Source organism: Thamnophis sirtalis, unplaced genomic scaffold (genome assembly GCF_051295495.1).
Source record: "Thamnophis sirtalis isolate CommonGarterSnake01/CBP01778 unplaced genomic scaffold, rThaSir2_p1.2 scaffold_6, whole genome shotgun sequence".
NCBI classification, from domain to species: Eukaryota; Metazoa; Chordata; class Lepidosauria; order Squamata; family Natricidae; genus Thamnophis; species Thamnophis sirtalis.
Window position 1 is genome coordinate 88,868,540 of NW_028261386.1, and position 64,637 is coordinate 88,933,176.

At 39.3% G+C, this 64,637-nt stretch overlaps 2 protein-coding genes across 2 annotated transcripts; one reads left to right on the plus strand and one right to left on the minus strand.

Moving 5' to 3' along the window:
* Positions 1–20,883: 20,883 nt before the first annotated feature.
* LOC148045068 (uncharacterized) lies at positions 20,884–51,106 on the minus strand. The gene is made up of 3 exons (XM_087719020.1): positions 49,974–51,106; positions 25,202–25,311; positions 20,884–22,366 (listed from the first exon to the last, which is right to left on the minus strand). The coding sequence occupies exons 1-3, from the start codon at positions 50,680–50,682 to the stop codon at positions 21,542–21,544; spliced, it is 1,644 nt and encodes a 547-aa protein (XP_087575146.1). The 5' UTR covers positions 50,683–51,106; the 3' UTR covers positions 20,884–21,541.
* CITED2 (Cbp/p300 interacting transactivator with ED-rich tail 2) lies at positions 25,453–28,575 on the plus strand. Its single transcript, XM_014055105.2, has 2 exons — positions 25,453–25,974; positions 26,608–28,575. The coding sequence occupies exon 2, from the start codon at positions 26,615–26,617 to the stop codon at positions 27,329–27,331; it is 717 nt and encodes a 238-aa protein (XP_013910580.2). The 5' UTR covers positions 25,453–25,974; positions 26,608–26,614; the 3' UTR covers positions 27,332–28,575.
* Positions 51,107–64,637: the final 13,531 nt, after the last annotated feature.

The following is a 64,637-nucleotide window of genomic DNA, read 5'->3' on the forward strand; positions in this document are numbered from 1 at the left end:
CTCCGAGTTCCATCTGCCGGTCAATGCCGACTGGCAACTACGCAGAGGAGAGCCTTCTCGGTGGCAGCTCCGACCCTATGGAACGACCTCCCCGTGGAGATTCGTACCCTCACCACCCTCCAGACTTTCCGCACAGCCCTTAAAATCTGGCTATCCCGTCAGGCCTGGGGCTAAAGACTGTAACCCACCCGAATGGTATGAATGTTGTGCTTTTAATTATGTATTGTTTTACGTGTTAAATGTTTGTTCCCCCCCCTTTGAGTTGTAAGCCGCCCTGAGTCCCCCCAGGGAAAAGGGCGGCATATAAATAAACTTTCATAACTCATAACTCATAACTCATAAGAGTAAAAAAAACGGCCATGTTACTTTTTCAGTGCCATTGTAATCTCAAACAGTCAATAAATTAACTGTTGTAAGTCGAGGACTCTCTCTATAGAAGTGGGGGGTTGTTTAAAAAAATGTTATCTCAGAAAAGCATTCTAAATATCAAAAATTGATTAATATAGTACTAGCTTCAACCTAAATTAATTAAAAATCTTGCAATTAAAATGAATTAAATTTCATTGAAGGGTTTGGGAAAAACAATTCTACAGTTCACTGATTATAGTAAGGATCAATAGTAAACATAAATAAAAATCCCAGGTGTGTGTGTGTGTGTGTGTGTGTGTGTGTGTGTGTGTGTATGTGTGTGTGTGTATTTAGTGTCACATATATATATATTCCTATTTATTTTTCCAATAATCTACCCTCCATTGTTGATGCTTAAGAGAGAAAGGGGCATTTTTAAAAAATTAGAAAGGGGGGAAAAAGTGAACAGGTGATAAAATATAGTAGCTAGATTCACCCATGCCATTGTCAGATTTGCTGGAACAATATCCAATTAAACTGGAAAGGCAGAGCTGTCAACTAGCTTAGAAGATAATAAAAATAATTCATCTCTTTACTACTATCCCACTACTGTAATTGGAGTTAAATGTCCTCAACACACAGTCTAGCATCAGAGAGATGAATGGTAGTTCAAAAAGATTGGGTAAGCTTGAGTAACCACTGAGGAATCTGCCTTCAGATTTTTAAAAAAAATCAGAACAAGGAGAGTTAATAAAAAAAATCCCCCGCTATATTGAGAGCATCTCAAATATAATTTGCTCCTCACTAGAACAAGCAGAGCTAATCTCTCAGCTCTCACCGAGGATAGAGAAATTAAAACACTTGTTCATCTCTTAATTCCTTCCAGGCATGAACAGAAATTGATCACATAATTCTTGTAGTTAGGCTTCACAATTTACAATTTACCTTTTTCTACTTCTTAATTGGATGACACTTTTGAACATTAGCTCTGGGACAGAACCACAATTAATTCATGCTCACTGAAAATCATTTAGTGCACACAAAAAAAGATAAGTCAATGATTTGGGCTATGTTACTTCAGTTTCTTGAGATTGTTGCTTCAAGAAAATAACTCAAGCACCGTCCCAAAATGAATCAAAACTCATTCACAGGAAATCGCATGCAGTATATCAGTTACAATTCTTTTTCCAAGCTTCAGATCATTTACACGAGCTTGCTATGAAAAAGACCTTAAACCTTCATAGATTTTTTGCTGAAGATGGATAAAAATGAACTGCTGGTTTTGGGATTTATTGATTAAAAAGGAACAAAGGAACTATAACATGTAATCTGGGAAGATACAGTAGTACAGATTGTTCTTGACTTACATCTATTCACTTAGTGATTTTTTGAAGGTACAACAACACTGGAAGAAAAAGTGGCTTATGACAATTTTTCACACAACCATTGCAGCATCCTTTGGGTCACATGATCAAATTTTGGACCTTTGCTAACTGACATATATTTATGATAATCGCAGTGTTCTCAAGTTACGTGATCAACTTTTGCAATGTTCTTACAAACAAGGATTAGTGGGGAAGCCAGATTTGCTTCACAATCATGTTACTATTACAGTGATTCTGTTAACTGTAGCAAAAAGGATCATAAAATGGGCCAAACTCACTTTTGCTTAGAAATGAAATTTTGGGCTCAATTCATAAATTGAGCACTACCTGTATATGTTTGTAATTGCTACAAAAGAGATTTAAAGTCCTTTCTTTAGATACCTTTCCTTTTCTTGCATTTTTTTGTTAATCTTGACTTTTTCTTTTACCCTTTTATAATCTTTTTCCATTTCTTCTTATGTACTTACATAGTTTTAAAAATCTTTGTAAAATCGTCATTTAATAAAAAATTATTTAAATCAAAACATTTGTTGTGCAATGGGAAGGGTAGAACTTACATATTTTGCCTTGAGTAGTCATTGGAGCTGAGACAGATGTACTATTATTGCAGCAATGGGGATCTATTTTTTCAGTGTAGCTTCCATTGGTAGTATTATTTAAAATATTTTATGGCCACATATCTTAAACAACTCTGCAGTGCTTACAACAAATTATGTGGGCATTGTCTATCCAAGTTCCAACTAGGCCTGATCTTCCTTACCATCTGATAGCAGACAAGGTCAGACAGACACTGATAACTTACGAAGTAGGTTTTGAGACATGATTACCATAAGTGTCTATTTAATGCAAATATAAACAACAACAACAAAGCAGAACCCATATTTTTCTCTAGGCATAAATTCCAAAAGTATAGTTATCTTACGTTTGTACAGCATACAAGACAAAGACAGATGCAGTTAGTTAATATCATGAGTTTCAAGGGCTGAATTGCCCACTTCAGAAAATAAGGCAATATTTGTTCCTAAAGTGAACAAGTCTATTTATCCATCATATTATATTGGATGGTTTCTTATCCTGCAGGCAACAGTTCAGAAACAAGAACTCCAAAACTCAATTTGATGGTACTACTAGACAATGGAAAATAGGTCACATGTTACTTATCAAAACATTTCTTTAAGATCATTGGGATGAGGTTTGGCAGCATTTGTTTGTTGGTTGGTTGGTTTTAAACCATAGCATCTAAAGACTGAAACCTTTGGGGACAACGTTTTTCATAAGATAATAAGAACAGATATTAACTACAGCCACGAAGTGTATGCCTTTTAGCTAAAATCTCATTTGAAAATCAGACAGAAGAGGAAAGAAGGAAAGAGTAGGAAAAAAGAATACAAATAATGTTTAAATTGCATACTAAATAGAATTTAATAGGAAATTACCTAAAGATCAACAAGAAGCATTTGTTTAATATACATTTAAAGACATTTAAGAGGAAGAGAATAATGAGGCAATGAAATCTTATGTGGCTGCAAAATGATCTTTATAAGATGAGGCTGGGGGAGATAATAAGGCAAGGAATAAATCTACCAAAGTAGTAGATAAAATTTCAAATAGACAAATAGATTTAAATGAGTACTAAGAAGAGACTATTTAAAACAGCCACCTAAATAGGTTTTGAATTCACAGAGAATATAATTGCACAGCAAAGATACATGAAGCTTCAATGCTTGCTCAAATCCTTAAACCTAACAAAAATACTCAACTTATGATCACAATTGAGCCCAAAATTTATGTTGTTAAGTGAGTTTTGCCCAAATTTACGACCTTTGTCACCACAGTTGTTAAGTGAATCACTGTAGTTGATAAGCTAGTAACCCAATTGTTAAGTGAATCTGTCTTCCCCATTCACTTTGCTTGTTAGAAGGTCGCAAAAGGTGATCACATGACCTTGAGACACAACAACGGTCATAAATACGAACCAGTTGCCAAGCATCTGAACTTTGATCACATGATATGGGGATGCTGCAAAGGTTGCAACCATGGAAAAAACTGTCATAAGTCACATTTCTCAGTGATGTTGTAACTTTGAACAGTCACTAAACGAACTGTTGTAAGTCAAGGACTACCTGTAGTATCTGAAGTGCTGGACTTAAAGCACTATCAGAGTAGTGCTAGTGCATCTAGACGTGATGGCTTAAAGATGTTATCAAGGGAGGGAGAGAGAAAAAGACAAATGAATGTTTGAAGGGAACTAGAGTAACCTTATGATGCTAATGGGACCTGGAGAAACTCTCTAATTTGTAAGCCAACCTCAAGCCATTAGTTTACAAAGCATTATCTGAAAAAAAATTGTAAGCTATATATTATGATATGCAGAGACACAGCAACTACTACTGTATGGATTATTTGGGCTTCAGTTATATACATCTATTTCAAATATCTAAAATTCAGTGATGTACAACAGGGTTAAATTGATCTATGAGGAAAATAAGAGTTTGCAGAAAATCGTATATGTTACAATCATGGTGATAATAAACTATACAGAATGCACCTAATTACATAGAAAATAGATTTCTAACATATGCCTTCCAATGATATCTTATTTAGGAGACAAATCTATTTCTAGATACAGTTCAAAACACAAATGAATATAGAGGAAGTCCTTTACTTGTGACCATTTGTTTAATAACCATACAAACTTAATATGGTATTGAAAAAAATCCAGTCCTCCTACTTCTGGACATCGTACCAGCCCATGGTCATGTGATCATAATTTGGGTGTTTACCTTTACAACTGGCTGCAATGTTCTGTGATCACGTGATCATGATTTGTGACTTTTTTTGCTGATTTCCAACAAAAAAAACCACCCATTCAGAAAAAATAGCTTCACACTTACAACCACGGTGTTTGTTCAAGGACCACAGATTTGCTTTAAAACCATGGTGATTCACAACAACGATCATAAAAATGGTTGTAAAATCAGGTCCAGACCACAACGTTTTGGTCATAAATTGAGAGCTACCTGTATAGCCAGTCTCAGTGAACATACTGGCAACAATACTATATCCAGTATCTTGTGTGTTATACAAAGTAAATATAATAAGATTATAGTAAGAATTCTCAAATCCTCATAACAGTTAAGGCAAAAATTAATTCTCTCTCATTCTGAGCGCACAGCATAACAAGTTGGAATATTTATATCATCTTAAATTACACATTTGGTAAGGAGGCTTCTACATGTTTATGGCTGGGTCATATACTTAAGAACTGTCTGACATAAACTAGGTCTAGAGATAACCTGCTTCAGTGTTGTTTAAAAATGATAAGACCCTAAGAATATGTCCCTGAATTCTAAGTTTATCAGTTTGTTCTGATTTCCTAAAAAACTCATCCCATATTTTTTTGCTAAACAGAAACCCGGGCAGTTGAATGGCTTGGAAGAAAAATAAGTTATCTAAGTCTTATCATTTAATCCTGTTAAATAGTAATTGCCCATTCTTTTTGGCAGGGTATTTTATCCCATCATGGAGAATGCATGTATTTCCCTTTTATGCAGAAGCTTTGTTCTATACAAAGAAGATAAACTAGAAATTACAATGGAAGACCACTTTGTTAAACTCCAAGTCTGCCTTCAATCATGCACATTTAAAGCTCTGTGCATCTCTTCTACTTTATATATTCAGAAGGAAAGCAACCTAAGCTGTGCTTAGGCCATCTTTACCTCAGGAAGGGCTGCAAGCAGTTCTTTAAGCATTGCACTTTCTTTCTTTCTTTCTTTCTTTCTTTCTTTCTTTCTTTCTTTCTTTCTTTCTTTCTTTCTTTCTTTCTGCCTGCCTGCCTGCCTGCCTGCCTGCCTGCCTGCCTGCCTGCCTGCCTGCCTGCCTGTCTCATTGAGTAACAGACTGACCTGAGTGATTAATACCCACCTTTCTGCTACAGCAAGAAACAAATTTTAAAACCAAAGCAGAATATAACTAAAACACAGATCACTGTGACTAAATGTAGCCAGCTCAGAAAGAGATAGAATTGACTGACCACAGAGAGTCCTCAACTTAAAACAGTTTGTTTAGTGACCCTTTTACAACACTGTAATTGAAAAAAGTGACTTATAACAGTTTTTTCATATTTATGACCATTGCAGCATTCCCATGGTCACAGGATCAAAATTTGGACGCTTGGCAACTTACTCATATTTATGACGGTTGCAGTGTCCCAGGGTCATGTGATCACCTTTTGCTGACAATGGAGAAGCCAGATTCACTTAGCAGTGTTACTGAGTTAAAAACTGCAGTGATGCACTTAATAACTGTGGCAAGAAAGGTCGTAAAATGGAGTGAAATTTACTTAACAAATGTCTCACTCAGCAACAGAAATTTGGGGGTCAATTGTGACTGTAAGTCAAGGACTACCTATACGTGTAATTTTGCTGAGGTATTCCTTCCTTTGGATACTCAGACACACAAACACACATACATACCGCAAAAAATTTTAGGGGACAGGAAACACCGAATGTTTGCCTCTGTTAATGTCCACAGGAACCTTAATTGCAGGAAAGGCAGAACATGAACTGCATGGAGCCGAGGTGGCGCAGTGGTTAGGGTGCAGTACTGCAGGCCACTTCAGCTGACTGTTATCTGCAGTTCAGCGGTTCAAATCTCACCGGCTCAAGGTTGACTCAGCCTTCCATCCTTCTGAGGTGGTGAAATGAGGACCCAGACTGTGGGGGCAATTTGCTGACTCAATTTGCTAAAAATCTGTAAACCGCTTAGAGAGGGCTGAAAGCCCTATGAAGCGGTATATAAGTCTAATTAATAAATAAATAATAAATTACTATTCCTGTACATTTCTCAACTAAATATCAAATGTCTGATTTTCTGAGGTCCTTAAGATCTCTAAGTTCAAATTAATTATGAATTAAATGTTAAAATATTTTAAATAAAATGCATTGCTGATTCATAGAGCATCAGATAAAAATGTGGTAGGACTCATGCTGCTGAAATGAGCCTATTGTGATTCTGCTGGGTGGTGAGATAGGATGCATTTGTCAGAAACATTAATTGAGAACCGATTCTGCAGAAATGCTTCGAAAAATGGACATGCTTAATGAAAAGAAACAGTGATGTCAAGATTGTGGTATATAGTGTTTATGATTCTGTATGCAGATAGTTGCTTGGCTTTCAATCACAACTGGGACCAGAATTTCCATGGCTAAACAAAGCTGTAGTTAACTGAGTCATGAAAAAAAATGACGCTTTTTGCCATGGTTTTTAATCACTGCAGTTGTTAAGTGAATCATGCAGTCATGAGGTACACCTGACTTCCCCCATTAACTTTATTTGTCTGAGACTACCACAAAGATGACAAATAGTAATCATATGACCTCGGTATGCTATAACTGTCTTAAACACATGCCAGTTGCCAAGAGTCCAAATTTTAATCACTTAACTTTGGGGATCAGTTCTAAGTGTGAAGGCTAGTTGTAAATTGTTTTTTTTCAGTGCCCTTGTAACTTTGACCACTAAATAAATGGTTATATATTGACTATCTATATTATCTAGGGTTTTCTTTTTCCTCCCTTATCAAGAAGCCCATAAAAACAGATTGCAATACATGAAAGAAAGCATTAAAATATAAACTAAAATTAACCTGGAGTGATCAGTACTTCTTATCCAACTATTCATAAAAATAGTATTAGACCCTCTGAAAAATAGTATAAGGTAAAGGTAAAGGTTCCCATAGCACATATGTGCTAGTTGATCCCAACTCTAGGGGTGGTGCTCATCTCCATGTCAAAGCCGAAGAGCAAATGCTGTCTGAAGACATCTCCGTAGTCATTTGGCTGGCGGGACTAAGCACCAAAGCGCACAGAATGCTGTTACCTTCCCACCAAGGTAGTCCCTATTTTTCTACTTGCATTTTTTACGAGATTTTGAACTGCTAGGTTGGCAAAATTAAATTTAAATTCTTAAATTTAAATTTAAAACTAAAATTAACCTGGAGTTATCAGTACTTCTTATCTAACTATTCATCAAATAGGATTAGACCCTCTGGAAAATAGTATAGAAGTATATATATATGTGCCAAAAGTTCCAAATATCCCTACAAGAAGTTTACCAGCGTCTACCTCCCATTTGTATCTATGGCCAACACAGTTCAAGAGTCAGAGGTGACTTATGATCAATAAGATTTGGGACAGATGTGAAACAGAAAATCATCTAGATAATCCATAGCACCAAAAATGTCTGAAGCTGGGAATAAGTCCAGCTGACTACAGCAAGGGTTATCCGTGTGTAAAGATGCATTAGATTGTACTTCTAGGCATGGGTTCTCTTGTGCAAGAGAAATAGTTTTGGTAGGGAAGTCATGCTGTCTTTTAGACCTGCTATTTGCTTTGAGTGGCTATTTTTCTGATTGCAGATAAATCATCACAAACTGACAATTTGAAAAGAAATGTTCAGTGGAAGCATGCTAGGTAGAAGAGAGGACAGTGCAGTGCTGGCAGGGATAATTGATTGTGAAAACTTAAAGGCAAGCAGGGGGCCTCAAGGGCTAACAGCACAGATAATTTAAGAAGAATCTGGATGTCAAGTATCTGAAAACAGATGACTGAGGGAGTTCATGTGGGAAGGAATTACTGAATTGGAAGTGGTAAATTAATTGCGAGAAAGGATTTAACCACCTAATCTTCAGTAAAAGCAGAAAACCAATATAATCTTAATACTTGTGTGCTGCCTGCTGCTAATTATTATTAACATTGATTCCATTTCATTCACTTGGAATGTACATTTTTGTAAATCAAATGATCATGGAGAAACATAATGTGATCTAATGGGTCAAAATATGAAACATTCTCAAAATTTGGAATATATCATATGAACATCAAATAAATTAAGTACAACTAAGCCATAATGGTTTCAGTAATGATTTTTTTGGTCCTTCTCCAATCTATAAACTGTGCCGTGTAATATATACGTTAGGTTTAAACATACATGAATCATTGTGTACCTGGCATTCAAATACTCTTAATTTATGTTGTGTGTACATCTTTAATTGAAAAGAAGCAACAACACTTCAGTGTATATATTGAGATGAAAACTTGGAGAATGTAAGTATTTGGTCTTTGGCAGTTGAGAAAGTACACCTGCTCCTAGCCTATTTTACCTCAGACTGCAGTTGAGAGAGCACTTAACAGAAAATATAATATAGAATATCTACCAAGGCAAAGATAGTATGTCAGAGAAAAGGCTATAAAAATCTGTATATAATCTTTCTCCATAAAATCTAAAACAAGTTTAGCTCCAAGAACTAAAAAAAAATGTGAGTTGTTTCTTTGTGCTATTTTCATTATCACGTTTTCCTAATTAATCACAAAAGCATTATACTATCATAGTATTATGATAGTAATACTTATAATAAGTAGGCCCAGGATAACTGCGAGACCACCTACTGCCACCGGTAGCCTCCCACCGTCCAGTGCGATCCCACAGAGTTGGCCTCCTCAGGGTGCCGTCGGCAGACAGTGTCAGTTAGCAACCCCCAGGGGGAGAGCCTTCTCTGTGGGAGCGCCTTCCCTCTGGAATGAGCTGCCCCTGGAGCTTCGTATAATCCCCGACCTCCGGTCCTTCCGACGCACCCTAAAAAGTTGGCTTTTCCAGCAAGCCAGCCTGGCCTGAACAAAACAAAATAAATTATTGATTATTGTTAATTTTAATCAATTTTTTAAATGTTATTGTTAATCTTAATTGGGTTTGTTTTGGATATTCTATTTAATTTTTTTTAACTTTTGTAATATGTGTTTTTTTAATGTTGCACGCCGCCCTGAGTCCTTGGGAGAAGGGCGGCATATAAATCCAATAAACCAAACCAAACCAAATTATAATTTTAGAGTTGGAAAGGACCTCGGGGATCATCTAATCCAACCCCCTGCCCATTATAGAAATACCATCTAAGGCCGTAATCCCTAATCTTTCCAGCTAAATGGACCGACAGTGGAGGCAATGGCAGTGGGGAATGGGGATGGTTTTGAATGGAGCTTCCTGTGCGCATCCTCCACTTCCAAGGCCTGGTTGCCAAAGGGCCATGGACCAATAGCAGTCCGCAGACCAGAGGTTGGGGACTTCTGATTTAAGGCCCCTTTGAAAGACCTTCCTATATAGGCCATCCTTATAAGAACCCTAAATCACTATTTTGGCTTTCTTTTTGTTTTCTTCTGGGTTCTTTAATCACCTCAGGAGGGCCAGTCCAATACATCCTGCTTCTCTGCAAAGGGATGAGGGATAAGGAGGGTACTATTAGGAAACTGCAAATCAGTTGGGGAGTTAGGAATACTCTAACCATGATTTTATTTGGAGGATAGAAACATCCTAACAGAAACATTCTCCACCTTTGGACATATTGCAACTAAGACAATTTAGATTTAGTGTATAGCGTCTGCTATGCACTGGGCTCCCAATGATTTGGACCAACACTCCATGGTGACGTTGGCGGCTATGAAGACGTAAGTAAAAATCCCTAAGGACTATCAGCCTAAGTGATCCCACCAGCAATCTAGTGATGCAATCAAGCCAGGAATGTACCATTCAATCCTCCACCCCAGAGCTCAACTACAGTCATAAGCTCACACCTGATTATCTGTGGGACCGAGCCTTTAAAAACCATCAAGATTTCCTAGATGAAAATTGCTAATTGGCCCTGAATTCAAAGCTGACATAACACCCCCAATCCAGATGGGTACAATTCTGAGAAGGGAACACCTCTCTCTGAACTCTCAGGATTTACATCTGAACTCCTTGTGAATCTGGCTTCCTCGGTTATGTATTACTACTAGGGGCAATATATGCTAAATGTAAATTCTTATGGGTGGCACCCCATCTTGACTACTTCAACAAGGGGCTTCTCTTGAAAAAAAGTGCCTGGAAATTGCAAATGGTACAAACCATTACAGTGAAGTGCTAACTAATGCAATATTAAAAGAGATGTTTTGCAGACACATTTGAAGATGTGATTGTACTGTTTGAGCTATTGTCTCTCCTGCTATGAACCATCTCAGTATTTTAGACTAGCAGAAGCAGCACTTTAAAAAGTACATGAATCTCTTGTCACTCCAAGCTATTCACTGCACTCCTGAAGGAGTCCCCCACTCTTATAATATTCCAAAAAATGGCAAGAGCCCATCTCTTCCACCAAGAGCTTCATTGTTAACTTAATTGATTTCAGTAAGACTTACTCTAATGTTATTTCTGGATTGAATACTAAATTGCTTTAAAAAAAATTCATTCTTTACCATGTTTTATTGTTCTGCCATTTATGTTGTAAGCCATCACTTGTACTTTTAACAGTTGGAAATTATTTTAGAAAGATACAATAGAAATGTAATGAAGTAATTTCCAGCAACTTGCACTTCTTATATGACTTTATAGGCTATGCATTTTGTGTGTTTTAAAAGGAACAATCCAGATTCTTGAGGGCTTGAAAATGATCACAGAGCTATTATTTTGCCTTTTTCTTAAGAACTGCTCATTGGCAGATTAATTTTAAGTCATATTAGATCAGTGTTATCTGTGATTACATCAGATCAATTGAGCCTTCTTAATGAAAGCTAAAATGTTTTCTATTGCAACCAAAGTGCTAATAACAGTTCTGGGCCTAGTGGTAGATTTTTATATTTATACTAGGAATTTCTTTTGGTAAAAAAAAAAGAACATGTGAACAAGGTACATAATAATATATGTGGTAAAATTTAACTAATATAATTTGATGAAATTTACCTATCATAATTTGATAAACAGAAAGTAGAAATTGACTGAAAGGCTCCCCATAATAATAATATTTATTATTAATAACAAGTTTGCTTAGTAAATAGACTGAATTCACTTTTTTCTGTCAATAAATGAATAAAATATTTAAGTAATTATCGTAAAAGTACATAACCATAACAACATTGGCCAAACTGAAGAAAAATAATAATTCCTGAAGTTGTGGCTCCTATTTTTCTTATATTTATTCAAAAGAAAAGATGAAAAACAAACCATTGTAATAAATTCCTTATTCTAGATTTCAGTATTTTCAGCCTATATTTTGTGTTCCATAAGTAGCTATTCTCAAACATTTTTTAAAATGGGATAAACTCTGTTTTTCTAGTTTAACTGAAAAATGCTATGCATCTATTTTCATTGATATTAGTGTTCATCTTTTACCATTTTCCTTTTAATTTTGACTTATTAGAAGATATATTGTACATGTATGACAAATAATATATAAGAAATAATTAGCTGTACTCTTTTGTAATATAGTTTTGTATTTCTCAGCTGGCAGTTGAGAGATATAAATAATTCTTGAAGTAAGTAGTTCATTATATATACATATATGGTACATTTACATACACATAACAACCGTTCTAAATACAAAATTAGTCAGGAATTTTTTTATAGTGAATTGATACCTCACTAAAATCCAAGCACACACAAACAAGGTGGGCAGTTCAAAGTAGTTGGTTCGATAATCAGATAGTCAAGAATTTTTTTTCTAGGGAAAATGAGGGCTAGTATTTGCTCTCCTGCTATATTTAGAAGAAAAAAACTGAGCTATTGGAAAAGAGGAAGGAGGGCAAAAGAAACAAGTAGGGCAATTTTTCATACATCCTAAACAAGATACATTATTATTGTTTCCCACAAACAAAATGACTAGCTCCTTTAAATAAAAAGAGAGCCTATGTTTATGAGAATACAAAGCATGACAAAGAATTGAATGAAAAAGTCTCATGCTTTATCAAAATCTGCCTCACAGTTTCTTCAAAGTGTTCTTTGCTGTCAAAGAGGCTTCTGTTTGTCTCAGTTCTCCTTGGCAACCTTAAGGATTTCTTTCTCTGTTTTTTGGTGGTGTCTCAGAGCTTACTTTACTGCTGAAGGCAGTGGAGAAGGGCATCTACAAGAAAGGTCAAAAAAGTCATTATACAATTTGTAATGGAAGATGGTTTTGTGTTTTTTTGTGTGTGTTTTGTCTGTTTGTGTTTATTCAAAAATAATAAAAATCTTTATAAAAAAAAGTCAAGATGGCAGCTGGGACTACACAAAGCCCTGTGCTTTTTTAAAGTGTCTCACTTGTAAGGAACATACAAAAAAGGGTCAATGTTTCCATTGAGCACTCCTAGCCATCAGTTTGACATTTCTGATCAAACCATGGATGCTTTGAGGTGGAAGTCCTATTACTGTTGTTTTCTGTCACACAACTTTCCATCACTTTCTCTGAAGATCCACCTTTTCCAACCTGCAAAAGTTCAGTTGGAAGAGTCCTTGTGACATCACAGTCTAGCCATGAAAATCTCACTAAAATTGTCTCTTTCTTCAAAAGAAATTTCACAAATATTTTTTCCTGAATGGCAACTGACAGAAAAAAAAGAGAGAGAGGTATTTTTCTGCACAGCATTAAAACAAAATCTTTAAAATTACAGCATATGGCTTCTATCCTGACATCTCTCTTACGGAGGTTTATCTTCTCCACAAAAATCAAACGACTATTCAAATCTGAAGAACAGGCACTTTTTATTGCCCAAGGAAGTGAAGAAACAAGACATTTTTTTACAATGGAAAACCTGACTCAGAACCAGAATTAAATCCTTTAAAAGTGTACATTTAATTAATTATAGTTTATCTGCCCCCTTTACGTATGAAACTATCCTCAGAATGATTTGCATTAGAGTAAAGAATTCTTTAAGAAAACAACTACAGTATCATGCAACTGATAAGACAACAATGTACTTCAAAATAATAAGTGAAGATTTCATTTTGTGCCTCTCCTAACTCAGAATTACTCCACCGGCTTGAAGGGAGCAGATGTAGTATGACAGAAATATTAGATTTATTGTACTATTGAAACTCTAGCCTGCATCTCTACTCCACATGCTTCATTGCAAAAATTTTGTTTGGTTGCATTGCAACCAACTCTGCATCATCTTATGAGTTTTATTGGGTGTTTCGGAGCAATTCTGTTAGCCACCCAGATGATCCCTAAATTGAAGAAACTGATCAAGGCATCAACAACACCAAAAGTTGTATTAATAGAAAACTCTCCTAGAGAAATGAGAAAATAAGAGCCGAGGTGGCGCAGTGGTTAAATGCAGCACTGCAGGCTACTTCAGCTGACTGCAGTTCTGCAGTTCGGCTGTTCAAATCTCACCGGCTCAGGGTTGACTCAGCCTTCCATCCTTCCGAGGTGGGTAAAATGAGGACCCGGATTGTTGTTGGGGGCAATATACTGACTCTGTAAACTGCTTAGAGGGGGCTGAAAGCCCTATGAAGCGGTATATAAGTCTAACTGCTATTGCTATTGCTATTGCTAAATTGTTTTATCCAAAGGCTGCTGGCACATCAGCCTAATTATCAGTCCATAAATTAGCCATCATAACTAAACCTAATGAACTGTTCTGATCTAGGCTTCCCAGGATCATGAAATAGACTCCTAATTCCCATAAAACCTCTTTTATTTAGATTAAAGACAATTCCTCTCCAGCAAAGTCTCGCCAAACAGTCTTTCATGAAATTTCATAACTACAGACCTTTATCAGGCTTGGAGAGCTGCCAGACTGATATCTTCCAAATGCCACACTGTAGCAGCAATTACTTGGCAAGAAGTCAGGAACAGAACTTCACCCTAATGAATTGAACTAATTTTCTCCTACAAACTTTCCTCCCCTTTCACTCCTCTTTATTCCTTATGGGAGGGACCATTCACCGTCCATCTGTACCTTTACTTCTGAGTCAGCCCTTTGTTCCTCAGCTATTCCCTTCTCCTGGCAGTTCTGTCCATGCACACATCAGGAACAGGCTCCAGCTGTTCTTCTGCCCCACTGATATATGACTCCGAAGGCAGCTGATAACTGTCGGAGGGCCCTGGCCCAATCTCTGCCTCTGACACAGAGCACTCATCAGAGCCTTCCCCAGACTCCAGAACTGGCCCATGTTCCTCCCCAACCTCCTCACTGTCTGAGTCTGTCACCAGTTCTGCTGGCCGCTTGCAGGCCACAACATGAGCTACTATTCTGTTAGTAACAAGAAAGACATATTTTTTCTTCCAGATAATTGTCATCATGACCAAAATAAATTAATGATTGACATCAATCCATATGGAACCAAATATCAAAAAAAGAGTACAAACATTTGCCATAAGCCATGAAGTGATGAGCTACACTAGGTAATGAGTGTCTCAATACTATTTACAATAGTATATTTACAATATGAGAGCCAGTTTGGTCTAGTGGTTAATGTACTAAACTACAAAGCAAAAGATTGTAAGTTCAAATCCTGCCTTAGCCCTAAAAGTCAGCTGGATGATCTTGGGCCAGTTACTTTTTCTCAGCCCAACTCACTTCAAGAGGTGTTGTTGTTGTAAGGAAAATAGGACGAGAAAGAATATGTTGGGTACGTTCGCCAATTTTGAGTTATTTGAAAATAATAAAGAAGGGTAATAAATAAAATAAATGTAGGCCATTTCCTCACTACTAATGTATTGTGTCTTCTGGCATCAGCAACCATCAAGTGCTGAGGTAATATAAAGTCTGTTTTCATCACTTTAGTACAGCAATGGTTCAACAACATTACAAGATACTATAAACTATTATGAGGAAGTGGCCATAGTTAGCTGAAGGTTAGCATAAATATCAATCCATAAAGTCAAAGAATTTGAAAGCCAGAAGTTTCAGGATGACTGCTCCCCTTCATAGCAGTAAAATATACTAAATAAATATTTAGCATCTTTTCATGTTCACCAATAATTCTCGCCAACTTTATCTCATTTATTGTGAATTCCTCCAATGAAAAAATTGCCATCTTGTTTTTCTAATTCTATTTGAAGATCCATTCTTAAATCACATTTTAACCATGCTCTTCCACTGTCTCTTCTTTACTCATTGCTCCCTATAACCTAGAGTAGCAAGGCTATTCAGAAAAATGGCAAGTCCCCAGATCCTATGAATTTCTTGGTAATATCTGATATAAACAAAATCATGAGATTTTAGGATATGTCATCTGAGATACCCTGGTGGCATTCAAAGATGCTGCTTCATAAATAGCTGGTGCAAGTCCCTGTTTGTTAGATTGAGTTGTTGGGATCAGCTGGGACTCCTACTATTGTACCATCCTTTCTACTGCGTAACAACCTCACTGGCTGAGCTTCTAGACCAGGCTTGTCAAACTCAGGGCCGGTGGCCAGATGTGTCAAGTGCTGGCTACGCCCATGCCCAGTTTAGCGACAGGGGGGAAAGTCCTGATACGTCACGCTGCCGTGATGACATGAGTTTAACACCGCTGTTCTAGATTCTTTGATTAGATTAGTGAAGGAGTTTTCCAAGCTCATGATCCTTGGGGACTTCAACCTGCCTTCCTTGGAGTGGGGATGTCCAAGATTTCATGACTCAAATGGCAGCCATGGATCTGACCCAGGTCATCAAGGCCCAACACATGACAATGGTCATACCAGTAGTGGGTTGCAGATAGTATGCCACGGTATGGGCATACCGGAGCCTGCCCAAAGCACCTTACCTGTCTTTAAACTCTTCGGCGCACCGTGCCCAATGCTCCGCCGAGCATCTGGAGCATCGCGGAAGCGTCAGTGGATGGTAAGACACATGTGCGTGCTGCGCACATTGCGCGCGTTCATGTGGAGAACGCTGGGCCCCATTGCAACCATACCAGTTGCAACGGGATTCGGAACCCACCACTGGGTCGTATGCTAGATCTACTTTTCCTGCAGGAACAATTGCAAGGTGACTGTTACCATTTCTCAGTCGTGATCTGATATTTCTTTGTTACTCACTCCTGGAGTTCTCTGGTGCTCTCCACCTACCTCCCTGTTGCATGGAGACTAGAACTACTCAATCAGTATACCTCAAGTGCATCCAGTAAGGTTTTAAGGGACCTTCAAGTGGTCCCTGAAGATCTGGTGCAGGACCTTGATAGTTGTTTGGAATGCAAAGGATATGGAGGCTCTGGATTAGAGTTCAATTATACAGCCTCTCTCTTCCATAGATTTCAAAATTCCCCTTAGTTAACCAAGGAACCGAGGAAGATGAAATGATTGAAGAGATGCTTAGAGTGCCACTGGAGGACAACAAAGGACAACAAAGAGTGAACCCAAGCAAACACAAGGCAAAGCCACTATTAAGGCCTACCTAACAGTGCTAATGTTTTTCCATACTTATTGTATTGGCTGATAGTCATCCAGATATTCTGTTCAAGGTAACCTGGGCTCTCCTGGGGATTTCATTACATCTAAAGCCATCCAAGAGATTCAGTGAAGGTTCTGTGTCTGGAGCAGAGGTGGTATTCAGCAAGTTCTGACCAGTTCTGGAGAACTGGTAGTGGAAATTTTGAGTAGTTCGGAGAACCTTTAGATACTATCTCTCTTTTTTTTTTTTTTGTAAATGTGTTTTTTATTTTCCATTTTCATTTTCGTACAGTCACATATATACTGTGCACAACCAGGGCCATATAACATTAAACAATAAACACAACCATTCCTCTTGTCAACAATACCCCCAAAAATAGAAACCCAATGTACCTCTTCGACCCTCCATACACCCTTTCTTTCGCTCCCCTCCAACTTTCCATCTTCCCTCCATCATTCCCCTCTACCCTACTTCCCCTCCCCCTCTACCACTCCTCTCTCCCGGTACACTCCCTCCCTTCCTTCTCACCCTCCCACCAATCCTCTCTCCCACCCTCTCTACCCCTCTTTCTTCTATCCCTCTACTCCTCCCTTCGGTGTATTTCTACTATCTATTAATATATTCAGCTTGTCCTATTTTTACACTGGAATTAAAGAGCAACAGTATACAAGTGCAATCGCATTATTTGAAATCTAACACATACTATATATCCCCTCTCCCCCCCTCCCCCCTAACACCCCACCTCCCTTCCCCCCCCCGACTTCCCAGAGCCCGTACACGGTATAGATTTTTAACAAACACAGTCTAAAATATATTAAAATATATTAAGACAAAGGAAATTAAAAAAAAGAAGTCAATAACATCTCTGCATTGAACTCAGCTTCTTCCTGTTGCACTAACTTTGAGAAGTTTAGATTATTCCTAATCTTAAGCATAGGCTATCTGGAATTTCTTAGTCCCGTATTTGTTTTGTGTATAGTCAATCCATTTTTTCCAGTCTCGTTTATATCTCTCATTTGAATGGTCTTTAAGATATGCCGATATTTTAGCCATCTCGGCTAGGTTTGTAACTTTCAATGTCCATTCTTGAGTTGTAGGCAAGTCTTCCTTCTTCCAGTATTGCGCCACCAACAGTCTTGCTGCCGTTATTAGGTGCAGAACCAAGTTAGTCTCTACCGCTGTAAAGTCAGTACATATACCTAGTAAAAATAACTGAGGAGTAAACTTTATCCTTCTTTTAAAGATATTTTGCATAATCCACCACATTTTTATCCAAAATGCCTTAACCTTTTGACAAGTCCACCATATATGAAAATATGTAACATCGAGAGAACCACATCTCCAACATTTAGGCTGTACATTCGGATACATAGAAGCCAGCTTTTTAGGATCTAAATGCCATCTATAAAACATCTTATAAAATTTTCTCTCAGGTTTTGTGCTTGTGTGAATTTCACATTTCTTACCCATATTCTTTCCCATGTGTCCAACATTATTGGTTCTTCAATATTTTGAGCCCACTTTATCATACAATCTTTAACTAATTCCGTTTCCGAATCCATCTATATTAGTACATTATATATCCTCTTTATATGCATTAAACTTTGATCTCTTATTTGTTTAAACCAATTATCCTCAACTTGGATAAAACCAGTTTTTTGGTCTATTTTCCACCTGGCCTATAATTGGCCATACTGGAACCATGTTTGAACTACCTTCTGCTCTTTCAATACCTCTAAAGATTTTAGTTGTAGAACCCCCCTTTCGAAAGTGAGAAGTTTTCTGTAGGTGGTTCTATCCTGTTTTTGTGCTATATTCATATTTTCAATTGCATGTCTAGGAATTGCCCACATGGGTAACTTATCATTTAGTTTATATTGCTATTTTTTCCAGACCCGCAGTAAAGCATTTCTTAAGATATGACTTTTAAAATTCTTATCCAATTTTTTGTTGAATAACAAGTAAGCATGCCAACCATATACCAGATCGTGTCCCTCGATATTCAGTATTCTATCGTTGGTTAGATGGGTCCAATCACTAATTACAGATAATGCCACTGCATCATAATATAATTTTAGGTTAGGTAATTTCAAGCCTCCTCTCTCGCATACATCTTGCATTATTTTCATCTTTACCCCTGGCTTCTTTCCGGCCCATACAAATTTGTTGATACCCTTCTGCCATTCTAAAAGATTTTTTAAGTATAGGTAACATTTGAAAAAGAAATAAAAATTTTGGTAAGGTGTTCATTTTCACTGCCGCTATCCTACCCAGCAAAGATAAGTGCAATTTCTCCCATTTTTTCATCTCTATCTGTATACTCCGCCAAAGTGGTTCATAATTGTGCTTATATAATTTCCCGTTTGAGGCTAAAATATTAACCCCAAGATATTTGACTTTTTTAACTATCTCACATCCTAACATCCCTCCTAGTTCTTCCTTTTGTTTAGTATTCATATTTATAGCTAATATTTTTGTTTTTCCTAAATTTATTTTAAAACCAGACACTTGACCATATTGATTAATCGTATTCATTAAAACCATACTAGATTCCTGCGGTTGTTCCAATATTATGACCAAATCATCCACAAAAGCGTGGACTCTGTATTCTTGCTGCCTAATCTTGATCCCTTTTAGACCATCCAAGCCCCGTATTTTATTCAACAATACTTCCAAAGTTATAATGAACAATAGTGGGGACAGCCCTGTCTTGTACCTTTTCCGATTTGAAAAGGGTCTGTTAAACTTCCGTTGACTATGATTTGAGCTGTTTGCTGTTGGTATATTGCTTTAATTGACCGTAAAAAGCTATCTCCTATCTGCATTTTTTGCAATATCTTCAACAGAAATTGCCAATTAAGTCGATCAAAGGCCTTCTCAGCATCCAGAAATATGAACGCAGCAGGGATTTTGTTGTTCTTTCCCAAATATTCTAATGCATTAATAATTAGTCTAACATTACTCTTCATCTGTCTCCCCTGTATAAAACCTGTTTGGTCGGTATGTATCAATTGTTGAATAACCACCATTAACCTATTTGCTAGTATTTTAGTAAAAATTTTATAATCTACATTAAGTATAGGTCTATAATTTTTTGGTTGGGTAGTATCTTGATCTTCTTTGGGTATCAAAGATATAAACGCTGTCTTCCAAGATGGGGGCACTTTACCTTCCATTTGAATTTTATTAAATAGTTCTCTAAGAGGTTCTACCATTTCTAACTGTAAGTTTTTATAGTAAACCGCTGTCAAGCCATCTGTGCCTGCCGCTTTCCCTAACTTTAGTTGTTTAATTACCTGCAAGATTTCCCCTGAGGTTATTGGTTGGTTCAACTTTTGCCTGTACTCTTCTCTAACTAGGGGTATTTTCTCTTTATCTAAGTATTTGTCTATATCTAAACCTTTAATTTTGTCCCCTTTATACAATTCTGTAAAAAATTCCCGAAATGCCTTTTGAATCTCCTCCTGTTGAAACACCTCCTTCCCTCTATAAATCAATTTGGTGACATTTCGAATTTTCCTTTTTTTCCTAATCTGATAAGCTAACCATCTGCCCGGTTTATTTGCGTTACAAAAAGTGTTGTGTTTTGCATATAATAAACTAGTGGCTACCTGGTCAGAGATCAACATATCAAATTGGGATTTTAATATGGTAATTGCTTCCTTAACCTTTGTATCGCCTGGATTCAATGTTAACTCCAACTCTTTCCCTTTAATTTCCTCTTCCAATTCTTTTCGTTTTTGCCCTTGTTTATGTCTATGTATTTTGTTTATATTCATCAGTACTCCTCTCATATATGCTTTGCTTGCATCCCATACAAATTCCATAGGTGTACCCTTATTCATATTCAGAATAAAGTATTCAGATAACAATTTTTTACAATCATTAATGTACTTTTCATATCTGAATAAGTTTTCATTCAGCCTCCAAGACCTTCTTGCCTGCACTACCCTTCCCAATTCCATCCAAACTGGGTTATGATTCGAAAGGACCCTCGCCGCAATCTTTGTCTTCTTCACCCTAGAAAGTAAATCATTAGTGATTAGTATAAAATCAATCCTTGAAAAGGATTGATGTCTATCAGAAAAGAAGGTGAAATCATATTCCTCTGCGTTTCTTTCTCGCCAAATATCTCTCAATTCAAAGTCGTCCATCATGTCAAGAAAAGGTTTGGGTAGCTTAGCTCGCATTTTAGTATTTGGGCAAGAGGTCTTCTTATCTCTTTTAGTGTCAATCACGCTGTTCCAGTCACCCAATAGTATACAAGACTTATAGTCCCACTGTACTAATTTAGCATGAAGATTTCTATAGAATCCGTCTTGCTGTTGATTAGGAGCATAAATTCCCCAAAGTAATGTCTTTTTCCCTTCTAAGATTAAGTCTAGCGCGATATATCTTCCAAAGGGATCTGCTTCAATTAGTTCAGCCTTAATGTCTTTTCTTAAGTATACAACTATACCATTTTTCTTTTCCATAGCAGAGGTCACAAAATGTTGACCAAGTTTGGGGTTAAACAAATATATTTGATCAGTTGATTTGATATGAGTTTCTTGCAGACAAATTATATCATTCTTGAACTGTTTAAGATAGTGAAATATTTTCTTTCTCTTCTGTGGAGAGTTCAGTCCATTGACATTCCATGTCAAAATCTTAGTTGTCATTTTTGGTTGCCTGAAGCTTTTTTAGAGCCTCCTGCATGGCCTGTTTAACCTTTGGCCTAGCTCCTCCCATGGCTTCTGAGCTTGTTGCTGTAACTCCTTGATCAATGGCCGGTGATTGTTGAGGTTGTTGCATTGTAGCTTGTTTTTCCATTCGTCTGGTAGTCATACGGCTAGGTCTTTGTTCCATGACACCTTGCCCTTCCGGGAGGGGGAGATGGTGCGTCTTGTCTGGTAGTTGTGTGGTTTGCTGTATACCTTGTCCTTTTTGTGGTCTTTCTCCAGATCCAGATGGTGCAGGGTGTCCCACCTTCAGAATATTGTGATAGAAATCTCGAGCTTTCCATACAGAGTTGAAACGATATCTTTGCTTGTCAAATGTAATTATAATACCAAATGGCACATCCCATCTATACTCTATCTGACGGTTTCTGAGTTCTTCCACTAGAAAAGCATAGTCTCTCCTGGCTCTTAGCATTTGTGGTGGTATTTCTTTCAAGACAATCAAATCCTGGTCGCCAATTTGAAGACTGGTGTTATAGGACTCTTGTAGTATCATGTTTCTGAACTCTCTTGTGGCGAAGTATATGACTACATCTCGGGGGAGTTGCTTCTGCTTTGCCGCCCAAGAATTAACGCGATAAATTTTATCAATCTGCCAGTCAAAGTTGGACCCCGGTCTTCCCACCAGACGGTCAAAAGCCTCTGAAAAAATCTGTTTCAAGTTCTCCTGTTTATCCTCACGCAACCCCCTGACTCTTAATGCAAGCTCCATCTGCCTGAACTGTATCATAATAATTTGTTTTTCAGCGTTTTCAACTTTTTGTTGCACCACCTCAGTTTTGGATGTCAAATTGGTATTAGCTTCATTAAGAACCTCTATGTTATCTTCAATTCCAGAAACATGTTCTGTCAATACAGTTACAAGTTCCAGCATATCATCATTTATTTTGGCAATCCTAGTATCAAGTTTACCATATAAATCCACCTTAAACTCTTTTAATTCGTCCCTTATCTCCTCTTTGAATTGTCTGAAGGTTTCCAAAAAAAGTTCTTTCATTAGCACATCTCCAGTAGGGGGCAACTTTGTGCCAGGTATCGGGGATGTGCTTCTAGGAGGATGTTTCCCCCCAGGATTTCATTTTGATGCCATTGTAAGTCTTATCTTCAAGCAATTAATCAAACTCTACTGGCTCGCTATGCAGCTTACGAAAAAAAAGGGTATTAAATCACCCCTTTATTAGCTCTTTAGAGTTTTTCAAAGGATTTCAAAAAAGAAAAAAAAGGGAAAAAAAGACGAAGCAGCTCGGCATATTTAGCGCCATTTTTGACTTCTCTATATCAGAAATATATATTAACAAAGTTGATAAAAAGAAAGTCTTGTAAACTCTTCAGAGAAGTGAAACTAATTAGTAAGAAACTGCTGGCCAGCTGTTCCTCCCTTTGAGCTTTTTTATCACTGTTCTTTGCAGAAGAATTAGGAATGTGGCATTGTTACGGAGAATGCACAATCGCCATTTTAGGAGCTTATTTTTTTTAAAAAAAAACCAAGTACACGAAGGAAGCTCTTGTAAAAAATGAAGCTAGGATTTTTTTAAAAAAAGCAGATAAGGTTCTCAGATACGGACTCTGCTTGTATTAAATTCAGATAAATAGTTCAAATATTGTCCTAAGTGGAGGTATCTTGCTTTGAGCTGTGAAAAAACAGCTAGGGATTTCCGGCACGGAGATAATGATTCAGCCTCGGCTGGCCCTCCTTCTCTTCGCAGCCAAAAAAGCTGCAAACTTCAAAGGAAAAGCTCTTACCAGCTGGATCTCTCTCCCCCTCTTTTTTGCCTGAAGAGTGAGGTATCTGCCAGATGTCTAGGCAGATAACGCGACCAGAAACCCGGGGGCAGCTCTGTTAAGCTGCCACCATCAGCAAGGTCCCGCCCAGGAAGTCTCTAGATACCATCTCTGACTGGCCCCGCCCCCATCTATTCTCTGCCTCCCAAGTCCCAGCTTATCAGGAGGAAATGGGGATTTTCAGTAACCTTCCCCTGGAGTAGGGAGGGAATGGAAATTTTACAGTATCCTTCCCCTACCATGCCAAGCCAAGAACGCCCACAGAACTGGTAGTAAAAAAATTTAAATCCACCACTGGTCTGGAGGTTGGGGGCGGGGGTGAATCGGGCAGAACAAATTTCAACTCTATCTTACCAAGACTGCTTGGTTTTTGGTTCAAGGTCCCCTCAATTCTGGGGAATTTCCATTTCCTATTCTTTGTGGGTTGCACAATTTTGAGGTCCTGCTGAACTCACAGCTCCCCCTTTTAATGTTAGTAACCAGAAAACCATCTGCAGTTGTGCCCTTTCCTGAATCAGGAAACTCTGCTCACTGTTGTCAGGCAAAGTAAGCAGAGCATGTGTTGGGCCCTGTGAATTAATTTTGTTGAAATATTTGTATTGTGCTCATATTGATTTCTTTTTTTAAAAAAATCTTGTGATGCTGATTGTCTATTTACTTTTTACTTTTGTTCTCTTTTTCTTTGCTTTTTTTAAAATTGCTGTTAGCTGTTCAAAATCACTTATTTGAAGCCAGCGGCCATATAAATTGAATGAATGAATAAATAAATAAATCTAAGCGAAGAGTATTTGCAAAGCTATTATGGGAATGGTTGCGCATTCTGAAATTGTACTTATATAAATATTGACAATAGCAGCTGTCCTTCAATATATCAGTAACTACCAGGTTGAAGAAGACAGCAGCAGTTACTGCTTATACCTTATAGATCCTGCATTAAGCAAGAAGTTGGACTAGATGACCTCTACCATACCCTTCCACTGCTCAGTTCTGAGAGTGTGTGACCCTAGCTCCCACTCCCTAATTACTGATGATGAGACAGCCATACTGTAGCGACCCCTTCCATCTGGAAACCATAGCAATGCTGTCTAATCCCGGTTTTCTGAGAGGTCATGAATTCCAAATTCCATAATCCTTAACTCTGCTATTTAGGATAATGGGAGTTGATATCCAAGGTATATAACTATGCATCTAGTGTGGTCGAGGGTCCCTAGGAAAAGTTCCGTACGGATGGTCTTAGGAGTCTGCTTACACCACCCTGCCTGCCCCGTATTTGCGAGGCTACCCCAGGGACGGGCAGCTCTGCTATTCCGGTGCTACCGGCTGTTTATTAACTTCGTTGGTAAGTCTCCCAAGAGGGCGCGCAGATGAAGGAAACCCGTAGGAGGGGACGCGCTTCATTTACAGAGCAATTATTGCCTTGCCTGCTTTCCCAGCAATATCAACTTGCTTGCTGACTGTAGTAGCAAGAAGGTGGCTTAAACCCGGGGCCAGACCCGCCTTTCCTACCCCACTCTATATCCCCACCGACACTCCGACTTAAATGGCTTGTGAGGACGGTTTATGAAAAGGAATGGCGGGAGCGGCAGGCAGGCAGGGGAGCAAGGACTTCAGTCCGGTGATCGCGGCGTTTGTTTTGCGGAGCCTGCGTGTGAACGCGAAAGCCACCCGGAGAGGTAAACTGCAAAATGTCCACGGCAAAGCCGCGTTGTCACTTCGAAAGCGCGGATCGGATCCTGCGTGTCTCCGGCGGGACACGCGCCTCCACCAAGGCTAAAGTGGGACTGGCGGGTGCGCGCCCGCGCCTTGCCGAAAAGTCTGGAGCGAAGTTGGGACGCTCTTCGTGCAGAGGGGAACCGGGCACCCGGTCTTTGGGCTCCTCTCGGGGTAATCTGGAGCTTCCAAAGAGCCTTACCAAGTCTGGAGGAGGAAGGAGGCGCGGCCAGAGGGGAAAAGAAATAAACGCCCGTTTTGAATATCCCACGGGGGGGGGGGGCAAGGAAGCAGCAGCAGCGCCTAATGGTGAGCGGTAAACGAGTGATCGGACTGATGGCTCAATTAGAAGCAAAAGGGCCGTTTGCCGGGTGACGGGCCACGCATTTCTCGCTCGGCGCCCGATCCAGTCTTGACCACTCGCGTCAGCAGTCGAAATCCCTTCGTGTCCGCGCTGATCTGAGGGCCTCGCCGATGCCACACGTGGCCCGGAGCTCGCAAGAACAACGGGGCGCTCTGGATTCCTTCCAGTTCCGCCTGGCTTGTTTTCCTTGCTTTGCTCCAGGTTTTACTTCTGGTTGCCTGCGAAGGCTTTTCGCTCCTCCCTTTTGAAATCCTATATTAGCTGTGGCCAAAGCGGGGTAAGGAATACAGCTCATTGTTGGCAAGGGCTGATGAGAAACTCGCCGAGCAGGGGAAGCCGCGGCTTCGAGTCTGTATGCCCAGCAGCCAGAAGAATTAATCGCCACCCTCCGCCGGGACAAGCACAGAGAGGAACCGGACCGTCGCCTGCTCTATGCTGAGCGATTTTTGCTGATTGGGTCTAGCAGCGCGTTGGGAGCGAAGGAAGAAAGCGAGCAAGAGCGTGAGGTGAGCGGTGGGCTTTCTCGCGCTCCCTGCACGAAGCTCCGGACCGAGGACTGGAGGCACGGGAAGGCATGCCCGAGGCGGGGGAGGGAAGAGGCTTCCGCGGGAGCTGGTAATCCACTTGTTCTTATATCACAAGCGGTCCTGGCGGACTTTAATTCCCAAAGTTGCTGACAAGGAGAGCGGGAAGGTCGGACAGCGCTCGCTCGCTCTCCCCTCTGTGGTTCTTATGTAAGGCTTTTTCCGCGACCACACGCGTGGATTTGTTTGCATGAGCGTTACGAGCGTGGACCGGCGTTTGCCGATCAAAAGGGGGACGGATGATAAATGGAGCGAGAGCGGGAAAAGAAAAAGGAGCCGGGGAGCGCCTAGGTTTGCGAGAGTTGTGGCGGAGGGGAGGGCGGCTGCCAGCCGGCGATGGTGCCTAAGGCGCCTTCCCCGCTTGCCAGTGCCGGCGAATTGGGAAGACTGTCTCTGGAAGGAGAAAAGGACCGAGTGGGCTGGAGGGGGGCGGGAAGGGTGGAGAGGCGACTTCCTAGGCAGAAATAGCGGGGAGAGAGCGTCAGGGGCGGGAGGGCGCACAGGCAGGCATATAAATGTTGATCCCTTTCTCTGTAAATATTAACTTTTCTGAAGGCTTGAAATGGCAGAGCACATGATGGCCATGAACCATGGGCGCTTCCCGGATGGAACCACTGGGCTTCACCACCATCCGGCACATCGCATGGGAATGGGACCCTTTCCAACCCATCACCACCAGCAGCAGCAGCCTCACGCCTTCAGTGCCTTGATGAGCGACCATCTCCATTACGGAGGAGGAAATATGAACACAAACAGTGGGATCAGGCATGCCATGGGGCCAGGGAACGTGAATGGGGGACACCCTGCTGGCAGCATGCCGCCGACAGCGAGGTTTAATAATTCCCAGTTTATGGCACCGACGGTGGCCCCTCAAGGCGGGCCCTTAACAGCCAGCATGCAGTTGCAGAAGCTGAACAACCAGTACTTCAGTCACCATCCTTACCCTCACAACCACTACATGCCGGATTTACTTCCTGCCAACCATCAGCTCAATGGAGCAACCCAGCATTTTCGGGACTGCAACCCCAAGCACAGCAGCAGTGGGGCTGGCGGGGGCAATGGCAGTGTCCCTGCTTCTGTGCCCCACGTCCCTGCAGCAATGCTGCCTCCCAATGTCATTGACACAGACTTCATTGACGAGGAGGTCCTGATGTCCTTAGTTGTAGAAATGGGCTTGGATCGCATCAAGGAGCTTCCCGAGCTTTGGCTGGGACAGAATGAGTTTGATTTCATGACAGACTTCGTTTGCAAACAGCAGTCTAGCAGAGTGAGCTGCTGACTTTTGTGCAAAACAAAGGACCTTTTTTCCATATGTATGAATGAAAACATTCCCTCTAGAGACAGTATTTCAAAGGCTTGTAGGAACCTGGGAAGCAGAGTAAAATATAAGCTTGTATAATTTTTCTTATTTTCTGTTTGCTACCACCACTTTTTTTATTTTTAAGCTTGGCCACCCATTTTTGTCCCCCCTAACCTATAATAATTTTTAACTGTACCCATCTTTCATATCCCTCAGTGTCTCTATTCTCTGCTTAATTTCTTCCCTGCTAACCTGGCAGTTCTGTCAGTGACTACATGCAAACATTGGCAAAATAATCTTGTGGATATTCTGCAAGTTACGTTTCAAATGAGTAGAACTGCATTCAGATTCTGAGTTTAAAAAAAAGATTTTTAAAAATGTGTTAGTTGATTGCACGAACTTCAGGATAGATTCCTGCGCAAATACTGCCCTCTTCCTTTGTTTTGAACTATGCATTGGAGTGATGCTAATTTTTAGTCTGCTAAAGTGGAAGCTTAGCAAATGTGGGCCAAACCTTCCCTCTTCAGGAAAAATAATACTGTTACTTAAACTCTGCTGACTGTTCTTCTCCCCCATTTGTACAGACAAAAAGATAGTGTGAATGGAATGGCGGTGGGAGGGGACTTTGCTGGCTTTTATTTTCAACATCTTTTTACTTTGGTAATGTGCTTACATGGTTTATTCAATACATAGGGGGAAAGAACTACTGTGTTGAAAGCTTTTGGGGAAATTTGACAGTATTTTTGTACATTTTTTTTCTGAGAACCTACTTATTAATTTATTTTAAGTTGCCAGTGTCCATAAAAAAGTTAAAGGCTTTAACTTTTTCCTAGGTATAGTTCCCAATTCTTTTTCCTAAACTTCTTTTTCTTGCCTACCCCTTCAATTTCCCCCTCCGAATATTTAGTACATATGACCCTTTTTAACTTGAGCTGTTGGGTTGTGTGAACATTCTGAAGGAGTATTTACTTGACACCATTGTGTGCTATATGTCATGATCAGTGCAGAAGGTAAAAGGATTTAAAACTAATTATGACATCACAGTCTCATAAGTAACATTGTAACATGCCTGTGTGATTTTATCAAAAGTGGAATTTGCCAAGAGGCAACAACTTGTGATTTTGCCAACTTACTCGCTATAAATGTAGTTGTCCAGAATTATGATGCATAAAGTATTTATTCTATTTATCTATTAAACTTTAATTTTATAAATACTCTCACAAGTACTCTCAATAAGACTTTGTTCTTCATGCACATGTATTTCTTACTTATGTGAAAAGGCTTCATAAAATAAGCATGTTGTAGCTTATATTCCATCTTTCTTGCATCAAGATAAAAGTGCCCTTAGCCATTTTTTGTTTGAAAAACCTACATTGCACTAAAATCATAAGTTTTCATTATAGAAAGATGAAAAGCAGAACACACATTGGGAAAAATGTTTTGTTAAAAAAAATTGAACTAATTGTATTACGGTCTAAAGCTCGGACGCAGATACTAAAAGAATAATTTTATGTATTTTCTCATGGGGATAGTAAAATATTTAAATCAATAATATATTTTATTTCACTTTCTCTTGGTGGGAAAAGAAAGCTGTTCCCTACTTTCTGTGATCAGTACAAGATCAGGTATTTAACATAATGTTTAACAAAGCTGCAGCAGTTAAACACTGACCTGATATCTCACTTTCAAAATTATTTTTAAGGTGTTGGGCAAGCATTTACAGATGCCCCTCTTATACTGAAACAACTTCAAAGTGCAAGTGTCAATTATAATTTTTGAATATTTCTAACCAGAATATTAGACAGCCTGGCAGTATATCAACTGCTATATTAAATTTCACTGAATTATGTGTGCACTAGGATTTGTATCAAGCTGGGGTATATTATCTGGTGAAACATTTAAAACTGCTTCCTTGAATTTAGCTGTATTTAATGAATTCCCCAAAAGCAACATTTTTCAACATGCTTTATCTTCCTACAATATGGACACTGGGCTCTGTCTGTGTTATCCAGAACAATGTTTTGTGTAATGTCACAGAAATGCTGCTTTGTACCCATTAGAATGAGATAAATTGCTCTTGGATGATGGATGACTAGCAGTAAGCTTTGAGGCAGGGAACTGCATTTGACAGCATTTTCATGCCTTATACGCTTTGATCGTAATACTACAATCATTTTAAAACATTCCTATTGTATATCAACAAAACAAGGAATATGGTGTCAAGGACAATTGAGCAAGAAAGCAATGTTTTGAGTCACATGTAGTTGGCTTTGCATTTGCTGCTAACTGCATTACAATTATATTAGGATTTGTTATGTTTGTGTACAGCGTATTAGAGAAGCATTGAAATTTTGCAGCGATTTATTTTAAGATGATATCAATAATCAACAATAGCTAAACCTTTACAGGGCTCATATTTGGGTTTTGGATTATTTGGTCAGGAAAACTGCATATATGAAGATGTCCAAGAGACTATAGATCTATATCTAGCCAATTTATTAAACAATGTTGGGATTCAGTTAGCTTTCTAAATAGCTGAAGTACTATTGAAATAGTACTTGCGAAATAATCCGCTTTGGGATGGCATTAGATATATGTTGTACAAAGTGGTTCAAACTTTGAGTTTAGTAGTCACTCTTATGCAAAGTCAAACATTTCCATGTTAGTTGTTACGTAAATAAGAACAAAAAAGTATATTTTGGGCACCAAAATCCCCTTTTCATTAAATTGCACAAAATGTTCCAATCAATGGCAGATGCTACGAAGAGAGAAATACTCATGTCAGTTTCATTAATCATCATAGTTTAGGGCTTCATCGAGTTTATATTAATTTATCCAAAGTGCCCCATGTCTCCCCCACTTCCTAACCACTAGAGGTGTTTAGACACATCTTATTATCCAGATCAATTGTTCTGTCCTAGAAAAACTTGAAATGCATCCCCAGAGATTCTATTTCATAACAATCCTCAGTCACTGTAACATCAATCATTAACTCTATTCTACATAAAGTTGCTAATCAACATTCTGAAATCCTCTTTGACCTACTCACTTATTTTGAACTAAATTGAACATAATCAAACTGGCAATCTCAAATGTCCCAACTTTTTGGAAGAAAAAAAAATCCCTATCTGACATGCTGCACCCATACCACCTGCCATAAGTGTATTCTAAAATGTTAGAAAACACTTGTCCGAGTTAATCAGTGATAATATGAACAGGGACTAGTATATTAGCAATTGCCAGGCTATTTTGCAAACAAGGCTGGGGAGATGGTGCTGGTATATTGCATTCTTACTTAGGTTGCTTGTAGCACAGGAAACCTGACCCCTGTATTTTGGCTCTTTTTCAAACAGTTCTAATATGGTACATGAGCTGTGCTGTTCTTTAAGCCATGACCATAAATAGACACAGTGCTTTATTTGCAATGGAGATCAGTGATAAGCCTCCCAGCGCAGAAGCCGCACAAAAGACACTTGTTAGGAAAATAAATGCTGATTAATAAAACAATGTCACTCTCTTGCGGTTGGAGAAAAAACAACAGGCAGAGGCCATTTTTTTTCCTGAGGCTGAGAAAGACATCACATGACAGTCAGTGAGTGATCTGGTTAGAACAGCTCCTCGCAGCTGTTTATAAGGTGCTCAAGAAAGACAGACAAAGAATAAGTTGACATCTATTGTGCACTTTATAGTCTGAATGTCTTTTGTAACGGCAATAGCCCGCTCTGGCGCATAAATTGATGTGGGCGTGAAAGGCCAGGTCTTTTAGAGACAAATATTTAATCCCTTAATCTGTTATGGGTGGCCGGCTTTAAAAGGTAAACACTGCTTGTGGGTGAATGTATTAGATGCTGGTGCCATCTTGTGGAATGCAGACCAAAGAGAAAATAATTGAGTGTTTCCCTCTCCTCGTTCACATATTCTTGGGAAAGAGTTACAAGCAGGTGTGCTATATTATATTGCAGAAAGGGCTGCCCCTATCAACCATTAAGCAAAATAGGCATATGCTTAGGGCACCAAGGGTAGGGAAGTCCCACTGAGAGCTTTCCCCTAGCTGTCATGCTCTGTAACTCTTTTCACTGCCTCACTTGGCTTTAGTTTTCAATAAACATTTCTATTTGCATTTTCCTTCATGGCAGTTTTATTAAGCATTGCATAAAAAGAGTTGAAGATTTGCACCTTTTTATGGTCCTGCATATAACTAAATAATATGCTTGTATTGCCTGCTGCTATTTTGTGTCAAAACAGTTTTTCGGGAGGTGGGGGGAAACCCAATGTTTAATTTAGTAGTACAATCTATCTTGGGAGGTAGCCTGGGATATAAGTAAATTTTTAATCTGTTATTTCACCTTTAGAAGTCATTGAGTCTTCATGTATTGTCAATTAAGCAATGAAAGGGCCATTGTTGGACTGTTATTAGGGCATCAATTGGCCTTAATCTGGCCCAGGAGAGGAGGAAGGCTTTAAAGGTGACTTAACATCCTGATTAAAAAGAAAGATGATATTGATTGTCATATCTAGCTGAATGCACTATTTATAGGGTCTGGATGGGAGTAAACAAGCTGGCACTCAATCCAGAAAGACCGAGTGGCTATTGATGTTGCCCCCCAAGGACGGTCCAGATATTCCATCTCTCAGCCTGGGGGGTGAAACTCTACACCCCTCAAGAGAGGGTCCGCAACTTGGGTGTCCTCCTGGACTCGCAGCTGATATTAGAACACCACCTGTCAGCTGTGACCAGGGGGGCTTTTGCCCAGGTTCGCCTGGTGCACCAGTTGCGGCCCTACCTGGACCGGGAGGCACTTCAAATGGTCACTCATGCCCTCGTCACCTCTACGCTTGATTACTGTAATGCGCTCTACATGGGGCTGCCCCTGAAGAGTGTTCGGAGACTACAGTTGGTCCAGAATGCAGCTGCGCAAGCAATATCGGGTGTACCTAGATACACCCATGTTACACCTATCCTCCGCGAGCTGCACTGGCTTCCCATAGGTCTCCGAACGCACTTCAAGGTGCTGGTTATTACATTTAAAGCCCTACATGGCTTGGGATCTGGATATCTGCGGGACCGCCTCCTGCCACATACCTCCCAATGACCTATAAGATCTCACAGGCTGGGCCTCCTCTGGGTGCCGTCGACCGGGCAATGCTGCCCGCGGAGATCCGGACCCTTCCCACTCTCTCAGCCTTCCAAAAAGCCACTACAACCTGGCTGTTCCGGCAGGCTTGGGGCTGTTGACCCCAAAATGAGGTCCAGCCCCATCTAGGACTGAGTGTATGCTGTGTTGTTTTTAAATCTATCTTTTCTTTTCTCTATATTTTAGTTTTTGAGTTTATTTTTGTATTTGTAAGCTGCCCGGAGTCCTACGGGATTGGGCGGCATATAAATTTTATTAAATTCAAATTCAATTCAAATTATAAACGCTGCATTAAATTTTTTTTAAAAAAATCATTCTGATGCCTACTGCTTTTACAGAATCTTCTTCCTTAATAAGTGTCAAGTCTTAATATGTGTATGTTCATGATAACACTTTAACAAATCCAGGTGATGGGTCTTCCCTCAAGAAGGAAGAGAATGGTTTATGTGGAATACCTGTTTTAAAAAACCCTTGTTTCCAATAGATTTTTGTAAAGAATATAAAAATGAGAAGTTCTGAATGTGTGATGCACATTATTTGGTAATATTCTTGGGGAAGATTATGCAGAAGGAAAGGAAAGAAGTGAAAGAAAACAGTGAAAATGGTACAAGTGCAGAGAGTATAAGTCCTGTGTCAAAAAGTATTAGAGGATACATTTCACAACAGTACAAAGGTAAAGTGGACTTAAGGATAGGAGATACAGTATATAAGCTGCTACAGTGTGTTACAGAACATCACAAAAGTGTATGGATATAACTAGAATAAAGACGATGATGGAATGAAGTGAAAAACCTGTGGATGAGTGAGAAATATGCATACCCATATTTTTCATCCCTGCCTCTCTTCATCTAGTGGTTCTCCAATGGGCTCATGATTCCAGGATGGCAGGGCACTTTGGGTTCGTGAAGACACTACATCTTGTGAAACGGCAGTTTTGGTGGCCCTCTTTGAAAAAGGACATTGAGCTTTATGTCACCAGCTGTCCCGTTTGTGCAGCCGCTAAACGCTCACCTGGAAAACCACAGGGTTTGCTCCAGACTGTACTTGCCCTGTCGCCCCATGGAAAGAGGTTTCTATGGACTTCATTGTTGAGCTTCCTGAGAGCCAGGGGCACACGGTCATATGGGTGGTTACTGACTTGTTCTCCAAGCAAGTTCATTTTATACCTTGCCCCAAGATTCCTTCTGCAAAAGCCCTCGCTAAACTGTTGATTTCTCACATTTACCGCACGGGGTACCTGATCGCATCATTTCTGATAGTGGCGTGCAATTCACCTCAGTGTTCTGGAGGGAATTTCTTAAATGCATTGGCTCCGCCCAGGGCTTAAGCTCCGCCCATCACCCTCAGACTAATGGGGCTTATGAGAGGACTAATTCTGTTCTGGAGCAATATTTACGTTGTTTCATCAACTACCAGCAGGATGATTGGGTGGACTTGTTACCGCATGCAGAGGTGGCTTATAATAATTCTGTACATAGCAGCACTGGTTTCACCCCTTTTCGGGTGGTGTCTGGCCAGGATTTTGTTCCTATTCCCGAAGTTCCTCGTGAGCAGCCGCAAGTTTCATCAATCTCTGAGTGGAGTGATCGTCTATGGCATGTTTGGCCTTTGGCGCTTCGGGCTTTAGACACTGCGCATCGTGGGCATAAAAAGCAGGCTGATAAGAAACGTGCTAAACCTACTGATTACAAGGTGGGAGATCAAGTTTATCTCTCCACAAAGTTCCTTCAAGCTACACAAAAATCCAAGAAATTGGGGCCTAAGTATGTGGGCCCGTTTCCTATCATCAAGGTCATCAATCCTGTTTCGGTTCGCTTACAGCTGCCCAAGCACCTCAACCGCGTGTATCCTGTTTTCCACGTTAATCTCATTAAACCTCTTCATTTTTCATCTTTACATCCGCTGGTGGATGCGCCACCTGCCCCCCTGTTGATTGATGGTGAACAGCATTTTGAGATTCGAGAAATTTTGGACTCTCGCAGACGGCAGAATCGGGTTTAGTACCTGGTGGCTTGGAAGCATTTTCCCCCGTCCCATGGCGAGTGGGTGAACAAGTCTCATGTCCGGGCCCCTGAGCTGCTCCGCCAGTTCTATTCTGCTTATCCTGACAAGCCTTAGTTCCTGACTTTTTCTCTCTCCCCCCCCCCCCCGTTTTTCCTTTTCCGTTTCTTGTTCGTCTGTTTGTTTGTTTTTTGTCGTTTTTCCAGGTCTGACTGCCTTCTTCCGAAGGAGGGCCGGATGTCAGCCTCTGCTTTGCTGCTGCTTCGGCTGCCATTGAAACGGGGAGGGAGGGCATGGTATTTGGGAGGGGACTGTTTGTTGTGCTGGAGGAAGATTCTGGAGTTTCAACTGCCCGTCTTACTGCGCATGCAGAGGTTTCCCGCCAAGGCCAACGGTACCGACATTCCATCTTGGTGATACCTTTCGAAGTTATCTCGCACCTGACACTTGGGAGAATTATGATTGGACTGTGCATGGGATGCCAAGGGGTGGGGAATGGGATATACAATATATCATTCGCTTTTGCGCCTAAATAATCAGACTTCGCTTTGCTACGCTTCTGTTCATTTATAATTAGTAAAAGTACACTTGATTTCTATCAATGGAGTCTTGTGGTTTTCTTTCCTGATTATCCAATGAAGAAGTGCTGACAAGTAGGTAGGTAGGGAGAGAGAATGTGTGTAGATAGGGAAATAGGGAGAGGGATAGATAGAGAGAAATAGAGAGAGATGGAGAGAGGGAAATAGAGTAGATAGGTAGGGAGAGAGAGAATAGGTAGGTTGGTAGGTAGAGGGCTAGAGAGAGAGAAATAGTAATACAGTAGATAGGTAGGGGGTGGGGGGAGAGAGTAGGTAGGTAGGTATATAGGTTGATAGAGGGGGAGATAGAGAGAGATAAATACAGTAGGTAGGGAGAGAGAGAGAGTAGGTAGGGAGATGTTTCCAGGTGTATTTATCCATATGCTGGAGAAGGAAATAGCTGACAACCTGTAGCACATAAAACTTTGTTTCTACTGGCACAGTACTTGACCAATGTAATTCTCATCAATCCCTCTAACTAAACAGCTTTCTGAAAGGGAAAAAAAAGTTTTTGCACTCTGCAAATCTCCCCAAAAGTCCCATTTTTGGGGGAAAAAAAGCCTTGGGGGGGCTTGCAGAGTGCTCCTGGTGGATGGGGGGGGGCAAAACCATTTCTGCCCTCCCCAGCCCCCAGGGGATCTCTGAAAGCTTCCATAAGGCTATGCATGGCCATTTTGGTGAAGGGGGTGGGGCTTCGGGAGGCAACAAATTCTGTATTCAGTGTATAAGATGCACCCAGATTTTCAGCCTCTTTTTAGGGGAAAAAAGGTGCATCTTATACTCCAAAAAATATGGTATATTGGAATTATATTTGAAAATCATGAGGATGAAAACAAATTATATGTTTGCATTTACATTTATTTATATTTATACGGCTGCTCATCGCATCCTATTATTAGAAATAGTTGCAATTAATATGTCAAAGAGAGCAAGCAAGAGACATTTGCTCTGTTTTTCTCTTCCTGTCCAAGTTTGCAACCATCAGATGCTTTTCCTGATCCTTCCTTCTGTCTGAGGACAGCTTCCATTTTCATTCTGTCTTTGGATCTAGCAAAATCCCATTTCTTTTCCTTTTTTGTATCAGCAAGAATTTTCTATAATTTCCTCAGCTATGGAGCCTCTTCCACATTCTGTGGTCTTAAAAAAAAAAGTCACCTTCTCCCTCAGAGCCAGAATTACTGACTGGTGATTTTGACTTAGGAGGGACATCGCAAACTTGTATTTCATCTGCCACCTCCCAGATAGAAAACCTAGTCTGTCTCTATCTCTCTATCTATCATCTATCTATCTATCTATCTATCTATCTATCTATCTATCTATCTATCTATCTATCTATCTATCATCTATCTATCCATCCATCCATCCATCCATCCATCCATCCATCCATCCATCCATCCATCCGTTGTGGCCCAGCAGGAGCCATTAAAGCTGCTACCAGACTCCGACAGCGAGGGGTCTTATGAGTTGGCCTTGGAGGACGTGGAGGACCCTGGACAGGGTGTCGACTCCGAGCAGGCCGAGGAGAGACTGGTTGGCCACCAGGTGGCGGGAGAGCATTGGATCAAAGGGAATGTTCCTGAAAGTATTTGGGAGTTGTATCAAGAGGCAAGCAGGCTTAGGTCTACTCAGCGTAAAGGACGAAGGAGGAAATACAGGAGATGATTGCGAGCAGCTGTTGCTCATTGGGATCCTCGCCTGAGTATAAAGAGATTGCTGGTGCCACGCCCTGGTTGCAGAAGTCAACGTTCTCATTTATGTTCATGAATTGACTTAAACCAACTTGGAGAAGTGGGAAGCCTGTTTGCATTGTCTAGGTTTGTGAGACTTACTGCCAGCGTGTTTATCTGTGTTTATTTTGGGCTCGAGCCAGCAAGAGCCGGGACTGATAAAAAACATTCCTTTGAACGTTCTGTTTGGCTTTTGTTTTTGAACGGACAAGGTGGGCGTCAGAACACCATCCATAATCTATCTATCATCTTTATATATCTATCATCTATCTTTATCTATCTATCATTTATCATTGTATTGTATCATTTATCATTGTATCATTTATCATTGTTGTATTTAAGTACAATAACAATAAAGATTATACTTATATTTACCATCTATTATCTATCATATCTATCATCAATAATATCTATCATCTTTCTATCATCTATCTATTATCTATCTATCATCTATCTTTCATCTATCATCTGTCTATATCTATCATCTACAGTATCTATCTATTTATTTATCCATCCATCTTCATCTACCTATCTATTATCTATCTATCTATCTATCTATCTATTTTTCTCTAATATGTATCTATCATATTATCTATCTATCATCTTTCTATCATCTGTCTGTCATCGTGCAACCATATCAAAGAGGGCACTGCTGAAGACATAGCCCTTTTGTAAAATATTGAGCTTTAAAAATGGCCTGCTATGTGACATGAAAGTTAAATGACACATTCTCAGTTTCCTTATGTAGCCTGAGGAAAATGATTTTTTTTCCATTGCAAAGAAGTGCCTTAAAAAAAGGTGTGGCATCTGCAACAGCTTCAGCACACACCAAGAGTGGGAGGGCTGCAGTAGATCACCTGAAAGAAGGAATGGCTGTGTTTTTCTTGTACTGAAAAGAATGGCATTTAAAAAAATTAAAAGGCCTAAAGGTGCTAGCTGTCCGCCGGTCCTGTGCAGCTATTTCTTTACGTGTCAGCAAACACTGCTCTTCCCCCCCCCCCCGACCCAGTTCTAAAGAGCTCACTGGTTAATGAAACATAAGAAGGCTATTCTGGTAAGGAGCTCTAATATGGCCAGAAATTCAGCCGTGGGCTTTATGCCACTCTCTTAGCATGCTGTCTCCCTGCCAACATTCTCAGCAGGTATTCCAGACACATTTCATTCCATAACACAGTCCCTGCTAGGCAACACAGTGTCAGGGTTGTTTGACCTGATGGCAGCATCGTAGCCAAGTGCTGCTCTTTCCTTTTTTCCTACAGATATGAATGGCAGCTGTTTCACCCCATAACAGAAAGCAAAACACCTGCAAATACAGGCACTGCTTTGTGCACATAATCTGCTGGTGATCTCTGTCTTTTTTTGAATCCTGTGAGGACATTTGGAATGTGGAGAGATACGTTTTTCAAGCTTTCCCCCCATTGCCAATACACAGACATACTGTACATGCCTAAACAATCAACTCAAACCCCCAGAAGCAGATAGATTAGAAACCAATATCACCAAGATGCAAAGGTATGGATTCAAGACACAAATTCTTAGACCTCATGACCTTTACCAAGGAATGCTGTAACAATTTTCTGCATTGTCAACATTCAATACGGTGTCTCTACAAAATCTTATTGTCTTGACTCCATGTTGTGAAGGCCAAGGAGATTACAACTTATCTTTTATTCCTCAAAATACAACCCAAAACATAGTCTCAAAAGTGCTTTCCAAAAGGCAACTGGACTTTCTTAGTTTTTTCTTTGAAAACATTTTGCTCCTCATCCAAGAAGCTTCTTTACTTCTGTTCAGCTTCAGTTTAGCTCCTTGAATGAGAAGTGAAGCAGTTTCAAAGAAAAAAAAACCAGAGAAAGTTGTGTTTTGAAAAAAGATCTTTGGACAACCATGATTGAGAATCTCCATAGACAACTCAAAACATAAATGCTTCTAGACAATAACTTATTTGATCTGGGTTTTTTCTTTATTTATTAGCTCTGGAATCCTTGAGAAAAGGGCTTCAACCAGTAGCTATTTTTATTTTCTAGCTAAATTGTTATCAAAAATATTGATTTAGATAAGAAAGGGGATCTACTAACTATTAAAATCAAGAAACCTCTATGATCAAGTATATTTCAGATATTCTTTCTGCAATAAACTCTAATGATCTGAACTCAGAAATCTCCTCAAGCAGATAGCATGTATCTAATCTTAATTAAAACTGACTTTATCAATCCTATTTGGAATTCTTGCTGAATGATTATTTTCCAGTTGTTGTTCTTCCTGTCTTGCTATGGTTCCCAACTATAATTGTTTTTGTACCTGGATGAATATATTTGTGTATTTAGAGGTAGATGAAGACAATGATTGTGTGTGAGAGAGGGGGGGGGAGGGAGGGAGGGAGAGATTTGGATACAAATATGCAAGTATATCTTATGCAAATATATAGTTGAATGCGGGGAGGGCAAAAAAACAGCTGTGCCACGGCTCTGAGCAACTAGGTTAGTGTCCCAACAAAATTTATTTTTCAGATTATTATTTTTGTGTGTATATATGTGTGTACATGTATATGTGAAGACAGTTATATAGTAAGCCTAAGAAAACTGTTTATTTGAAATGCTATATTTGACTCTTAAGTTAACGCAGATCCCTGGAAACAAAGATCAACTTATCTGCACAAACAAGAGTTGAAGCCACAGTTAAAATCATCATGCTGAGACCTGGGACATCTAAATATCAGTATTTTGTGTTTAAACTGCAAGACAACCAGCTCAGGATTTATTTTGTTGCTTTTAAAGTCAAGTCTTCTCACACACATTACAAATGATCAAACAGTGCTTAAACCATCATGTATATCGTTTAACAATAATTAAACTACTTAGAATTTTTGGCATACTAAATCCAAAATGGGTTTGGAGTTTACTTTCAGTCTGCATAGTTCAAATAAAATAGATACGATCTGACATACTAAATTAAAAGCCATTGATGTGCCTATGGAAGTTTTGCAGTAACCTACTAGCCACCACTAGATGTAGCTGGCATTCTGGATAATTTAGATGCACAGTTATAAGCTGATTTCTATTATAATCACGTAGGGTTTTTTAAAATGTTATTCGTAATCCAATTTCAGATGTGCAGTTTCATTGACATGCATCTATGAAATGCAGTCATGCAATTTTTTAATAACTCTTTTCTCAGGTTTTAAAATTGGATGGATGGCCAGAAAGATTTGCAATTGCACTTTTAACCCTAATTTCCTTTTTACATTTGGGATTTTTTTTAGGGAAAGGGGGGGACTTTAAATAGTTTTAAAATTAGACATTTTGCTTATTTTTTTAAAAAAATGTTTTAATAATAAATTTTATTGCAAGTACTCTGGATTCCAAGGTTGTTAAGGGAAAAAAGAGAAGCACTTTTAACAGGACAGCTGGAAAAACAGACAGCACAGCCATATCAGAAGCCACCATTATTTTGTGAATGTGAATTGTCACCAAAATCTCCCTTGCTGATCCGCCAAAGAGACATGTCTGCTGCAGGTGATCATCATCATTTTTCACTGAAAGCTCAAAGAAGAGCTTCATAAGAGACTTACTTAGCTTGGTGAACCTGAATGAAATCATGATGATGAATTTAGGAGATACAATATTAAAATAGCCATGGGCAGAGGTGGTATTCAGCTGGTTCTGACCAGTTCTGGCAAACCAGGAGCAGAAATTTTGAGTAGTTCGGAGAACCAGCAAATACCACCTCTGGCTGGCCCTGCCCTCCATCTGTTCACTGCCTCCCGACTCCCAGATGATCAGCCGGGTCTTTTGTTGCCCTGCACAGGAGAATGGAGCTTGAAAGCAGGTTAGTGGGGTGGAGAGGAAATGGGGATTTTGTAGTATCCTTCCTCTGAAATGCCCACCAAAGCACACCTACCAAGCCATACCACACCCACCAAGCCATGCTCACAGAACCGTTAGTAAAAATGTTTGAATACCACCACTGCCATGGGGACATTTTGCCAAAATAACATAAGGTACTATCATAGCTTGTCTGAAGGATTGGAGAGTTTGGTTTAATTTGGTTGGTATCCAGCTGGAGATACCAGAGCACCAGCAGGATACAAAAGATGGCTACATTTATATGGTGTTGGAAAAGGCAAGAATTAAAAAGAAGCATCTTGAACCAAGCCAACACTCACATAGTCTACCATGTTCTGTCATACTGGCATCAAGTTACATTCCAGAAGTTTACCAGCTGCCTTCTACTGTTGTGCCTCAGCACCTGGTATGTTGCTGGCCTTAAGGAATAGTATATAGTTATAGTATAGCTATAAAAAAGCTGAGTGCCAAAGAATTGAGGCCTTTGAACTATGGTGCTGGAGAAGACTCATGCGAGTCCCTTGGACTGCAAGGCGATCAAACTAGTCAGTCCTAGAGGAGATCAACCCTGACTGCTCTTTGGAAGGCCAGATCCTGAAGATGAAACTCAAATATTTTGGCCACCTAATGAGAAGGAAGGTCTCACTGGAGAAGAGCCTAATGCTGGGAAAGATTGAGGGCAAAAGAAGAAAGGGACAACAGAGAATGAGGTGGCTGGATGGAGTCACCGAAGCAGTAGGCATGAGCTTAAATGGGAGATGGTAAAGGACGGGAAGGTCTGGAGGAATGTTGTCCATGGGGTCAAAATGGGTCAGACATGACTTCGCAACTAACAACAATATAGCTATTGAAATAATAGACATTAACCTGGCAGAATTCTCTATTCATTTATCTTCTATTCTTTTAAAGTTGTTTAAGGTAATAGCCATCACCACATCTAATAGCAACACATTCTAACTTTGATTTTTGTGAGGGAGAGCAATATCTGTTTATTATCCATCACAGATTTAATTTTTTTATGGAAGTGGAAGAAAAACTTCTCATTATCCATATTTCACATATCACCAATGACTGCATATATCTGTATCATGTTTCCTTTCACTTTAAGCTGAAAAAGCCCCTAATGGTATAGTTTTTCCTTAAAAACTATCTCAATAGATGCCAACAAAATAAAAATTAGATTTTGTTATAGTACTTTGTAGTGTGGAGAAATGCTTGCTTTCATAGGCTTATTAAAATGATTTATTAACTGCATAGAATCAAAACTAGCATATGCCTAATTTTGATATGAAGGAACAGCAGGGCATCTTACATGAAAGAAGATATAGAAATATAAAATTGCAGCGATGTGAAAAAATGAAGGGAGGGAGGGAGGAAGGAAAGGCTGCTTTGTTCAGTTTTAAAACCTTGTAACAAAATCATCCTAAAGATTCAAATTGCTTGTTTTTATCCACAGATTGGATCATTAATTGTCCCACCTTTCTGAGACTATATTTTAGACTAGAGGTGGACAATTAATTTTCCCAAGGGGCCACATGAGAAACTGGGACTGTTATGGAGGGCTGAACCAATAGGGCTATGAAGATGGGTAGGCATTCATATGGCATGTATGTAAACTGGAAAAAAATAGTTACCTTCAAAATAAAAGGTTAGACAGGGACAACCAAAAGGCCAGATGTGACCCGAGCACCCTAAAATGCCTAGGGATGTTTTAAACTATGCTTTGGTAAAAACTCTATTATGTTTTTAATTTTGTAGGCAAGAATGATATAGTAACTTTGTAAGCAGTGTATTACATGAAATTTTGTGGGCGGATGCTTTACAGTCAATAAACATGAATTGTACTTTCCTGTACTATTGAAGCCTACTAAATTATTGCAATGGTCATTGTCAAAGTCAATACAATTTTCATACTACTATGAAATCTGGATAATAGATTAGACATTGATAATACAGGGTTAGCTATCCCTTTACCCAGGGGTTCTGACTGGTTCTGGAGAAGCGGTAGTGGAAATTTTGAGTAGTTCAGAGAACCAGCAAATACCACCTCTGGCTGGCCCCAGAGTGGGGTGGGAATGGAGATTTTGCAGTATCCTTCCCTTGGACATTTTGCAGTATCATTTCCATCAAATGGGGTGGGAATGAAGATTTTGCAGTATCCTTTCCTACCACACCAACCAAGACACACCATTCCCACCAAGCCATGCCCACAGAACCAGTAGTAAAAAAAAGTGAATTTCACCACTGCCTTTACCTAACCTGACCTTATCATTACAAAAGCAAGCAAGCAGATGCTTTTTTGGCAGAGGACGATAGTTTACAAAGGGTACTGTATGCCATGCAGCCTCTTCTGAATCCTTGCATTCCTTTCCTATCCTTAAGGGAAGGAAATGCAGATTCACCTTGCAACAGTGAGCACACTTGGAATTGTAAGAGAAGCTATTGAAACCCACATCAAATGACTACCATTGGAGAGATATTTCTCTTTGAAATAGCTGCTGTGGTAGGTGTAATCAATTACTACATGTCTCCAGGACAAAGGGTACTATGTTAAAACAGCTGTATGGTTGTGGCCTCAGTTTACCATGGTGTGGAGGGAAGGGGTGGAGACAGACAGGGACATCAACAGAGAAACTGCCCCTACCTTCGAAAAACAGACCAGCTACATAGTGACATAGTGACATAGACAACTGGAAAATTCTAGAGCAGATTATAAGGAACTCAATCTGTAAGGGCATTGAACATAATAAAAATTTACGTTTACATTTATTAGGACTTGTATGGCGCCCACTCTCGAGAGACTCAGGGCGGTTTACAGATAAAGTAGGGAGGGAAACATATAAAAATTAAAAAGTACAGACATTAAAATCACACAACATTCATAACATAAAATGGGGCTGGATAAATCAACAGCCCCAGGCCTGCTGGAAGAGCCAGGTCTTAATCGCTTTGCGGAAGGCCGTGAGAGTAGTAAGGGTCCAGATCTCCACGGGGAGATCGTTCCATAGGGAACGATCAGATAAGTCAGCATTTGTCAAAAACAAGTTTTTTTTCAGACTAATCTTATCAATTTTTGATCATATAACTTCCTTAATCTATTTTGAAAAACCCTAGATATAATATCTTCAAACTACAGCAAAGCATTTCACAAAATACCCTATGATATGCTGATCAGCAAGCTAGCTAAATGTGGGCTGGCTAGCATAATTAAACAGATATATGGTTGGCTCAGAAGCTGTACTCAAAGAGTGCCCACCAATGGTTCCTCATTAAATTGAAGTGATATATCAAACATTGCGGGCAAGAATCAGTCCTGTGTTCTTTATTCTTCAGTATGTTCATTAACAATTTAGAGTGCAAGATTTAGAATAATGAACTAACATTAGAGAAAGGAAGAATTTCATTTAATGTTAGAAAAATTAAAACTCACAGTAAAATATAATTTGACAGTGAATCGGTTTATTCAGAAAGACATCATTCATTGGATGTGTTCAATTAGAATTTTTGTACTGTTTCCTGGCCCCTTCCAACTCTTTGAATCTATGATTAATAGAGTCAACAAACCACACTGAAGCTTATGTTATCTTAAATCAGGGGTGAGTTGCTGCTGGCGTTACTGCCAGTTCGCTGTGCGCGCACGCACAGTTGCCTATAAATTGTTTTGCACATGCACAGAATATTAAAAAATGACCAAAAAACATGCTGGCAACAGTATGGATGACCGGGAAACCAGTTCGGGGGCACGGCCAGCCTGCCGCCCCTACCGGTTCGGCAATCCAGTCGCAATTTCCACTACCGGTTCACCCGAACCAGTAGCAATCTGTTAGATTGGGTAATGTATAGACACACAAAGGCTTAACGGTAACAACAGCTCTTTATTGAATACAACAAGTGAGAACAATCCAGCGAAGGTTGAGTCTGACAGCAGCCCTTTTACAGGGAGCTGTCAGACCCTTCAACCAATAGGATTAGACCTCTGTTCCCGCCAGAACAGAGGACCTTGGTGGAAACCACTGTAGATAGGGTGAATATCTAACACAACCCACCTCTGCCTTAAATGTATTATGGTATAATTTTTAATGGACCACAATTAATTTCAATGAAATGTGTAAGCATATTTCTATGAATTCTGTTTCTAGTGGAATTCTTTCTGAACAACATTTCCTTTGCCTAGTCTATATTTCTGTCTCTAATTTGTAAAACCATTCAGAAGGCATTACTCATTTCTATGGGATTACAACAAGATTATCCTCTGGGGAAAATTTCCATAACTTTTTTTCCTGTAAATATTCTGAGCCATGTGTTAGAAAAGTAGCATCTCTTTAAATACCTTATTTTTTTACAAGTGCTTATTCATTCTTGTAATATTTTTAAAGAAAACCTACAGATATTGGATGCTGTTTTTATGGATAGCCTCTGAAAATATCATTTCTGAGTGAAATATATTGAGCCTAGAATTACATTTATTAAGTCAATTCAATATTTACATGGTTTTAAGATTATAAGAACCCTTAATCAGTCAAAGCTAAATGGTTTTCCAAACACAGTGGAAAAGCAGCAGGAGAAGAAATATGGCTGCCATAAACATTCATCTGCTTCAGTTATAGTCTAATATAGTATTCAGGAGTAATATACAAGATCATAGCAATTGTATAAACTGTAGCAATTTTTTGCATAGAAATGTAAACTCAATTCACATATACAATCATTGTGTCTTAGAGCTATGTGCTTATCCGCCCCTTTGAAGATGATTGCATGAAAGGAACTACTAGAATTCTTACTTTCCTTTGGAAATGGAAATATTGTGAATTCTGCATCGAAACTTACTGCTCCTGGCTTATCTGCATAATTTCACAAGATGTGGAATCTTAATCAGGTACAATTGACAGAGAACAAAAAGACAATTTGCAAGCATAGTCCAGCACTGTTCTCAACATAGAGGGCCACTGGAGCAGAGATAAGTGGTTTCAGATACATAGAGGGAAATCAGCATTTGATGTACAGTTTGCAGAATTTCTAGCCATATTTGAAATTAAAATACAGTTCAATATGCGGATCAATTTCTAACCAATTTCAGCTGTTTTCATGCAGAGAAATGGGAAATAGCAACAATTTTAAACAAGATTTCATACTGTAATAAATGATTAATCTGTCAGCCCTTTACACTCTTTGCATAGATTATAGAAAGACTCACTGTAAGAAAATTGTCAATTCAATTGTTAATTTAATGGGTTTATATGCCGCCGAATCCCCGGGGGGGGGGGACTCAGGGCGGCTTACAAGTACGAATAAAATAAAATAACATACAGAGGAAGAACATAAAACAATACAAAACATTTTAAAAACACAACACACATCTGGATTAATTGGGGGTTGACCTGGTTTGAGTCAGCAACCCCAGGCCTGCTGGAACAGCCAGGTTTTGGTGGCTTTTTTGAAGGCTGCAAGGGTGGAGAGTATCCGGATCTCTGTTGGTAACTCGTTCCCCAGAGCTGGAGCAGCAACAGAAAAGGCTATCCCCCGAGTGGTCGCCAGCCGGCATTGTCCGACAGATGGCACCCAGAGGAGGCCTAACCTGTGAGTTCTTATCAGACATTGGGAGGTGTGTAGCAGGAGACAGTCTCTCAGATATCCAGGTCCAGTGCCATGTAGGACTTTAAAGGTAATCACCAGCACTTTGTAGCGTGTCCGGAGACTAATAGGGAGCCAGTGCAGCTTGCGGAGGATAGGTGTAACACAGGTGTACCAAGGTACCCCTGATATCGCTCGCGCGGCTGCATTCTGGACCAGCTGCAGTCTCTGAACACTCTTCAAGGGCAGCCCCATGTAGAGTGCGTTGCAGTAGTCGAGCCTTGAGGTGACGAGGGCATGAGTGACCATTTTAAGTGCCTCCTGGTCCAGGTAGGGCCGCAACTGGTGCACCAGGCGAACCTGGGCAAAAGTCCCCCTGGTCACAGCTGACAGGTGGTGTACTAATATCAGCTGCGAGTCCAGGAGGACACCCAAGTTGCGGACCCTCTCTGAGGGGTGTAGAGTTTCACCCCCCAGGCTGAGAGATGGAATATCTGGACCGTCCTTGGGGGGCAACATCAATAGCCACTCGGTCTTTCTGGATTGAGTGCCAGCTTGTTTACTCCCATCCAGACCCTATAAATAGTGCATTCAGCTAGATATGACAATCAATATAATCCTCCTTTTTAATCAGGATGTTACGTCACCTTTAAAGCCTTCCTCCTCTCCTGGGCCAGATTAAGGCCAATTGATGCCACTTTGTGATGCAATACATTATAATGAACAAAGCCATTTAGTACCATGCATAAATATTGGAGACACTTTGCAGAAAAGCTTGGAAGAAACGGTTCACCGACAAATGCGTGCTCGACAAAAGTGCGCCGACAAAACCGCGGGGACAAAAGTGCAAGTTCAAAATCGCACCAAAGAATGAGGACAGAAGCACGACGACAACAGCGCGACGACAGAAGCGCGCTCTTAACCTAACCCTAAAGGTAACCCTAAAGGTAACCCTAAACCTAACCTAACCCTAACCCTAAACCTAACCCTAAACCTAACCCTGAACCTAACCCTGAACCTAACCCTGAACCTAACCCTAAACCTAACCCTGAACCTAACCCTAAACCTAACCCTCAACCTAACCCTAAACCTAACCCTGAACCTAACCCTAAACCTAACTCTTACCCTTACCCTTACCTTAACCGTAATGGCGCTTCTGTCGGCACTCTTTTGTCAGTGCGCCTTTGTGAGCGCGCTATCGATGTCGCGGTTTTAGCGACGCGATTTTGTCGGCGCGCTGTTGTTGGGTGCGCTTTTGTCGAGTCACAGGAAGAAACAAGTTTCTATTTTTTTATATTTTTTTATTTTATACACATAAGCACATCAACAGAACACATAAACACATTAACAAAAATAACCACATATTTTAAAAACAACATAGGAACAATAAGTTCCATCATATATCATACAGCAGTTCCGGTTGCATTTGTAATCTTGTTACTCATTATCCATTTTTATATACATTTCTTAATTTATTTATACTTAGCTACTTATGATCAGGTATTATTTGCCTATATTGTGCTTTATATTTTTACTGTCATCTATTCTCTTACATGCAGTTATAGGTATACATTCACATAGTTATTCTTTTTCTTTGCCATTCTTATATTATTATTATTCCATTTAAAAGGGTATAAGATATAATTTGGAATGTATCATTTACCATCCTTCGCACTTGCTATGACACCACCTTATTTTCTCTTTCTTTTCTCCGTCCCTTACTTCTCTACTTCCTTCCTTCCTCCTCTCCTTCCCCTTCTTCCTTCCCTTACTTCTCCCCTACTCCTACCCTCTGTCTTCTCCTTCCTACCCTCTCACCTTCTCCTTTTCTCTCTTCCTCCCTCCTCTCCTTTTCTTTCTCTCCCTCCCACTCACCTCTCCTTACTTCTTTCTTCTTCCCCTACCTCTCCTCCACATTTCTTCTTCCTCTCCTACTGTCTCTCCTTCTCTCTCTCTCTCTCCAACCCTCCACTTCTTTCCCTTTCTTCGTCCCTCCATTCTCTACTTCCTTCCTCCCCTCCTTTCTTTCCTTCTTCCCTTCCTTTCTTTTTCTATTGTTATGGTGTCTCTTTCAAATCCAGTTTATGTTTTCTTGGGGTTGTTATTTCCACAGGTATCATTTCCTTTTTTCTCTATCATTCTACTGTCTATATGCCAGTTATCATCCTGATTTGATTTCACCAATCATGACCCCCTTGTTTTACTCATAATTATTATTTTTGAGAGTTATTCTATTCTTTTAATGTTTTTTATTTCTTTGCTCCATCCATCTATACCAATTATCTGGTCTACTTTCAATTTCTTAGGAATATTAAACATCTGGGCTCTTTTTTTTCTTTTTTTTTTGTGCATTCAGTCCATTCAGGTTTATCAACATAATTGTTATTTCTTGATCCATCTCTAGTTGAGATTGTTTCTTCTGCTTCTAGAGAGTTTAGAGTTTAGAGTAATTTATTTATATGCCGCCCTTTTCCCTGGGGGGACTCAGGGCGGCTTACAACTCGAAAAGGGAGGGAAACAAACAATTGACACATAAGACAATACATCATTAAAAGCACGACATTCATACTATTCGGGTGGGTTACAGTCTTTAATCCCAGGCCTGACGGGATAGCCAGTTTTTAAGGGCTGTGCGGAAGGTCTGGAGGGTGGTGAGGGTACGAATCTCCACGGGGAGATCATTCCATAGGGTCGGAGCTGCCACCGAGAAGGCTCTCCTCCGCGTAGTTGCCAGTCGACATTGACCGGCAGATGGAACTCAGAGGAGGCCTAATCTATGGGATCTAATTGGTCAGGTGGAGGTAATTGGCAGTAGGCGGTCTCTCAAGTACCCAGATCCACTACCATGAAGGGCTTTGAAGGTGATAAGTAGCACCTTGAAGCATACCCGGAGATCGACCGGAAGCCAGTGCAGCTCGCGGAGGATAGGTGTTATGTGGGTGAAGCGAGGTGCACCCACAATCGCTCGCGCGGCCGTATTCTGGACTAGCTGAAGTCGCCGGATACTCTTCAAGGGAAGCCCCATGTAGAGCACATTGCAGTACTCCAGCCTAGAGGTCACAGGGGCACGAGTGACTGTTGTGAGAGCCTCCCGGTTCAGGTAGGGGCGCAACTGGTGCACCAGGCGAACCTGGGCAAATGCCCCCCTGGTCACAGCTGACAGATGGTGTTCAAAAGTCAGCTGTGGGTCCAGGAGGACTCCCAAGTTGCGGACCCTGTCTGAGGGGCGTAATATTTGACCCCCCAGCCTGAGAGATGGAATACTTGCCGAATTAGTGGGAGGGAAACACAACAGCCACTCGGTCTTATCTGGGTTGAGCACAAGCTTGTTAGCCCTCATCCAGTCCCTAATTTGTAGTTTGTATCTGACTTTTCCCTCTCGTGCCTTCCTTCTCTGCTCTCTCTCTCTTTCTTGCCTCTGTTCTTCTCTCTTGCTTCTTTCGCTGTCTTCCTTCTCTGTTCTCTCTCTTTCTTGCCTCTGTTCTTCTCTCCTGCTTCTTTCGCTGTCTTCTGATGTTTCTTCTACTTGACCTCTGTCCTCTTTGCTTCCTTGTTTTCCTTCCCTATTACAGTGTTCTTCATAGAATTTGTGTGCTTCTTCTAAATTCTCTATCTTATATCTTTTTCCTTGCCAAGATACCAGAACCCCTTCTGGTACCAGCCATCTGTACATTATTCTGTTTTTATTCAACTCGTTTGTTAAAAATTGGTATTGCCTGCGTTGTTCCCGGATTCTCCATGGGATCTGTTTAAGCGTGGTCAGCTCTTTTCCCTGTAATATATCTCTTCCCTGGTTTTTTCGTACATTTCATCTCTGGCAGTTTTCTTAGTGAATCTTACATGTACTTCTCTCGGGAGCCTATGTCTCCTTGCATAATTAGTGTTCACCCTGTAAACCTCATCAATTGTTCCTCTTAATTCTTGTTCTGTTATTTGCAAAAATTCAGTAAGGATATTAACCATTTTTTCTTTCAGATATTCCTCCTTCTCTTCCGGTATGTTTTGAAATCTTAGGTAGAATGCCGCTTTTTTGTTTTCGAGTCGGATTATTGACAATTCCAATTCTTTATTAAGTTGCCTATATTCTATTTCCATTTTTCCCATTTTCTGATCTGAGTGTTGTATTTTTTCTTCCATACATTGGATTTTCTGTTCGTTGATTGTTAAGGCATTCTGTATCTTTTCAACTTTATCGTCTACATTTTTTATTGTTCCTTTCAATTCTTCCATTTCATTTTTAAGTTCTTCGTGATTTTTCCTTGTCTCTGCTTGGCTTGTAGCCAAGGTCTCCTGTATCATCTGGAGCATCGTTTGCATGTTTTGCATCGTAGGTGCTGATCCGGCTGATTCTGCCATCTTTTCCCCTTTCTCCAACCCCCACGCACTCTCCATTGTTTTTTTATTTGAGGGGGGGGGCGTTGCTGCACTCACATTGGGTATGGTCTTTTTCCCTAATTTTGATGAGGTTGCCATTTTTAACCCCTTTTTTTATCTTGCCCATTATTGATTATAACTTTTACCTTATTTATATCTTATCAGTAATATCAATAATATATTAAAATTATTATAATTGTATAAACCAATATTCAACAACAATTCCAATTATCCTTCCTTAGTATCACCTTTCAATACTTAAACAGTCCTATGTAGTAATACTAGTAGTATTCTATTTGATTAATTTGATTAGTAAGTATCATAAATTTATACATCACACCCTATTCTTATATCAATAAATATCTCTCAGTTTTGTCAGTTGTTCAATATTCTGTTCTAATAATTAGTCTCTCTAAGTCACTCTCTTCTTGATGTCAGTGTTAGAGTCCACGAAGCGAAAGACAGACCTCTATTTCTTGTCTCTGGCGCAGCTCCAAGCTCCCAATCAGATCAATATCAAATAGTTAAGAAATTCAACCCAGCGGAAGAAGAGCTGGTAAACAAAAAAAAAGAGGAAACTCCGTTTTGCCAACCCGACTATTATGCAGTCACTTCTTTAAACCTTCCAAATCCTTCTGGCAAATTTTATTCCATGAAGTCCATGTCGGGATTTTGTTCTTACTGTGGCTGATCTTAAAGCTGTTGTGGCTGTCCCTTCCTGTCCATTCTGACTCAGCCTTTTTGCAATGTTTCTTTTCGGCAAACTTAAGCTGTAAAAAAAAAACAGCCTCTCTCTCGGCTTCTTCTTCTCTCAGCTCACCCACTTTGCCAGTTAAGCGTTGCTTTCCTCTCTGGGTTGTCGGCAGTAATAACAAGCACCCGAATTCGTCTGCTTCTATTTCTGTTTCTTCCTTCTATGCAGACGCCATTGCTCAGTCCTAACCAAAGGGTAGGATATCTTCTTCGTCCATTTAGGGGGGTTTCTCCTGTCTGCCGGGGGATTTGCCTTACCACCCCGGCATCTGCAGAAAATCCCCTTTGATCTGCTGGTCTCTTCGGGATCAGCAGTGCTCCAAAAAAGGAGCCCACATGAAGAAATTAGTGTCAGGGATTAGAGAAGCTCCCTTACCCTGCTCTAGGCACAATGAGTCACCGGAAGTCCCAAGATGTGAGGGCGAACTGGCTGCGACATCTGTCACCCCACTGATCGCCAGGATTGATTCGGCTGATCTGGCTGGCTAGGCGGGTGTCCCCTTCCTCCCTCACCGCTCCATGTGCATCCCTCCCAAAGCTGCGCGCTTGGTGGAAGAGGACGACCATCCCAGATAGAAGGAGTGTACCGATCTTCGGTCAAGGGTATACGATAGCTGCGCTCCCCTGCTAGAACCTCCAAACAAGCTCAAGAAACAAGTTTCTATTTGAACAGACTGGGTATCTGTCAGTGCAGTCCAACTGATGGAAACTTCTTTAAGCAGTTGTAGATTACATGATAGTTTATCTTCAAAACAAACCTATTTAGGCTCTTTGCCTAAAGCAAGGGTAGCAACTGTTGCCCTTTTATAACCTGTGGACTTCAACTCCCAAAATTCCTGTGCCAGCATGCTCAGTCAGGAATCCTGGGAGTTGAAGTCCACAGGTCATAAAGGGGCCATAGTTGTCCAGCCCTGGCCTAAAGATACTCAGGGAGGTACATATCTTGAGGAGATTTAAAAGGATCTTCTCAATTCTACTCTAAGATGCTAAGTAGAATTATCCCTCATTTTTTCCTAACGAAGTCTCAGTATGATACACTTTAGCTACTCAAGAAAAGCATTTCTGAGGTTTTGTGGCATTTCTTTGACTTGCGCTTCACTTTTTGTATGTTTGATGCACTAACACCTCCATTTAATGGGCCATTTTGGGGGGAAGAATTCACTAAATCTGAATTTAAGAAATATCATTTGCATAATACACAGTTGACATGTTTATATCATTTGTGTAATGGAAAAGCCATTAAAAAAATCAAGTAGTAATTATGATAGATGTGGCTTAAGTTATATCAAGCATCCCGACAAACTTTGTGGATGAAATCTAAAGGCACATTTTGTCCATTAAATTGAGGTTTCACAATAATGGGAGATGAAGGGAGATGAAGAAACCACTTCCAGCTTTTTTTTATTGCACTGTGGTGCCATGTACACTACATCAACATACCGCACTAATGGCACATCAGAAGACCCCATGTATGCCTCTTTTACAGAACATGCAAATGTGGCTGTTTTTTTTTTTATTTCTAGAGAACACAGAGAATTGACTTTAAATGATCAAGCAAATAGGAAAAGAAAAGTATTGCTTCTTTTCATGCTGTATTTAAAATGCTGACTCCAGATGGTTTTCCTTCCTTGAGCATTCATGCATTTTACCAAAATAAATGCACTAATGGAATCTGGGAAGGAAGAAGTTCATGGGGACTAGAAACAAGATACATGCAGGGTAGAACTTGTGGAATTCCTTCAATTGTTCACCAACAGTGGCCATAGGAGGACTTGGTATTTATTTTTATAGTGCAATGAAGTAACATATTTCTGTGTGCATTTTACTCCTAAGAACTAATGAAGATGCATGCATGTGTATTGATTGTGTATTGTGTGAGAGAGGAGGGGTAGGTGTATACATGTTACTTAGATCTCTGAGGATCTATCCAGGATGATAAAACCCATGAACAACAGCCTATCTTCTAAGGCAGCGGTGTCAAACTGGTGGCCTGTGGGCTGGATGCATCACGCGCAACTCCGCGAAGAGGAAAAACATCACAATATATTACGTGATAGCAACGTGACGCCTCAAGTTTGACCCACGTGTTCTAAGGCATAATTCTCCATTGGTTGCCTTTTCATAACACACTGAACCACAAACTTGCCAACTATATTTTAGCTGAACAGATTCTGCAATTCTGACTCTCTGTGGTCAATTTAAAGTTGGTTCTGTTGTGCAAAACCTGAAAATTCAATTAATTACAAACCAAGATTAAATTAATCACAAATAAACATTTTGTCTGGAGACTATCTCAGTATTTTCATAAGCTGTACTTTAAGAAAAGAAAAAAAACAGGAACCAATCACAGACAAGAGTCTTGTCCTCAAAGTGCAAAAAAAAGTTTTTTGTTAGTAACATTTTTCTCTGTGTAGTGTGATAAGGTGCATCTGCTGAAATTCCTCCTGCATTTGGTGCAGCTGCTGAAGCCCAAGTGAGTGCTCTCTTTATTTTGGCATGTGGGATTGGAAGATTGCTTTCAAACTTGGGTGTGTGTTTGCTGGCTGTCATTTACTCCTCTTTCTCCTCCTCCTTTCCTTCTATGTAGTCAGTCTTCCTTTGGGGCCTTCTCTTATCATTTTCTTCGTCTTTACTTCTTGTTTTGCTCTCTAGGTAAGTGTGCCAAATCCTTTGTTTGTTTGTTTATGATAGTGAGAAAAGGAGGGGTGGTCTTTTTATTATACTATATCATTTTCTATATTTTAAATACTTAGCAGATGAAAGCATGGGAGTCCATGTGAAAGATTATCAGCCTGGCTTAAATTTTCATCAAGAAAACAAAGTTGATATTTTAGGAGAAAGGGGATTTAAAGTAGAATGCAAAAGTCGTTTGTATGTAATAGGAAAACCATGAGGTTATTGATAAGGACATTTGAATATTCATTGTCATGATTAACTTAAAGTATGAGTAGTCTTGTGTTATGTTTCTGAAATGGTCTTTTTACTGTAACAGAAATGTTCTGAATTTGTTATAAATATATTGTGTTCAATAGGTATTTTCTAACAGTTTTTGAAATAAACTATGATAGTTCAAAGAATTGATAGAAAACAGGGTTTTTCATGTTTGCAAGCAATAACATTGGAAGCTTATTTGAGTCTCTCCCCTCAAACACACACACACACACACACACACACACACACAAGTCTTGGTAATGCTTCCATTTTAATTGGTATCAGCTAACTAATGTAATCTACTGATTACCTGGAGAATAAGCTCAATTTCATCTTGGTGGAGTTTGCTTCTAAGTAAACACAACTTTTCAAATATTTGGTGTGTGTTTTGTAAATATAAATAGTAAAGACAGTCTCCAGCGTGATTCCTAACATCCTTTCTTGGTTAGGCTGAAAATAGCTTGTGACTTTAGAGCAGGTGTTGTGTTCTTTCTGAGAGATCTACTGAGTAAAAGAGAATGGAGAGCCAAGTTCTAAAAATAGGCAAATTCTTAAACTGTCAGTGTGAAAAACTCCTTGTGACAAGGAGAAGGACATTTTGTAAAACATATCTCTTATACCTCTTATAAAGAGGAAGGAAACATATAGATGTTTTCTTAATAAATATAAAAATGATATTAAGGCAACTTGTTGATGATGTGTTCAGTAACTATTAACAGGCAGTATTGAAAGAGTAACAGTATAATAGAAAAAAGTATCACTGAACTTAGAATAACTTTTTTAAAAAGTTCTTAAACTAAGGTGACCAGATTTTCAGATTGGTAAAGAGGGACACCTTTGACCCGGGGGGGGGGGGGGGGCTTGATTAAAAAATTTATACAGAGCAACAAAAAATTTCATACAACGCAAAAATAGTATTGTAATATGTTTTTTATTTCAACATAACTACAATTTACAAATATAAATTGTAACTGTTGCCAAACATCAATTATTTTGTCAAATATTTATTTTATTTCTTTAAAAAAAAAACACAAATATTTCATCATTTGTCAATCATTAAGACATTGAAGTACAAATTTTTTTGTGTGCCCCTCCCTCCCTCCACCCCCCAACCCCCCTCCTCCTTCCCCCCCCCCGACTTCCCAGAACCCGTACATGGTATGGATTTTTAACTAACACAGTCTAAAATCTATTGAGAAAAAAGAAATAAAGAAATTAATGACATTCTACATTGACCTTAGCTTCTTCTTACTGAACTAACTTTTAACAGTTTAAATCATTTCTGATCTTAAGCATAGGCTAACTGGAATTTCTTGGTCCCGTATTTATTTTGTATATAGTCAATCCATTTTTTCCAGTCTCGTTTATATCTCTCATTTGAATGATCTTTAAGATATGCCGATATTTTGGCCATCTCGGCTAAGTTTGTCACTTTCAATGTCCATTCCAGGCAAGTCTTCCTTCTTCCAATATTGCGCCACCAACAGTCTTGCTGCAGTTATTAGGTGCAGAATCAAATTAGTCTCTACCACTGTAAAGTCAGTACATATACCTAGTAAAAATAACTGAGGAATAAACTTTATCCTTCTTTTAAAAATATTTTGCATGACCCACCATATTTTTATCCCGAATGCCTTAACCTTTTGGCAGGTCCACCATATATGATAATATGTAGCATCGAGAGAACCACACCTCCAACATTTAGGCTGTACATTCGGATACATAGAAGCCAACTTTTTAGGATCTAAATGCCATCTATAGAACATCTTGTAAAAATTTTCTCTCAGATTTTGAGCTTGTGTAAATTTCACATTTCTTACCCAGATTCTTTCCCATGTATCCAACATTATTGGTTCCTCAATATTTTGAGCCCATTTTATCATACAATCTTTAACTAATTCTGTTTCCGAATCCATCTGTATTAATACATTGTATATCCTCTTTATATGCATTAAGCTTTGATCTCTTATTTGTTTAAACAGATTATCCTCAACTTGGATAAAACCAATTTTTTGATCTATTTTCCACCTAGCCTGTAATTGCCCATACTGGAACCATGTTTGAACTACCTTCTCCTCTTTTAATACCTCTAAAGATTTTAATTGTAATACCCCCCTTTCCGAGGTAAGAAGCTGTCTGTAAGTAATTCTGTCCTGTTTTTGTGCTGTATTCATATTTTCAATTGCGTGTCTAGGAATTGCCTACATGGGTATCTTCTCATTTAATTTATATTGGTATTTCTTCCAAACCCGCAATAAAGCATTTCTTAAAATATGACTTTTAAAATTCTTATCCAATTTTTTGTTGAATAACAGGTAAGCATGCCAACCAAATACCAGATCGTGTCCCTCAATATTCAATATTCTATCATTGGTTAAATGAGTCCAATCACTAATTACAGATAATGCCACTGCATCATAATATAGTTTTAAATTAGGTAGTTTCAATCCTCCTCTCTCACGTACATCTTGCATTATTTTCATCTTTACCCTCGGCTTCTTCCCTGACAACACAAATTTGTTGATACCCTTCTGCCATTCTAAAAGGTTCGCATCTTTTTTAAGTATAGGTAACATTTGGAAAAGAAATAAAAATTTTAGTTAAATGTTCATTTTCACTGCCGCTATCCTACCCAGCAAAGATAAGTGCAATTTCTCCCATTTTTTCATCTCTGTCTGTATGCTATGCCAAAGTGGTTCATAATTATGCTTATATAATTTCCCATTTGAAGTTAAAATGTTAACTCCAAGATATTTGACTTTTTTAACTACCTCACATCCTAGCATCACTCCTAATTCTTCCTTTTGTTTAATATTCATATTTATAGCTAATATTTTGGTTTTTCCTAAATTTATTTTAAAGCCAGACACTTGACCATATTGATTAATCGTATTCATTAAAACCATACTGGATTCCTGCGGTTGTTCCAATATTATGACCAAATCATCCGCAAAAGCGCGGACTCTATATTCTTGCTGCCTAATCTTGATCCCTTTTAAACCATCCAAGCCCCGTATTTTATTCAACAATACTTCCAAAGTTATAATAAACAATAATGGGGACAAAGGACAGCCCTGTCTTGTACCTTTTCCAATTTGAAAAGAGTCTGTTAAACTTCCATTGACTATGATTTGTGCTGTTTGCTGTTGGTATATTGCTTTAATTGACTGTAAAAAATTATCTCCTATCTGCATTTTTTGCAATATCTTCAGCAGAAATTGCCAGTTAACTCGATCAAAGGCCTTCTCAGCATCCAAAAATATAAACGCAGCAGGGATCTGGTTGTTCTTTCCCAAATATTCTAATGCATTAATAATTAATCTGACATTACTTTTCATCTGTATCCCTTGTATAAAACCTGTTTGGTCCGTATGTATCAATTGTTGAATAACCAACATTAACCTATTTGCTAATATTTTAGTAAAAATTTTATAATCTACATTCAGTAATGAAATAGGTCTATAATTTTTGGGTTGAGTAGTATCTTGATCTTCTTTGGGTATCAAAGATATAAACGCTGTCTTCCAAGATGGAGGGACTTTACCTTCCGTTTGAATCATATTAAATAATTCTCTAAGAGGTTCTACCATTTCTAACTGTAAGTTTTTATAGTAAACCGCTGTCAAGCCATCTGTACCTGGTGCTTTCCCTGACTTTAATTGCTTAATTACCTGCAGGATCTCCCCCGAGGTTATTGGTTGATTCAATTTTTGCCTGTGCTCTTCTCTAACTGAAGGTATTTTCTCTTTGTCTAAATATTTGTCTATGTCTAAACCATTAATTTTATCCCATTTATACAGTTCTGTAAAAAATTCCCAGAAAGCCTTTTGAATCTCTTCCTGTTGAAACACCTCCTTCCCTCTGTAAATCAGTTTAGATATATTTCGAGTTTTCCTTTTTTTCCTAATCTGATAAGCTAACCATCTGCCAGGTTTGTTTGCATTACAAAAAGTATTGTGTTTTGCATATAATAAATTAGTAGCTACCTGGTCAGAGATCAACATGTCAAATTGAGATTTTAATATGTTAATAGCTTCCTTAACCTTTGTATCGTCTGGGTTCATTGTTAACTCCAGCTCTTTTCTCTTAATTTCCTCTTCCAGTTCTGTTCGTTTTAACCCTTGCTTATTTCTATGTGTTTTATTTATATTCATCAAGACTCCTCTCATATACGCTTTGCTTGCGTCCCATACAAATTCCATAGATGTACCCTTATTCATATTCAAAACAAAATATTCAGATAGTAATTTTTTACAATCATTAATATACTTTTCATATCTAAATAAGTTTTCATTCAATCTCCAAGACCTTCTTGCCTGCACTACCCTTCCCAACTCCATCCAAACTGGGTTATGGTCCAAAAGGACCCTAGCCGTAATCTTTGTTTTCTTGACCCTAGAAAGCAAATCATTAGTGGTTAGAATAAAATCAATCCTTGAAAGGGATTGATGCCTGTCCGAGAAGAAAGTGAAGTCATATTCCTCTGCATTTCTTTCTCGCCAAATATCTCTCAATTCAAAATCATCCATAATGTCAAAGAAAGGTTTGGGTAACTTTGCTCGCATCTTAGTATTTAGGCGGGAAATCTTCTTATCTCTCTTAGTGTCTATCACTCCATTCCAGTCATCCAATAGTATACAGGAACTATAGTCCCACTGTACTAATTTAGCATGAAGATTTCTATAGAATCTATCTTGCTGTTGATTGGGAGCATAAATTCCCAAAAGTAATGTCTTTTTCCCTTCTAAGATTAAGTCTAAAGCAATATATCTTCTGAAGGGATCTGCTTCTATTAATTCAGCTTTCATATCTTTTCTTAAGTATACAACTATACCATTCTTCTTTTCCATAGCAGAAGCTGCAAAATGTTGACCAAGTTTTGAGTTGATCAAATATTTTTGATCAGTTGACTTGATATGAGTTTCTTGCAAACAAATTACATCATTCTTAAACTGTTTGAGATAATGAAACATTTTCTTCCTCTTCTGTGGAGAATTCAGTCCGTTGACATTCCATGTTAAAATCTTAGTTGTCATCTTTGGTTGGTTGAAGCATTTTTAGAGCTTCCTGCATGGCCTGTTTAACCTTAGGTCTAGCTCCTCCCACTGCTTCCAGATTTGTTATTGTAGTTCCTTGATCGATGGCCGATGATTGTTGATGCTGTTGCTTTTTAGCTTGTTTCTCCATACGTCTAGTAGTCATGCGGCTAGGTCTTGGTTCCATAGCACCTTGCACTTCTAGAGAAGAGAGATGCTCCATCTTGTCTGGTGGTTGTGTAGTTTGCTGTCTATCCTGTCCTTCTTGTGGTCTTTCTCTAGGTCCAGATGGTGCAGGGTGTCCGGCCTTCAATATATTATAATAAAAATCTCGGGCTTTCCATACAGAGTTGAGGCGGTACCTTTGCTTATCAAATGTAAATATGATGCCAAATGGTGCATCCCATCTATACTGTATCTGACGATTTCTGAGTTCTTCGACCAAAAAAGCGTAGTCTCTCCTGGCTCTTAACATTTGAGGTGGTATCTCTTTCAAAACAACCAGGTCTTGACCGCCAATTTGAAGCTTAGTGTTATAAGACGCTTGCAGTACCATATTTCTAAGCTCTCTTGTAGTAAAATATATAACGATGTCTCGAGGAAGCTGCTTCTGCTTTGCCAGCCAGGAGTTAACGCGGTAAGCTTTGTCAATTTGCCAGTCTAGGTTGGTCCCTGGTCTTCCCATCAGGTGGTCAAAAGCTTCCGATAGGATCTGTTTCAGGTTCTCCTGTTTCTCCTCACGCAGCCCCCTTACTCTTAATGCAAACTCCATTTGTTGGTACTGTATCATAATAATTTCTTTTTCAGCATTTTCCACTTTTTGTTCCACCACCTCTGTTTTTAATGTCAAGTTAGCATTGGCATCATTAAGAACATCTAGAGTATCTTCCATTCCAGAAATATGTTCTGTTAATACAGTTACAAGTCTCAGCATTTCGTCTCTAATTTTACCAACCTTAGCGTCAAATTTCTCATACAGCTCCTGTTTAAGTCCTTTTATTTCACTTTTAATTTCTTCTTTCATTTCTTTTATTTCCTCTTTTCTCTCCTGCTTTACCACCTCTCTATTATCTCTAAACTTATCTTCCATTTTAATTGTCTGTGCATTAAGAGCCTCGCTTAGATTACTCAGGAAAAATTCTTTCGTTAACACATCCCCAGCAGGGGGCGTAGGAAGCGGAGGCTGCAGCTTTGTGCCAGGCACTGAGGATGTGCCCCTGGAAGTAGAGGGTGATGACTTCAAGTTAATATTTGGTTTTGAAGCCATTTCAAAATTTATCTGCCTGCAGTTAATAAAACTCTATTGCCTGAATATGCAGCTTTAAGTAAAGAGGCTGAGTTCCCCTTTTATTTTGAAGTTTAAGGCTTGGCTAAACTTTCAGTGAGTAAACATTGTAACAAGACCGTTCAGCAGATTCATCACCATTTAACTTCCAGATAAGCAAGATTAATGAAGGAGTAAAATTCTTGTAGAAATGAAACTAATTAAAAAGCTTCTGCTGGCCTATTGTGAAACCAAAACAAATGATAAGCAATCTCTTTTGTTTTGAATTCTTGTGACAATTAACAAAAAGTGTTCGTTATTACCGGAGAAACCAGCCTGCTCGGCGCCATTTTAAAAGCCTCTAAGTAAATAATTTTTCGGAGGAGAAAAAGAAAAGAAGCTAAAATGTTGATAAACAATTATTGTCCACGCAAACGGATTCAGCTCGTGATAAGATTAAATCAAACAAAACTTTGAACTGAGTGGGGGAGACCTACTTTGTCCCGCACAAGGCAGTTTGAAGTTCCCAGCACGGACAGCCGTTCTGCCTTGGGCTAGCCCCCCTTTCCCTGCAAGCACAAAAGCTGCAAAAATCGAAGAGCATTTGCCAGCAAAACAATTTCTTCTTTCCTTCTTGCCTGAAGGATAAGAAAACCTGATAAGACGTCAGATGGAAGATCCTCTAAACAGGTACGTAGCCAGGAATTCGGAGGCAGCTGATTTTTTGCTGCCACCACCAGCAGGCTCCTCCCAGGAAGTCCCCAAACATCAAAATTTTGATCGCATGACATGAGGATGCTGCAACGGTCGCTAAGTGTGAAAATGGTCGCTAAGTGTGAAAATGGTCATCAGTCACTTTTTTCAATGCCATTGTAACTTTGGTCACTAAATGAACTGTTTGAAAGTTAAGGCTAGCTTGCATTATAATGCCTTATGCTAGCTTACATTTTCAAGAGAGAGAAGCTAAACTCCTTATTAAAATTGAAATAGAAATGAATAGAGTAGAGTAGAGTAGAATAGAGTAGAATAGTTTATTAGCCAAGTGTGAGTCGACACACAAGGAATTTGTCTTTGGTGCATAGGCTCTCAATGTACATAAAAGAAAAAAAATACATTCATCAAGAATCATAAGCTATAACACTTAGTGATAGTCATAGGTTACTAATAAGCAATCAAATTATACTAGGAAACAAATTATTGGATTTTTAAATTATTGGATTTTTTTTCAAAGAAACTCAGTATGTGCTTCCTGATTATTAAAAGTGCAAATTCAGTGTCAATGACTCCTGACTATTTAAAATATAGTCTAAGACAATTTAAAAAAAAGAATCCACACAGAATAAAACTATTTTAAAAAATCCTATGCACAATAAATAAAATATTATTTTAAAATGCATTAAAAAATAAAAGAAAAAAACCCGGCTCACTTACAAGCAGGCAGGCACTCCAAGTCAATCCAGAATGATATAGATGTTATTATCTGCGGACCACCAAAATTTTCTCACAGACCACCAGTGGTCCACCACGGACCACTGGTTGGGGACCACTGCTTTAAAGCAGAATCTGCAGAGGGGAAGCAGAGAGATGGTTCCTAAATAGAATGCCCCCTTTAAAAAAAGTAAGTTTTTTTTTAAATGACTCAATGCAGCCAAGTTCATTATATGGCATCATGCAAGCCTTGTCACATCTTATTATGCCATCATCGCTAAATCTCTTTAGAAAGTCTACACGAATATAGTTTGTAAATCCCCCTACATTGCTCCTTTCCCATGACTCCTGACGCTGGCAGGTAGACTGCCCTTGCCCACAGAAGCTCAAGAGGAGATAATTGGAGAAAGCACACCTTAGTCATGCTGGATCAAAATTTAAATTTCTAACTTTTTACCAGCAACAAAAGGGGAATTGCTAGTAGAGTCTTTTATTTGCAGCTGTTAAGTGAGAGATCACACGGTAGGAAAGGGATAGATTAAAAAAATAAGAGGGGATCGTACGCCCCGACCCACCCACTCCCAACCGCATCCAACAGAAGGAGATGAGAGAAGAGCAGCGGAGAGAAGGAAATCTCCTCCACCCCCCCCCGCCTCTTCCAAATTATACACACAGACACTGCCCTCCCCATCCCGCAGCCCCAATTCCAGCCACCCCATTTCAAGCTCCCAGATCTCTCTTTTTTTTCTCCACTCATCCCTCCCCCAACCAAACAAATGTGCAAAGGAAATACAAGAAAAGCATCTTTATATAAATAAATAAATAAATAAATAAATAAATAAATAAATAAATAAATAAATGAATGAAATCCAAGGCACGGGAGGAAAATCCCCCTTTCCCCTAATTCCTCCTCCCCTCCCCCATCCTGCCTCCCGATCCATTTGGGGTGGATTTCTTTATTTGCAATAAATCCTGGGTTTTCCCCCCCTTTTTTTTAAAGGAAGGAAAATGACATATCTTCTCCCCCCCTCCCGCCCCCCCTCACCAAAGGAGACCGGAGAAAAGCAACCAGATTGAAAGGAAGGGAGATATGATCGGAAGAGCAGGAGGGGAGAGAGGGCTGCGAGCAAGCTGAGTGGAGGGAGGGAAACCACTGCCCTCTAAAGGTCACATCGTGAATGACACTTCAGAGAAATTTTAAAAAAATTTAACGGAGTCCTTTTTAAATCGGGACTTTTGGAACACACAGCGGGACACGGGACAAATTTTGAAAAATCGTGACTGTCCCGCCAAAAGTGGGACGTCTGGTCACCTTATCTTAAACAGGTGTTGCTTTAGTAGTAAATAAAACTCAGCTGTATCACCTTGAGAAGCAGACCAGGCCCATGTGAATAACACTATAGTCCAAAATCATATTTTATGATAACATCATACAAAAATCAGTAAACAGATCCATGGACTAAAGCTGAACATTTTATTTCTAGTATTATTTTCTTCCTGCTCCAAATAGCATCTAAAATAGTTTAAAATCACTAACTGGCTTTGCTGCCAACAAATAGACCACAGATTCCACATCACTCTTCCTATTATATCCCCCGTTTGTATATTTACGATAGATGATATTATGGCATGGTGAACAGGTGTGCACACGTGCGCGCACACACACACACACACACACGTGTGTGTGTAAAGAATGTTCATAAACTTTGTGTTCATATTCATGATAAGACCCCGTATAATTGGTATCATTATATGCAATCCATATGCTTCTACCTCAAGATCTTCTTCAGTACATTTAACCTGCCTTTTCTTAAAAATGGTCAAACCAGGGGATGAGTTGGATTCATACATTATGCTAAGCCATGATGTGATTTGTTTAGTAAAGTAACCATTTAATACAGCAATCCATGGCATATTAGAATATATGAAACAAGAGTTCTTTTTATGTCCTCACTTCTGTGGCTTGCCAGAAATGATGTGATTGCCTTCTGTTTTATGAAAGATGAAATCACAAGAAAAACTAGGCAATGTTTTCTACCATCTTCTTAACAAAAACTCACAACTGGCTTCTCATATGCAAAGAAAGATTTCCAACTTTAATGAATTTTACAGTCATACTTCCTTTGATATGCATTATCCAAAATCAGAACTCCGAAACTGATAAGATCACAAAAGGGCTATCATTGCAGTTCTTTGAAAACAATTATGTGCTTGTTCAATACCAAGCCAAGTATGTGAAGAAACTCACTTCCTATTTTCAGCCATTGTACTTCATGCTGTTCAGCTATCTTAAACTGGAGAATTCAGTGTACTGTAAATACAACCTGTGATATAATTCCAATGCTCCATCAAGGTTTCTTGCCCCCCAAATCTACAATATAATTGTGGATGGGTATATATTAAATTTATACAGACACACAAACATACATATCAGTGATGGTATTCTGCCAGTTCTTACTGGTTCGGGCGAACCGGAAGCAGCAGCTGCTGGTGGTTCCATCCACCTGCCATGACATAAAGTGCAACCTTCTGTGCATGCGCGCTCACATTTGCGAACCGGTAGCGAAGGTAAGTGGATCCCACCACTGATACATATCCATATTTCTGTAAAGCAAATTGCTCCCCTGTTCAGTGAGATTTCT

Coding starts and splice junctions, on each gene's coding strand:
- CITED2 (XM_014055105.2), top strand. CDS start 26,615: ATGGCAGAGCACATGATGGCCATGAACCATGGGCGCTTCCCGGATGGA.
- LOC148045068 (XM_087719020.1), bottom strand. CDS start 50,682: ATGGCAACCTCATCAAAATTAGGGAAAAAGACCATACCCAATGTGAGT. Junction 25,312..49,973: donor GATATATTACAGGGAAAAGA/GCTGACCACGCT, acceptor TTCCTCCTCCAG/ACTTGGTAAGGCTCTTTGGA. Junction 22,367..25,201: donor ACTTCGCTCCAGACTTTTCG/GCAAGGCGCGGG, acceptor CAACAAAAAGTT/GAAAACGCTGAAAAACAAAT.